At 43.8% G+C, this 72,089-nt stretch overlaps 1 long non-coding RNA gene and 1 pseudogene across 1 annotated transcript; both read right to left on the bottom strand.

The window, feature by feature from the left end:
• Window positions 1–18: 18 nt before the first annotated feature.
• On the bottom strand, window positions 19–1,617 carry LOC114901080 (annotated as a pseudogene).
• A 26,722-nt stretch (window positions 1,618–28,339) lies between these two features.
• On the bottom strand, window positions 28,340–41,779 carry LOC114900417. The gene is made up of 4 exons (XR_003794844.1): window positions 41,561–41,779; window positions 41,251–41,381; window positions 38,760–38,911; window positions 28,340–28,500 (listed from the first exon to the last, which is right to left on the bottom strand). It is a non-coding gene; the product is annotated as an uncharacterized LOC114900417 (long non-coding RNA).
• Window positions 41,780–72,089: the final 30,310 nt, after the last annotated feature.

Below are 72,089 nucleotides of genomic sequence, written 5' to 3'. Positions count from 1 at the left end.
GCGTGGCTGGGCCGCTGGCTACTTGGACTGGGCCTCCTGCAGGAGTGGCAGCCTGGCGGCCGGGGGCCTGTCGGACCAGGCAGGAAGCTCGTGCTGCAGTGGGGTCCTCCAGGGGTAGAACGTGTAGCTGATGTCATAGCTCAGGAGGCAGCTCAGGGATGCCACGTAGATGTCGGCAAATCACAACAGGCGCCGCAGGAAGTACGTGGGGTTCTGGTCTATGCGGAACAAGCTTCCAAACTGGGCGCTGAAGGAAACTTTGGTCATTTCTCTCAACTCCTTCCTCTCCTTTTTGCACTCCTGCAAAACCAGCTGTGACTCCGCATCTCTGTGAACTTGCATCTGCTCCAATAACCCAGTCAAGATCTGTAGCCAGGTAATTGTTTGAATGTACTTTTCCATGTTCATGATTCTGAGCTCAGATCTCAATTCCAGGATAATTGCACCCGTTCACCAGCCATGCTTTAGGGTCAAGTCCACCAGGTCACTGTATACATGGTCACCAAAATACAACACTTTGGATCCCCTCCATCCAGTAAACTTCAAAAGTTCCTCTAAATTGCCCTGCTTATAAATCTGGCCTTTCTGCAACGTGTAGATTTTATCCTAGAGTAAGACGCCTTTCACATTCACCTTTTGGAAGGGACTCCACTTATCACTAAAGAAGTCTGGCTTCTCCGCCTGTACGATGACCACATCAAACAGGTCCCTCCAGTCTTTTTCAACAATATACCTCATCCCTTCGTCCACAAAGCTACTGGGGCTATTGGTGATGAGAAACATCTTCTTGCCATGATCAGCCAGTTTGGCCAACACTGCACGGGTCTGCTCAGGGTAGCAGATGTACCCTGCTCTGTACATGATTCCTTTGGTGTGCACCTCCCGAATTGAATCCTTGACGTCTTTGTACAGGTGCACAGGCTCATAGTCGATGTTGTTCTTCAGAAAGTACTCATTCACACAGGACAGCAGGGTCATCTCGGGCAGAGAGAAGGTGTCCATGAACATGGACGTGATGTCACGGTGTTTCCGTGGGAACTCTCATAAAAGTTGCTCATCTGTTCCAAAGGCACGTGGGAGCCCTGGTACATTTCAATGACTTCCTCATCAGGGACCACGCTTAGGCCTCTGTAGACAGTTCCCAGCTGGATGTAATGAAAAGCACTGATCTTCATCAAGACCGACCACTGCACGTCATAATGCAGTCCACTGATTGCGAAGTTTGGGTCATACTCATACTTCCTGATTTCCATGGGATACCTGTGTTCGTTGATGAGAAGGTCCCGAGCGGCATTAAATATCAGTGTGTGGAGGTGCTTAGAATAAAACACCAAGGTGTAACCATAATCTTTCAAGCCGTAGATTTCAATGTCCAACAGGCTCATCTCATTGTTTGAGAAGATGGCATCTGCATTCAGCAAGTTGCTCATAACTGAAGTAACCAATTCTGTGCTCCTCTTTGCCTCCCGGTAGCGCTCCCAAAGGTAGCGCTTCATGTCTGGGGCGGTCCCAGGTGCCCTGCATAAGGGCCCCGTGCGGGTCCCTCGTGTGATCACCCCGAGCCACAGTCTGGCAGCCGCCCCGCAGGGCCACCACCGCCCTTGCACTGGCCCCACGAGCCACCCGCCGCCAACTGCCGCCGCCCCACCGCAAGTGGCGCCTCAGGCTATTTGCCTTTGTTGAGTAAAGATTTTCCAGTTTACATCCTGGAGGCTTGATTATTCAGATTATTTCTGTATAGCTGAATAAATTAGTAAGTAAAGGCCTTTTTGGTTAATTATTTCATTTAGAAAATTATATTAAATAGCTATTTAGCTCACTTATTGCTCTATTTCATTCTTATGTTATCGTTAACATGTACTTTTCAAAGTTGTACATGGACTCTAACCAATCAGATGTTAGATTCAGTTTCACTTTCAAAGAGTAACTGGACATTTCAACTGCTAATTTAAGTTTACTGTCAAATAGGAGACACTTTGGACAATTTATGTTTTTTTATTGTTTGGCATATTTGTTCTTTTGACATCAACTAGTTATCATGTCTTTTGATTTCAACTAGATTTTATGTATTTGTATTCCTTTTTAAATGTAGCATAATTTACGTATGACATTGACCATTCTGATGTGCAATTCTATGAGCTTAACACATCAGGTTACAAATAATGTAACAGCTACCAGGGTCAAGATTTAGAACTGTCCCATCTCCTTCAAAAAATGTCCTTATGCCCCTTGGCGATCAAGCTCTCCCTCTATTTTCAGCCCCTGGCAACTACTGATCCGTTTTTGCCTTTTCCAGATTATCATGTAAACAGAATCATAGAGTATGCAACCTTTTGAGTCTGGCTTCTTTCGTTTGGCAGAATGCAGTTAAGATCCATCCAGGGTGTTACATGCTTCAGTACTTTTCACTGCAGACTAGTGTTCCTTTACATGGATGTGCCACCGTTTGTTTATCCACTTATTAAAGTGCATTTTGAGTTGTTTTCAGTTTAGAGAAATGGTGAACTAAGCTGCTATAGACATCCAGGCACAGGCCTTTCTGTGATCGTGTTTTCATTTCTCTTGGGTAAATATCTAGGAGTGGCATTTCTGGGTTGTTCAGTGACTTATAAAAAATTGCTAAAAATGGTTGTACATTTTGCATTCCCACCAGCAAGATGTGAGAATTCCAGTCACTTAACATGCTTATCACCTCTTGATATTGTCTGATATTTTTATTTTAGCCTTTGTATTAGGTGTGTAGCAGTGTCTCGTTGTGATTTTAATTTGCATTTTTCTGATGACTAATGAAGATGAGCGACTTCTCCTGGGCTTATTTGTCATCCCTGTGTTTTGGTGAAGTGTCTTCAAATATTCTTCCATGTTTAATTGGTTGGATGTTTTCCTATTATTGAATTTGCAGAGCAATTTACATATTTTGGATACAAGTCCTTTCTGTTTTGCCAATATCTCCTCTTAGCCCATGGCTTGTCTTTTCATTTTCTTAACAGTATCGTTTGCAAAACAGAAGTTTTTCATTGTGAAGAATTCCAATTTATATTCCTTTTAAACAGTGTGTGTGTGGTTTTTTCCTATCTCTTTTTGCTCCTTGTACCACCATCAGTGATCATTGTACAACAGATTTGTTTTGGTCTATTTCACAAAGCACACACAGTTGCCGCTTCATCTGCTTAACATCAAGGGAACAAGTATGAGGACATGGGATGAGCATTGAACTGAGAGTCAAGATGCCTAGATTCCTGTTTTGTCAGTGGTTTGCTATCAACTGTGAGCTAATTATTTAAATTCTTTAGGCTTCCATTTCTTCATCTCACATTAGAAATAAAACCCAACTTACCCATTTCAGGAATGGTGAGGATATAGTGAGATAAAAGATGCAAAAGTACGTGCAAAGTGCTGGAAGGATGCTACATGCATTATATTTTCCTCTTCCAAGAGCCTCGCATCAACTTTGACAGTCACACTGGACCCACGTTACAAAGGTACCTCTATAACTACAAATATAAGGCTCTAATATACTTTGTGTACACAGTACTTCCCTCTTTCACTCTAGAATATCCTTTGGTAACTTCAAATTTTCTTTTCATGCTCTTATATCCATTTTAAAAATTCTATATATTTAATACTGGATAATCTTCAGATTTCATTTCAGAAACTTGTAATTTTTATTTTTTTCAAAAAGAAATGCTCTAACCAGCAATAGAATTGAGTAAGATTCCTTCCCTTGGACATTTGGCAGAAACATCTTCTTTCATGAAATAGTGGTGTTATTCAACAATGGAGCATGATTTTTTTTCTTCTCTCTCTCAAGGGAGGAAACTGAAGTATAGCAGAAGATTAAACATTCTCTAGGATATGTACAGTCCCTTTTCCAGTAAAAATAGGTAAAGAAAAGGATATTTCTGTGGACAGGAATATTTGTGTTTAGGAAGTTTAGCTGTAAGGTTCTAAAAATTCAAACTGTCTAGGAAAGGGATAAATTTTTCTAAAAGGTTTAGTCTATATAACCATAGGGAGTTAATAATTTGTTACTTTCATGAAGTATTTAAAATCTTTATTTAACATTTTGAATTTAAAAAATTAAAAAGGCTTCTTTATCAGTTATGTAGCTAATTTTGGTAAAATTGCTGTTAGTCTATTTTGGGAAATAGGTAAATCTTACAGTGAATGCGTAATAACCAAATAAGTCAAGTCCAGAATAATTGCTTTAAAACGAAGGTCAAATTATGTCACCACTCTGGTCAATGGCTTTGCCATCTTACTCAGAGTGACAGCCAATTCCAAGGGTCCACTCTCCCCCACCTCCCTGATGTCAGCTCCTGTCACTCTCCCCTCTTGCCTTCCCCACTCCAGTTTACTGGCCTTCTGTTCCTTGTTCATTTCAGCTCTTGTGTTCTCACGGGTGCCCTCTGCCCAGAGTGCTCTTCTCCCAACTATCGCATGGCTCATTCCTGGTCCAGGACCAGCTACATAATTTGTTGGGCCCAGTATAAAATGAAATGTATTTTTTAAAAAAATTATTAAGAATCTTAAGATGGCAACAGCAGAGTATTAAATCAAGTGTGGCTACACAGGTAAGTACACCCACAAAGCCTGCCCTGCCTGGCTCCTTGATTCCTTCATATCTCTGTTTCAAAGTCACCTTGTCTTAGAGAAGTTGTCCTTCTGTTCATTCTATATGAAAGAGTTACCCCTAGCATCCTGGCCCTTTTATTTTATTTTTATTTTATGTATTGATTACTCGATTGTCTACCTTTCCCCAGTGGGATATAAAGTCCTTACATGCTGTATCACCCAGAGCGTAAGACATACCCAGCACATAACACAGTAGCCACTCAAATATTTGTCAACTGAAAGAATAAAGGAGTAAATGAGAAGTGATAAAAATCCAAAGCCATATGAATAAAAAAAATCAAGAGACAGACCAGATTTTAAAACAATAAATATAAAAACTGTATTTGCATGTATGGGGAGAGGCTCAGATTTGGAAATTCAAATTTAGGAAAAAGGAGAATGGACACAGCCTCAGTTCTTACATGAGCTGGTCCTGTGACTTCGGAAAGGTCTCTCAATCCCTCTGAATCCCATGCTGTCACCAGTGCAGTAAGGGGCCTTCCAACACTTCATTCTGTGACTTTATGGAACAGTCTCAAATGTGACAGTATAATATAATAATCTGATTAGTTGAAGATATTTTCTATACATTTGGGTCAAAAAACAAAAACAGGATACTCTTTGGATGACTGGTCTAGCATTTCTCCAGTCTTCTCCTTCAATGTGACGGTCCACTTACGAATATGTATCGTATACAGTATACGTATATACTGTATGATATATTGTGGCCTCACAAAATCATTCTTCCCGAGGGAAAAAGAGCTCTGCTTTGAGGAGTAGCTAGAATTCTTATAAATAGCTTATTACGTATCAGAGTTTGGGTGCCTTGGCCATTTAAACTCTTAAATTGATGACATTCATGTGTTTATTCGAATCCACAGGCTGTCATAGGTTAGTTCTTTAAGAAGAGATGCAAATCTAACTGTGGAGTTCCCCAGGCCCGCACACTTCTCCTCACTCCTTTTTGGGACATTCTGGGGTATCTACTGCTGAATCCATTGTGGAAAACAGAGTCTTCATTTCATATGCCAAGCTCCCTTTTGATATTATTAATTTGAAAAATCATGAAGAAATGTTGTGATCATAAATTTTCCCAGCATAGACGATGTTGAAAAAAAAACCCCACAAAACACTATAATGCCTTCTGGCTCTGTATGTGTCTGTGTTGAAAAACATTTGTTTTCCAAATCTCAGCCTCTATCCTTTTTGGTCAATAGCTGTGCATAGTACTTGCTCTGTAGTTTGTTTTTCATGTCCATTTTGCTTGGGATAATGTCCTATGTCTTTTTTCTTCTTCTGATTCTTTTTCCTCTACTCATTGTGTTTTTTTAGCAAAGAAGCAAACTGATTTCTTCCCCTAGAATCCACATTAATCCTTCCCACTGAAAGATTTCTGATGTGCTTTTATCACTATTTTTAAATAATCCCCATATTCTATCTGATAGGAGAGCAAGATGGACCCCCATCACATAAGAATAGACAGAGGCAAAATGAACTAAAAGTGAAACCCAATACAGACGTTAAGAGCACAGCTATAGCCTTGGTCAATTGAATAAGGAAGGGCTTAGGAGTCCTATAAATCTCAGTACAAGGTTAGAGTAGGGCTTACTACCAGGCTCCACTGATGTTGAAGTCTTGATATCCTCTTGATTATGAATCCTACTTCTAGGGGCAAGGATTATAGTTCCTTATTGGGCAGCCCCAGTTATAACAGTTAGGGAAATCTGAATATAGGAAATTTGCTTCATCATCAGAAAGGCAAGTTAGAGCAGAGCTGAGTGAATTAAAGATAAGTTATAATTGAATGTCTTCTTGCTCAGACAGTAAGGACAAAATAAGAATAAAAAGCACTGTATGTACATATTATTCCCAATTGTGCTACCAGCATGCAAAGAGCATCTGAGAAGCATGAAAATCCAGAACATCCCATGGACATCCCATAAATGAATCTGCAAATATAGATTCAGGGACATCAAGGATGATTTCCTGTCTATGAAAAACACCTCCTTCTCGCCTTCCTAAAGGTTTGGATAAAAGCATAAGAAATCTTCCTACAACAAAAAATTAAAAGATAGATTTGGCCACCTGGGATAGAAGAAAAGACCTCTGTGGTAGGAACTGGAAGATCTGTTTCCAGTCCCAACCATTTCACTAACCAGCTTGAGTAAGTTTCTCGTAGACCCTTTGTACCAACCCTTCTGTCAGCTAAACACCATGAGTGGGACTCACCCAGCTGACATCAGGTGGGACAGAAGAATCACCCAGCTGAGCCCTTCTTAAATGTTTGAAGCACAACACCACCTCAAAATTATACAATTATATATAATTATTATAATTATATATAAAAATAGTTGCTGTTTGAAGCTACTAAATTTTGGAGTAACTTGTTACACAGTAATAGGTAACTGAAACTGAATTTTGTACTGGAAGCAGGTGCTGTTAGAACACAATCCTAAAGCATGTGGCATTGGCTTTGGAGTGGAGACGTGGGTGAAAGGTAGAAGAGCTTGGATGAGACTGTTGGTAAATTGACAAATGACAAAAGGAAAAATGTTTTTGGAGCCTGGAGAAAAGATGTAGTGGTAGAAAGTTCAGCGAAACTGTTGCCTATAGTAATGTAGAAAATAGAAAAACTAATGAACCATTAGATCAGGCTAAAGAGATTTCCAGACAACATCAAAAGTAGCAACTGGTTTATTTTTACTTTATGTGACAAACTGCCATAGAGAATATTTAGATTAAATAAGAAAATGTACAATTTTCAAGCAGATTTTAGAGGAAATACAAGGAAGCCAAGACTTCCTGTTTCCAAAACAAAAATGTTTTCCATTCCCAGCATCTCTGGATGGTAAAATAATCTCAAAGTAAGAAACGGTCTCAGGGTAAAGATCTTAAGGTTGTTGCTATAAGACCTTTGTTGAGACTCAGAAAGATTTAAGGGTGTGCATAGTAGGACTGATAAAAATCTTAAGGAAATGCCTAGTGGATTCTCTTTGGTAGGAAAGGAGCCTTTAAGAATCTAAGGGTTGAATGTTGTAAAATTTTTTATCTAGATAAAAAGGTGTCAAGAATCTTGAAGGCTTTGTCCCATAGCACCCTGTGTCACAACAAGCCAGAGCAGAGCTTACCTGGAAGGTAATTGTGAGTATGATTTTGATCTAATGGAAATTAACCCCAAAAAGAGTCCTGCAAACACACAAAGAGAGTTTTAAGAGAATTGTACTATAGAAGCAGTTAGCTGAATGGACACAGTCCAGAATGAAAAGAGACCTTTGTACCCACAAAGGAAGCAGACTGAGAAAACTACCTAGCCAAGCACAGGTCATTTGTTATATAAAAGAAAAGATGACTCGGAGGGTAAAACCAAGAGCCCAAAGAAGAGAGAAAGGAACCAGGGAGAATCATACCCAGGGAGGAAGACTGGGTCTAATCAAGGAAGTGGCCACAAGTACACAGTTCTATTTTATACGTAGTTGGATTTCTGAATTGGTCTAGACCGGTGACTGCTATGTGCCTCCTATTCTCACCTATTTGGATGAGAATGTCTGTTATATTTATCCTCTTCCTGTATCACCACTGTCTGTTGGCTGTGAAGGGGCAGATAACTCATCTCTTTATTCGACATATTCAACTTCTAGACTTACTTACATAACAATATTCTGAACCTCAGCTTGAGCCTGAAGCTAGAATTGGGTGAGAATTTTGAAGGGCTTGGGAGATGTAAATGCATTTGCATGTGGAAGAAATATTAATGGTCTGTGGCCAAAAGGTGGACTGTGATAGGTGAAAGGTGGTCACAATTTATTTGATACTCCTACCCTGGAAGGCTGGAGTCTCATATTCTTCCCTTCTAATCTGAGCTGGCCTCCTTGACTTGTTTGATAGAATGCAGCAGAATTGACATTCTGGGAATTTTGAGACTAAATCATATAAAGTCTTTAATTTTTCATCTATGTGGCCTCTTGGGACACTTTCTGGGAACCAGGAACCACCATGCTGGAGAGGACACATGTAGGCAACAAGATGACGTCTCCACTTAGCACAGTCCTCCAGCTCAGACATAGCATGGAGCTCTCGTGGACTCGTGGACCAGCCCAACCACCAGCTGTATATTACGGAGTGACCTCAGTCAATGCTGTGTGGAGTAAAAGAGTTGCCCAGCTAAGCCCTGCCTGAATGTCTGAATCACAAAATTGTGAGAAAAAATAAAATATACTTTTATTTAAAGCTGTTGTGTTTCGGGGGGATGAATTGTTTTGCAGCAGTAGATAACCAGAACAAAATCTCTTTCTCTTTCTGGGTCTCAGTTTCCTCACCAACAAAATGTGAGATTTGAATCAGACCTCTAAGTTTCTTCAAATTTTAACAAAAATAGCAAAATAACACATAACTATTTTTATTACACTGCCACAATTTTACTTATAAAACATCTATAAATAGTAAGCATTACAAATTATGCCACTTCTGACTAAAATGTCAGAAGTAGAGTTAAAACACTGGGGAATTATTGTCAGTACACACTAACCACCATTCTGGCTGAAGATAGGTTAGCAAGGTTAACGTTTTTATAGAGAGACAAACTGATTTCTCCTCAATGATTCTCCATAGGGGCTGGCTAAATGCACTCAAATTACTTAATATCTAAAACAGCAAAGTCTTTCAAACAAAATTTACCTTGAACAAGGCATATGAAAATTGATCCAGAAAATTAACTCCTATCTGCAAACACATCACTGACTATGTATATATGGATGGGTAAACGCATATACTTCTGCCTACCCATTTAGCACGGGAGGTCTTAACTCAGAGTCTATGTACCCTCAAGGAGTCCAAGGATAGAGTTCAGGTGGTTCACATATTTTCAATGGAAAAAATTACGTATTTATTTTCCCTAACCTTTAACTGAATTTAGCATTAACTTCAATTATGCATGCAGGTAGCAAACCAGAAAAGTATTAGCAGTATCTGTGATTTTTGTTACCAGTAACAGTCACCAATATTTTCATATCACATAACAGTTGTTGCAGATATCTCTAATTATCATTTGCACTCATCACAACTTTGTAGGGTTATTAATCCCACCGATAGTCACTACTGAATGCATTAATAAAGATATATATAATTAATGTATGAATCCTACTATATCATAAATTCACTTTTGATATTTTAATATTTTATCATAATTGGTTTCCTTTTTAATGCTATGTTTTAAAATTTATGTATTTTTTAAAAATTATTCTGAAAAAGGATCCATAGGCTTCTCTAAGTCTAGAGAAGGGGTCGATGGCACCAAAAGGTTAAAAACCTCTCACTCGCCTCTCCAGCCAGCCAGCACACACCAAGCCCCTGCCATGCGCCCAGAGTGGTCCTGGAGGTCGACACACCAATACATTAGTTTTCTCTCATGCTTTGCTTCCGCTCCCTGTTTCCTACGTTAGTTGCTCTTAATATCAGCCCCTGACTTAGGCCCCGATCTCGCTTCTGGCCTCCTCATTCTTCACAGATTATTTGGCCTCATACTTCATTACAGAGAAATTGGAACTTCCTCATTTTATCTATGTCCATTGATTCCATTGCTACCTATATGCTGTTCTCTCTCAAATATATAAATTTCCAAATCTCATGTCTCTTTTGAATTTGAATTCTAACCGCCTACTCATCCTGAATATCCTCCACACACGTCAGATTAAACAGGATCATTCGTTACCCATTCCTGCCATCACAAACTCTGAGTCACTCACCCCTAGGCACAGATGGTGACAACAATTCTGTGCATTAGACTCTTTGGTGCCATATCTGGATTTAACTCCCTCTCCCTCATCCCCAAATTGTAATATTTAACTTGTCCCTTTCAATATTTCTGAAATCCATTTCTCTTACTCGACCCAGACCCTGCTCAATTCTAGCCATGACCATTTTAATAATCCTTTAAAGAATCTCCTGGTTTCTAGTATCTCACTGTCTTCAGTCCAACTAGAGTTATCCTTCTAGAACTCAAATTAAGTCATCTCACTTTCTACCTTAAAAGCTGTATTGCCTAGATCAATGAGCCTCACCTGGGTGATCTGTTAAAGCACAGGTTGCTGGGCCTCACCCCCAAGGTATCTGATCCAGTAAGTCTGTAGTGGGGCCTGGAAATTCGCATTTCTAACCCATTCCCAGGTGAGGCTGCTGCTGCTGCTCAGGAAACTACCCTTGAGAATTACTGGCCCAAACCACTAAAACTGTTTGCTTCGTAGTTCTTCCAAGAAAAAATGTTTCAGTACCACCCTCCTAAATATGTAGGCCTATTTATTTATACATTATATATTCAACGCATGTTCTAATGCACTAACATAGTGGGTACATCATGAAACACACTAAAAATCATCATAAAAAGATGAGATCAAAACAAATAGAAAGTTCAAGACTATTCTTCCTGCATCCAAATGGACCGTGTTGTTCACTCTGCATCAGAGGATTCTGGGAGGGATAAAGATTAAGCCCACGACCTGAGATGCAAAGTCTTATCCTCAGTTTTTCTGGTCAATCATAGCCAGCCTGCGTTCTCTCTAATCCTGGCTCCAGACCATACGTTACAACCTTAGGAAATTTCCTTAACCTCTCTAAGCCTCTGTGTCTTCCTCTGGAAAATGGAGATAATGTTAGTAACTACCTGGGATCGTTCTTAGGATTAAATAAATTCATATGCATAAAAAAGTCCCTAGCATATAATAAATGTTTGATTAATGTTGACTATCATGACTGCTCCCAGTTAGACACCTTGTTCCCTGAATAAACATCTACAACTCAATGTCTTTGCTCATGTCGTATCCTCTACCTGGAATACACTTCCTTTGTCTCCAGTTGATAATATCCTCTGCATCTTTCACAGCCCAGCTGAAAATATTATGTCCCCCATGACAACTTAACCCGAACTTCCTGGCATAATCAATTGGTGTCTCCTCTGCGTTCCTCTGCACTTGTACAAGCCTCTGAATATGGCTTTCCACAATGTATAATGTACAGTTGCTTACATGCCATTTCCTCCAATATTGTGAGCATGATGTGAACAATGTCTAGTTGACCTATGTATCCATCACATCACCCCCAGAAAGTGCTTGGCACATGGCAGATGTGAAAGAGGGTGAGGACATGAGGGTGACAATCCTATTCTAGTTCCACAGCCCAGCCTGTGACCTTGTGTTCGGCTGCAGATGGTGTTTTCCCCAAGTGACTCCCCACTTCAGCCCCACTTTCCCTGGTTCCTTGGCCAATGAGGCTGTGATATAATAAAAATGAAGATTTGGGCTTTTTCCCAGATTCCTGGCACACAGCTCCTAAGCACCTTGAAAACTTCAGAGTGATGAGTGTCTTATGCATGCTACTGAGACGACTGCCTCTAGGGGACCCTGGACAGCTTCAGGATGGCAGTGGTTCATTAGAAAGATCAAGCTTTAATTAGAAACTTGGGACTTTCAGTCCTTTCCCCTAACTTCCTGGGAGAGATTGAGTCTAATCACCAATGATCAATGATCTAGCCAATCATGCCTGCATAAAGCAACCCCCATGAAAACCCCTGAACAACAGGGTTTATTAAAGGGCTTCTGGGTTGATGAATGCATCCATGTGCTGGGAAAGTGCTGCACCCCAATTCCACAGGACAGAGCTCCTGCACTTGGGACCTTTCTGGATGTCACCCTATGTACCTCTTCATTCGGCCGTTCATTTGTGTCTTTTATAATGTCCTTTCAAATCAACCTGGAAACATAATAAAGTATTTTCCTAAGGTTTGTGAACTCTTCTGGCAAATTATCAAACCTGAAGAGGGAGTTGTGGGAACCCCAGATTTACAGCCAGTTGGTCAGAAGTACAGGTGTCAATCTGAGCTTACAACTGGCATGGAGGCAGTCTTCTAGGACTGAGCTCTTAATCTGGGTAGTTAGTGTCAGATTAAATTGAATTGTAGGCTACCCAGTTGATGTCCACAGAGTTGAAGAATTGGTTGGTGTGGGGAAAAAAAACAAAAAACACCCATTTGGTGGAATGTGAGTAAAACCAGTTCAGAGAGGACAATCAGGTTTCATATGGAAGTCTGCATCCATCTAATAGAAATATGCTAGAGGTACCATACCTCAAACTATGCCTTCATCAGCCCTGTATCCCATCCAGCTGAATAGTATGTCCACAAAATGGTGACAGACAAAACCTATTCAAATTGATACCTCAGTTCTTCTCCCTGGTTTCTGTAATGTCATGGCCTTGGATATAAAAAATTGAATGCTTGTCCTCAGTTGAAAACTCTCCCCAACCTCATTAATAAGAAAGCCCAAGCTTCCAAGGCCCTGAAGGCTTTAAATTATGTTTCCCTTGAGTCAACACTGGACCCCTCTGTTACAGTATGACCCAGTGCACATCCACATCCATTTGAACCACAGGTAAAATGTATTAGAGGTTGTGCTTCTCAACATTGCCCTGGTTGTCTGCAGGGCTCATCTTCAGTTCTTTCAGAGTTGCTACCAGGTTCTCTGAGTAGACTTGCTCTTTGTAAATCCTTGTTGCTCACTCTATGAAAAATACTGGAATCAAAGTACACTAACATTTTAATAAACCAGTCAAAGCCCATCAACCGCCTGCTAATCAGGGTAAGACTGTCACCCTCCCTCTGCCCACATTCAACCGAGCTCTGTTTACATGTACTCGTGATACTGGGCTATTTTATTGTGAAAGAAAAGCTAGCTTCATGTCACATAAGGTATATTTTTAAACCATGGCACACAGCATAAGGGAGCCAGATACGCCCCTGTCAACCCTAATGAAAGAAGAATATCAGACCCATTAAAAGGCTAAAGTCCAATCACCCTTCAGTGACTTTTCTTCTCATCAGCAGAAATGCTCATTAATTCTAATATCTTTGCTTTCAGGCATGAACTATGAGATCTGAACAGAAATTTCATTTGTAATGAATACATTTTGACAGAAGTAGAATTATGATGATTCTACTGGTAATAATAATAATAATAAAACATATCACAGGAACCAGAGGATTCTCTGAGCTGGCAGGGGACCTGTGAGACCCCTCTGTCTGTGACATAGTCTTATGATGCCCAGAAGCACCTGTATAAATAGTGTGACTATAAAATCATGAGGCTGATTCTTCTAACCAATAGACCAGAATGCATAGGTCCAGATAGCAAACATCCATTACCGACTTAATCAAGTGTTGAGGATATGGTCTGGTCTTTTGAATAACCCTGCGAGCCTATTTTTGAGACTGTATTTGGTGAATCTACAGGAATGCTTTTTCTGGGATGGGAGATTATTGTAAGGATACTGGGGACAAGTATGTAGGAGGCAACAGAGTCACCTTGGAACCCAGAGATTCCAGGTCTGGATTTTCCTAAAGAAAGAGATAATCATTCTCCATGATTTAGACATCAGTGAAATAACCAAGATCCTCTTACTTGACTTAGCATGTATATTTTCCACCAGAAAAAAAAATCTTTGAGCTCTGCATACAGCAGGTACTTAACAAATATTTGTTCAATGAGTAAGTGAATAGGTTCAGATTTGCCACTATCCAACACTATCCAATTGCTTCCCTAGTCTTTAAGGAACAAGGCTGTCCAATCCCACAACCTAATCCCACAACCTAACCCCATGACTACACTAAAGGCAGGGGAAAGCCTCATGGAATAGGCTTCCCTATTTCAATAGGAATATATCAGCCCTGGGCTCCCCACCTCCAAGATAATTTAACATAAAAGAATAGACTACTACTTTTTCAAGCCCCTGCATTTATGTCTCTGCTACCAATAGCCAAATATATCATAGTTTCTAATCCATCCCAACATATACTACCACTCCCGTTTCACAGGTAAGCAAACCACTTCAGAGAGATTAAGATTCTTGCACCAAACTACACAGCTAGAAAGCATGAAGCCAGGCTTACAAACCCTGGTCTCTCACAGCAAAATCTTTTTCTTCCTAATGTGCCTACCACTGTAGTGGCCATGAATCAATAGAGCAATTAGAATTGTTATGTCTATTGTAATATGTAGTTAGAAAAAGGATTTGGTTTCAATAGATCAAAGAGAAAAGAAATTAGAAAGAGAGCCTGTGGGGAAATGTGTATGTGGAGAGTTGCCAGAAGAGAGGCCAGCCAAGAAAGGATTTAACACAATTGCTTATCAAATGGGCAAAGGACAGGACCTGCAATTCACAAGCGAGGACACATAATTAGAAGACAAATGGGGAAAACATTTAATTTCTGTAGATATCAAGGAAAAGCAAATTGAAACAACAGCTTTATGCCTTCTAAATCAACAAAGAATGGCAGCACTCAGTGTTATCAATGTGCTGTGAAGGCCATACGCAAATGGACCCTGGTGAAAATATAATTTAGAACACCTATTTGAAACAAATTTACCTATAATTGTCAAGAGTCATGAAAATGTTTATGTCCTTTATCTTAAAGAACATATGAGAGAAAGAAATATATATCTTTATATAGATAAAGATGCGAACCATAGCAATATTCAGAACAGCAACAGTTTAAAATTAAGTGCCCACAAACAAGAGGATGTTTGTGTTATATGATGGAATATTACAGCGTTAGCTCAGTCTATCCGCTCTGGTCTGGACCATTGCAATAGACTTGTTTCTTGCCGCCAGCGTTGTCCTCCAATCCAGGCTCCACTCTGCCACCAGATGGGTCTAATGAGTATGGCACTCCCATCGCCAGCCTGGTGGAGTTCCAAGTTCTGGGACAGGCCCCCAGGGCTTCTGTGAGCTTTGTTCCACCCGCCTGTCCAACTTCATTCCTTGCACCTGCCCCACCTGCAGGCCTGTGTTCCCAGTGTATTAAATACAATATAAACACATTCATTTCCTGAATAAACATCTATAACCCAATGTCCTTGCTTATGTTGTAGCCTCTGCCTGGAATATCCTTCCTTCATTTCCACTTGGTAAAATCCTTCACATCCTTCACAACACAGCTGAGAAGGTTAGCTGGGCTTTACTCATGCACCTTTAGAATTAGTGGAGCTGTATCTGTGCAACAGATGCCAGTTTGCCTTCAAAACTGAGCTTACTTACTGCCTCTTTGTAAATAATTTCTTAATTTTCTACACCTTCATTCCCAGGTGAAATCAACCATGCTTTCCTTGGGACCTCCAATGAATGGTCTATCATGGTTATGTGGATGTTTATCATGGTATCTGTTATTCCTCATTGCATGTATTTTTGTATATGTCTCTCTCTATTAAACTCCTTGAGGTCATGGGCACATCACCATAGCCAATCATGTCAGCATCTTATTCACTATCATTTACTTAATGCTTACTCTATGCCACGAACTGTGCCATGCATTTTGCATTTTATCTCCATATCTCATTAAAATTTTACAACTCTGATAAAGTATGCTGTTAATTAGTCTCAGTTTAAAATATGTGGAAACTGAGGCTCAAAGAAGTGGAGTAACTTGCCCAAGGCACAAAGTGAGCAAATGACATAGCCAAGACTTGAACCCTGGTTTAATTGATTCTGGCCATCTACCCACCATACAGACTCATTCTCTCTCTTTTTTTTTTTTTTGTGGTACGCGGGCCTCTCACTGTTGTGGCCTCTCCCGTTGCGGAGCACGGGCTCCGGATGCACACGCTCAGCGGCCATGGCTCACAGGCCCAGCCGCTCCATGGCACGTGGGATCTTCCCGGACCGGGGCACGAACCCACGTCCCCTGCATCGGCAGGCGGACTCTCAACCACTGCGCCACCAGGGAAGCCCTCATTCTCTTTTTTAATATAGTAGCTGAGCATCTTGTCATCATGGAGGAGCCTGAAGGTTCCCAAAGGCAGACATTGGGGCTTCTTAATGAAGACAGGCTGAACGAAGGTAAGGCCTTGACATGGAAGAAAGAACAAGCTGAGTTCTGATGACATCACTGTCATCACCAGGATCCAATGGTGCCTGAAGCTGGCCCTGTGCTGTGGAGACCTCAGCTTGCAGGATCTTGGTTCCGAGGCTGGAGGTCGGGCCCGAGCTCCTGTGGTAGGAGTGCCGAGTCCAAACTTCAGGACTAACAGAGAACCTCAGACCCCAGGGAATATTAATTGGAGTGAGGCTTACCAGAGGTCATCACCTTGGAACCAAGACCTGGCTCTACCCAACTGCCTGCAAACTCCAGTGCTGGACACCTCAAGCCAAACAACCAGTAAGACAGGAATACAGCCCCACCAATCAAAAAAAAAAAAAAAAAGAAAGAAAAGAAAAGACAAAAAACTATGTTACAGACGAAGGGACAAGGTAAAAACTTACAAGACCAAATAAATGAAGACAAAATAGGCAACCTACCTGAAAAAGAATTCAGAGTAATGATAGTAAAGATGATCCAAAAATCTCGGAAGCAGAACGGAGAAAATATAAGAAACATTTAACAAGGACACAGAAGGACTAAAGAGCAAACAAACAGTGATGAACAACACAATAACTGAAATTAAAAATATGCTAGAAGGAATCAATAGCAGAATAACTGAGGCAGAAGAATGGACAACTGAGCTGGAAGATAAAATGGTGGAAATAACTGCCAGGGAGCAGAATAAAGAAAAAAGAATGAAAAAAATTGAGGACAGTCTCAGAGACCTCTGGGAAAACACTGAACACACCAATATTCGAAATATAATGGTCCCAGAAGAAGAGGAAAAGAAAGGGGCTGAGAAAATATTTGAAGAGATTATAGTCGAAAACTTCCCTAATATGGGAAAGGAAATAGTCAATCAAGTCCAGGAAGTGCAGAGAGTCCCATACAGGATAAATCCAAAGAGAAAGACACCAAGACACATATTACTCAAGATATCAAAAATTAAATACAAAGAAAAAATATTAAAAGCAGCAAGGGAAAAGCAACAAATCACATACAAGGGAATCCCCATAAGGTTAATGGTGGATCTTTCAGCAGAAACTCTGCAAGCCAGAAGGGAGTGGCAGGACAATTTAAAGTGATGAAAGGGAAAAACCTACAACCAAGATTACTCTACCCAGTGAAGATCTCATTTGGATTTGGCAGAGAAATCAAAAGCTTTTACAGACAAGACAAAGCTACGAGAATTCAGCACCACCAAACGGGCTTTAAAACAAATGCTAAAGGAGCTTCTCGAAGCAGGAAACAAGAGAAGAAAAAGACCTACAAAAACAAACCCAAATCAATTAAGAAAATGGTAATAGGAACATACATATTGATAATCACCTTGAGTGTAAATGGATTAAATGCTCCAAACAAAAGATACAGACTGGCTGAATGGATACAAAAACAAGACCCTTATATATGCTGTCTACAAGAAACCCAACTCAGACCTAGGGACACATACAGGTTGAAAGTGAGGGGATGGAAAAATATATTCCATGCAAATGGAAATCAAAAGAAAGCTGGAGTAGCAATACTCATATCAGATAAAATAGACTTTAAAATAAAGACTGTTACAAGAGATAAAGAAGGACACTACATAATGATCAAGGGATCAATCCAAGAAGAAAACATAACAATTATAAATATTTATGCGCCCAACATAGGAGCACCTCAATACAAAAGGCTAATGCTAACAGCCATAAAAGGAGAAATCAACAGCAACACAATAATAGTGGGGGACTTTAACACCCCACTTACAACAATAGACAGATCATCCAGACACAAAGTAAATAACGAAACGTAAGCTTTAAATGACACAATAGACCACATAGACTTAATTGATATTTTTAGGACATTCCACCCCAAAGTGGGAGAATACACTTTCTTTTCAAGTGCACATGGAACATTCTCCAGAATAGATCACATCTTGGGTCACAAATCAAGCCTTGGAAAATTTAAGAAAATTGAAATTGTATCAAGCATCTTTTCTAACCACAATGCTATGAGATTAGAAATCAATTACAAGAAAAAAAACTGTAAAAAACACAAACACATGGAGGCTAAACAGTGTGCTGCTAAATAACCAAGACATCACTGAAGAAATCAAAGAAGAAATTTAAAAATACCTAGAAACAAATGACAATGAAGACACAATGATCCAAAACCTATGGGACACAGAAAAAGCAGTTCTAAGAGGGAAGTTCATAGCAATTCAAGCTCACCTCAAGAAACAAGAAAAATCTCAAATAAACAACCTAACCTTACACGTAAAGCAACTAGAAAAAGAAAACCTACTACAACTTAGGAGAAGGAAACTAAAAGTTAGTAGAAGGAAAGAAATCATAAAGATCAGAGCAGAAATAAATGAAATAGAAACAAAGAAAACAATAGCAAGGATCAACAAAACTAAAAGTTGTTTCTTTGAGAAGATAAACAAAATTGATAAACCTTTAGCCAGACACATCAAGAAAAAAAGGGAGAGGACTCAAATCAATAAAATTAGAAATGAAAAAGGAGAGATTACAACTGACACCACAGAAATACAAAAGATCATAAGAGACTACTACAAGCAACTATATGCCAATAAAATGGACAACCTGGAAGAAATGGACAAATTCCTGGAAAGGTACAACTTTCCCAGATTGAACCAGGAAGAATTAGAAAATATAAACAGACCAATCACAGGTAACAAAATTGAAACTGTAATTAAAAGTCTTCCAACAAACAAAAGTCCAGGACCAGATTGCTTCACTGGTGAATTCTATCAAACACTTAGAGAAGAGTTAACACCTATCCTTTTGAAACTCTTCCAAAAAATTGTAAAGGGAGGAACATTCCCAAATTTGTTCTACGAGGCCACCATCACCCTGATGCTAAAACAAGACAAAGATATCACAAAAAAAGAAAATTATAGACCAATATCACTGATGAACATAGACACAAAAATCCTCAACAAAATACTAGCAAACAGAACCAACAACACATTAAAAAGATCATACACCATGATCAAATGGGATTTATCCCAGGGAGACAAGGGTTCTTCAATATATGTAAAACAATCAATGTGATATACCCTATTAACAAATTAAAGAATAAAAAGCATATATCATCTCAATAGATGCAGAAAAAGCTTTTGAGAAAATACAACACCCATTTATGATAAAAACTCTCCAGAAAGTGGGCATAGAGGGAACCTACCTCAACATAATAAAAAGACAAACCCACAGCAAACATCATTCTCAATGGCAAAAAACTGAAAGCATTTCCTCTAAGATCAGGAACAAGACAAGGATGTTCACTCTCACCACTATTATTCAACATAGTATTGGAAGTCCTAGCCACAGCAGTCAGAGAAGAAAAAGAAATAAAAGGAATACAAAATGGAAAATAAGTAGTAAAACTGTCACTGTTGGCCGATGACATGATACTATACATAGAAAATCCTAAAGATGCCACCAGAAAACTACTAGAACTAATCAATGAATTTGGTAAGGTTGCAGGATACAAAATTAATGCACAGAAATCTCTTACATTCCTGTACACTAACAATGAAAGATCAGAAAGAGAAATTAAGGAAACAATCCCATTTACCATCACAACAAAAAGAATAAAATACCTAGGAATAAACCTACCTAAGGAGGCAAAAGACCTGTACTCAGAAAACTATAAAACACTGATGAAAGAAATCAAAGATAACATAAACAGATGGAGAGTTATACCCTGATCCTGGATTGGAAGAATCAATATTGTGAAAATGACTATACTACCCAAAGTAATCTACAGGTTCAATGCAATCCCTGTCAAATTATCAATGGCATTTTTCACAGAAATAGAACAATAAATTTCACATTTTGTATAGAAACACAAAAGACCCTGAATGGCCAAAGCAATCTTAAGAAAGAAAAACAGAGCTGGAGGAATCATGCTCCCTGACTTCAGACTATACTACAAAGCTACAGTAATCAAGACAGTATGGTACTGGCACAAAAACAGAAATATAGATCAATGGAACAGGATAGAAAGCCCAGAGATAAACCCACACACATAAGTCACCTTATCTTTGACAAAGGAGGCAAGAATATACAATGGAGAAAAGACAACCTCTTCAATAAGTGGTGCTGGGAAAAATGGGCAAATACTAGTAAAAGAATGAAATTAGAACACACTCTAACACCATACACAAAAGTAAACTCAAAATGGATTAAAGACCTAAATGTAAAGCCAGACACTATAAAACTCTTAGAGGAAGACATAGGCAGAACACTCTATGACATAAATCACAGCAAGATCCTTTTTGACCCACCTCCTAGAGTAAGGGAAATCAAAACAAAAATAAACAAATGGGACCTAATGAAATGTAAAAGCTTTTGCACAGTAAAGGAAACCATAAAAAAGACGAAAAGACAGCCCTCAGAATGGGAGAAAGTATTTGCAAACAAAGCAACTGACAAAGGATTAATCTCCAAAATATACAAGCAGCTCATGGAACTCAATATCACAAAAACAAACAACCCAATACAAAAATGGGCAGGAGACCTAAATAGGCGTTTCTCCAAAGAAGACATACAAATGGCCAACAAATAAATGAAAAGATGCTCAACATCACTAATTATTAGAGAAATGCAAATCAAAACCACAATGAGGTATCACCTCACACCGGTCAGAATGGCCATCACCAAAAAATTAGAAACAATAAATGCTGGAGAGGGTGTGGAGAAAAGGGAACCCTCTTGCACTGTTGGTGGGAATGTAAATTGATACAGCCACTATGGAGAACAGTATGGAGGTTCCTTATAAAACTAAAAATAGAACTATCATATGACCCAGCAATCCCACTACTGGGCATATACCCTGAGAAAACCATAATTCAAAAATATATATATGTACCACAATGTTCACTGCAGCACTATTTACAATAGCCAGCACATGAAAGCAACCTAAATGTCCAACAACAGATGAATGGATAAAGAAGATGTGGCCCATATACACAATGGAATATTACTCAGCCATAAAAAGGAACAAAACTGAGTTATTTGTAGTGAGGTGGATGGACCTAGAATCTGTCAGAGTGAAGTAAGTCAGAAAGATAAAAACAAATACCGTATGCTAATGCATATATATGGAATTTTAAAAAGCAGTGCTGGTGAACCTAGTAGCAGGGCAAGAATAAAGACACAGACCTAGAGAACGGATGTGAGGGCACGGCAGGGGAAGGGGAAGCTGGGATGAAGTGAGAGAGTAGCACTGACATATATACGCTATGAAATGTAAAATGGATGGCTAGTGGGAAGCAGCAGCATTGCACAAGGAGATCAACTCGACGCTTTGTGACGACCTAGGGGGTGGGATAGGGATTGTGGGAGGGAGGCTCAATAGGGAGGATTTATGGGGATGTACGTATATATATATAGCTGATTCACTTTATACAGCAGAAACTAACACAACATTGTAATGCATTTATACTCCAATAAAGATGTGGAAAAAATATATAGTAGCTGGCACATAAAAGGTGCTCAATAATTGTTATAAAAAAAAATTACATGGCAAGCTGGATAAGTGTTTACAACAGTTAGAATAAAGGCAGAATATATAAAATGGATCTACACACTGTTTACAACTCAAGCAAAACTATGTGTGCATCTTTGACAAAGACTTGTGAAACTGACAATGGCAAAGATCAATTTATTAGAGAAACAGAATTCTGGAAATTTTAAAATTGACTTTCCCCTTTCATAGTATTCTTAAATTGCTTATCAAGAATGTTGTTCATGAAAGCCTAGCTCAGTGCTATTCTACCATCAGAGCTCCCAAAAACATAAAGGTATCAACTGAATGCAGAAACCAGAGGTCTTAACTGGTTAGCTACTGAACATTCCTGGTGAAAACTGTATGCATATCAGCAGGCCAGAAAAATGGATATGTACAAAGGAGAAGAAATGCCAGTTGCCTTTTGTGCTGAGCTGCCATACATAAGGAAGACTTGCACAAAACCTTAATTCCATCTGAAAAGTAAACAAAACCAGAACTTGCCAGCACCATTTCATAGAAGTGAATTCCAGAGATGGATCTTTAAGTCAACTCTCCACTATATGCAAAGAATGTATTGAAAGAGTAGGGGAGAGAGGCAAGAGAAAGGAGAAAGAGAAGGAAAATGAGAGTGGAAGAAACAAAATGTGATTTGACAAAGAAGAAAGGAAAAGAGGCAATTAAAACTCAAATACATCTACCTGTTGGTTCTCTTAAAAATCCTTCCCTGAATTTTCGCATTTCAAAATATGCCATTGTTTAATTTCACCCAAGGAATAGGAAAAATGATGGTGCCATTAATTGAAATGGGAAATCCAAAGGAGGGGATGCTTTGAGAAAATATAAGCCTGTAAAGAGGACTTGATAAACGTGTGTGCGTAGGCCATTAAATGCAAGTGTCTTGTTTGTTGAGTTTCAGCTTCCAATAGGACATCTTTCATGGCCTGCCAAAATAGGAACACCTCCTCCCAGGGAGCAAGACTACATTTCAGTTAATTTTCTATTTCAATAAGATAGAAATTGCAAGTCAGCAAGAAACAGAGACAGGCTACACAGTTTCCTTAGTCTTGTATTCCCGATAAAATGCAGGGCCCAGAAATAGCAAGAATAGACCTCACTGCTCTTGCCCTTTGCCTACAAATGACTAATGATGAGGGTAGGTTGGGTGGAGGTAGGCTGAGGGCAGGTGGGGCTACCCTGGCATTGAGGCCACATTGAAGGCTAACAACACACACCCCTTTGCAATAAGTTTAAGGGAACAGCATAGTCTTTCCTTCCCATCAGAGACTGACATTTAACCCCATCCCAAAGTAATCACCACCTCCACTTTTCTCTCCCTCTATAAGTCAACAGGAAAAATAACATTCCCCAAATAAGAGATTCATTTCTCATCAAAATAAAACCTTCTTTTATGTAACTACACAGAAGCTTCCTTACTGAAGCACTAAATTCAAAAGGAGCTATAAGTTAAAAGAATCTGCTCTTATCATAAATAAAAGATTGTATATGCGAACTTATTTGCAGTAAAATCTTATGATAAAAAATATAATTTATACCCTAGTTTCTCCTGTGTATTTTATGTAATATCCCAGTAAAATATTTCCATTTTACAACAGGTACCTATTAAAACCATTCCTCATAAAACTGTCAGCATAAAACACAAAAACTGGAAGGAAAAAGCAGAGGAAAAGAAAATATATCAAAAAGAGGATGAAAGGCAACAGAAGGATGCTTGTGGAAACCCTCCCAGTGAGACATAAATAACAGTAATATGGAGGCAGTGGAAAATGCTAATAATTAAGTAGGATCTTTTAAGGTGAATCCTTAAATCCTTCTTCAAATGCCATTCGTTTCTCTATGCTAACAAGGAATACTCTCACAATAAAATCTGGAGACAGGACCTTACTAGTGACACAGAATGAGTCTACAAAATAAGTCAATTAAAAAGAAAGTGTCCTGGGCTTCCCTGGTGGTGCAGTGGTTGAGAGTCCACCTGCTAATGCAGGGGACACGGGTTCGTGCCCCGGTCTGGGAGGATCCCACATGTCGCGGAGCGGATGGGCGTGTGAGCCATGGCCACTGAGTCTGTGCATCCGGAGCCTGTGCTCCGCAACAGGAGAGGCCACAACGGTGAGAGGCCCAAGTAGAGCAAAAAAAAAAAAAAGTGTCCTGGAGGACTTTCCTGGTGGTGCAGTGGTTAAGAATCTGCCTGCCAATGCAGGTGATATAGGTTCTAGCCCTGGTCCAGGAAGATCCCACACGCGTGGAGCAGCTAAGCCGGAGCACCACAACTACTGAGCCTGCACTCTAGAGCATGTGAGTCACAACTACTGAGCCCGTGTGCCACAACTACTGAAGCCTGCGCGCCTAGAGCCTGTGCTCCAAAAAAAGAGAAGCCACGGCAATGGGAAGCTTACGCACCACAATGAAAAGCAGCCCCCGCTCGCCGCAACTAGAGAAAGACTGCACGCAGCAACGAAGACCCAACGCAGCCAAAAATAAATTAATTAATTTTTTAAAAAAGAAAGTGTCCTGGAAACGGCAAATATTGTCTGTGAAAATGCAGCCCAACATGTGATTGAAGTTTACTCTCGAGTCAACAGGTGCTTCTCCCACCTACAGGTGGACTTGCAGCCTGTGAGCCAAGGAGCCCTTAAAACTAGCTAATCGGATCCGTCAGTCTTTGGGAGGTTGTCAGTATTTATTTTGAAATCATTTCAGATGTACAGAAAACTTGTAAGAGTAATAAAAAGAACTCCAGATACCTTTCTTCCAGATTTCCTACAACTGTTAAATTTTTATCACTTTCTCATATATATATGAATTATTATAATATATAAATTACATACATTCAAATTACACATATAATTAAATATACACATGTATTTGACCAATTGAGAGTAAATTGCTGATTTATGATACCCATTCATCCCTGAAACTTCAGTGTGTATTATTTGGGGGCACTCTTTTACATAACGAGGAGAACATAATCAAAATGAGGAAAATAAGATTTAGTATGATCTAATCTGTAGATCTTATTCAAATTTGGCCAATTGTCCCAACAACAACTTTACAGTTTTTAAAAATGAGATAACTAAAAAAGGAAGAGAAATTGAAAGAAAATTTTAGTCCAGGATGCAGTCCAGGATCACACATTGCATTCAGCTGTCCTGTCTCTTTGGTCTCCCTTAATCTGGAACAGTACCTCTGTCTCTTTGTTTTTTCTGACCTTCACTTGCTGAAGAGAACAAGCCAGTTATTTTGTAAACTAACTTGGTTTTGTCTGGTATTTCCTCATGATTATATTCAGATTACACAGTTTTGACAGAAATGCCGCAGAGGTGATATGTCTCGGTATCAGGAGGCATATGTTCATTTGTCCCATAAATGGTGATAACTCTGATCACTTCACTAAAGTGGGGTCCCTTGTAAAATTACTATTTTTCCCTTTGTAATTCAGAAGCGGAGATACTTTGAGATTAAGTAAATATCCTGTTCCTCATCAAATTTTCATCCAACAGTTTCAGCATCTGTTGATGACTCTTGCCTAAATCAATTATTATTGTGATGGTTCCAAATGAGAAGTGATGCCGTGCTCTATAGATGGGGTGACTCAGATCTCTGGGGGATCAGACGTCTTAATTTTTGACTTGGAAAAGAAAGCAGTATCTATTTCTACTACAATCTATAGAAAGTAAAGATCAACAAAATTGTCCTAGTTGATAGCACTATGGAGAACATAGCATCCATTTTCTGTGCATCAGTAATTCTCAGCGGAAGGGAGAGGATTTTTGTGTTTTTTTTTTTGTGGTACGCGGGCCTCTCACTGCTGTGGCCTCTCCTGCTGCGGAGCACAGGCTTCAGACGCGCAGGCTCAGCGGCCATGGCTCACGGGCCCAGCCGCTCCGCGGCATGTGGGATCTTCCCGGACCGGGGCACGAACCCGTGTCCCCTGCATCGGCAGGCGAACTCCCAACCACTGCACCACCAGGGAAGCCCAAGGGAGAGGTTTTTTAATCACTATCAAAAAGGTCACAGGTTTAGAAAAGTTGAGAAATACTGTACTAGATGCTTTTCTTTCAAGAGAAATTAACCTCCAGTTTAGAAAATGGAATGGCTGTTTTTCTCCTAAGTAATTTTTTTGATTTTATGCAAAAACATTCTGAATTATGTAACCAAGTTTTTCCTTTTGACGATGCCTGCTAGAAAACTTAGAACTTAAACAGTGTGTGGTTCATGGTGATAAGTCTTTTAACTCTTCATTTTAGGGTCTCATTTTTTGATCATTTAATGTTTCCAACTAGTTTTGCTTTCTCCTTTTGCTCTAATTTCTTATTTATCCGTCTATTTTATTAGGTATTTTTGTAGCCAAATGGAAACTTTGTGGACTAAGATAGGCACACAAACTAATTAATAAAATAGTCTATAATTTCTTTTTTCATCAGTTGATCTCTCTCAAATCTCCAGATCAAATTTCTTATCAACTGGGGCTATCTTATTTTGTTCCACTTGACATGACATGTTGGAGGAAGGGGGGGGGGTGAAAGAACACATGAGAAACTTTAATTCAGTGTCATTGGTTAATTCAGTGACTTTATGCTTTCCAGGGCCCTAAAATAATGAGATTGGTTATTGCTTGTCACTTGGAATGGATCCTTCGTGGTGCCGGGAGAAGAGCACTGAACCAGTCATCAGAAGGCCCATCCGTGGTATAATTCTACTTCTGCCACAGATGTGGTGTGACCTTGAATAAACCAATTCCAATATCTGAACTTCAGCATCCTTGGGGAATAACTGGGAATGAAAGCACCTAAACTGCCTAAACTGCCTATCTCACCAAACTATTGGAAAACTCAATAGGAAAGTGCTTCAAGAACTACAAGATCCAAGAATTCCTTATCATCTTATCATCTGCTAAGAGCATAAGACCATAAACAAGTAAACAAATATACAAATAACTTAATTTCAGATAATCGTAAATGCTATGAAAACAAAATAGATGAAAAGATTCAAGAAGGAAGGCGGGGAGGGTGATTTGAGACCAGAGGGCCAAAGGAGACCTCTGTAAGGAATGGATATTTAATCAGAGACCTGAATAAGGAGAAGCAGAAAGCTATGCAGAGATGACAAGAGCACATGAAGCGGGGATAAAACCTCGAAGGCAGGAAGCCACTCAGTGGGCTCCAGTAACTGCAAGAAGCCAGTGTGTGTAGGGGGTGCTTACACAGGGTAGGTGTGGCAGAGGCGAAATTGAGGATGGAGGTGCAGCCTTTGCAAACCAGTCTCTCTGCAGCCTCAGCATTAAGAGCATGGGCTCTGCAATCCACAAACCTGGGTGCACCTCCTGGGTCTGCCTCTTACCATCGTGGTGGAGGTACTTAAGCTCCCCATGCCACAGCTTTACTGCACATAAAACAGGAATGATAATAGCAGTTTCTTTACAAAATGGTGTGAGAATTAAGTGGGCTGTGGTTAGTACAGTGCTTGGTACAGGTGAGCTCTTAAGAAGCTTATTACTTTCCAGTCCACTCCATCAAAGGAACAACAATGACCCTTAAAGAATAAACCGCACAAGTCAGGGTTCAAGCATATTTGATAAAACTTTTCTCATAGGATAAGCAGTAAATTCCTCAAGGATAGAGAACCTGTCTGCTCCAGCCCCTCAGCACTTAGCACAGAGCTGCACATAGTAGGTGCTCAATAAGATATCTACCCTGAGTAAATATTTGTGAAAGGCGGTTCCTGACAGTAGTAGCAAGCCAGCCATGAAATGCAGGCAGTAAATCACGCTCCCCTGTGCCCAGCTCTATACAGAATTCACAACAGGCACAACTTGCTTTTAAACTCAAGTTATGTGAAATGTTTTGAGATGGTCCTAACTTATTCGGAGGCATGCTCACCTTAAGTAATGGGTTGTCTCAGGAGTGAGTCCCTGGCTCTGCCATAATAGCTGATTTTTATCAACAATTAGGAAAAGAGGCACTTGTCTGATTACTCGGCCAATTTCTGAACAAACGGCTCCTCAGCCAACCATTACAAATACGTCCCACCACCACCAGCGTTTCCAAGTTCAGACTTCTCATTCTGATCATGCTAGGAATGTAATCAACTCCCTCTGTAGAGGTAAGTTAATTATCTCCTCAGGCTGTGAACGAACACACGGGTTTGCTTTCTGACCACGGTTCCTAATGAGAGGGCCCTCCAGAGGAGCCAGAGGGCTTGTCGGCTGTCACAACGGGGCCCCGGATGGCACCCAGGAGCCGTGGTTCAAAACGATCTGGCCTTTATCCCCCAGGTCCCCCATCGTACCTGCTTTAGTGATGCAGCGCTGGACACAGAACTTGACTCTCTCCAGTCTCCTCTGGCCAGCATGGCCGTGCCCTGTTGGCTGGGGCTGGGCTCCTGGAGCTCACCCAGCACCTCCTGCAGCCCAGCTCAGCTCCCAGCTCAGGATGTCCCTCTGGAAGCTGATCCTGAGATAGATAAGGGAGGAAATCAGCTTCTCTGTCCTCCATCACCAGGCTGCCAGGGACAGCAGGACCCAAAGACTCAAACATAAATCACCTACCTATCTCCATGTTTTAAACTTCAGCTTTAATCCAGCTCAGAGTAGGATTAGCTGCCTCAGAGACTGCTAATTGCCAGATGGCCGCTGATAGCCAACCAGGGAAACGTGTGTGTCAGAGCCTGCTGTGAAGCCTTAGAGCGAGGCAGGCCAACCCTTCACTTCTTCATCATCACAATGGGGACAGAGGCAAGGCAGCGAGCTCTCGGATGCACAGTGAGTTAACAGCACGTGCTGGGACCTTTCTCTGGGTTATTTGAATTGAGGGGAGAAAGAGAGATGAGCATTGAGAGATAGCAGCGCATCCCTAGCTGATTATGTCCTGCTGCTCTCAGACAGGGGCAGAAGCAAGAGGAAGGAAAGTTAATTTACTGAATACCTCCTATATTCTGGGTGTGATGTCAGCTCTTTTCATGTGTAACACCTGGGTTCTAATCCCTGGTCTGCCACCGACCCTACATGTCATCTTGGGTAAATCACTTTCCCTGTGGAGGAGTCTTAGTACCTCAAGTGCAGGCTGAGAAGGGTAGAGTGGATTATCTCTAAGACAGTGGTTCTCATTCTTTAATGTACACCAGAATCCCCTGGAGGGCTTGTTAAGATACAGGTTGCTGGGTCCCACTCTCAGTTTCTGAATCATGGCGCTTGAGAATATGTGTGTCAAACAAGCTCCCCAGTGGTGCTGATGGTGTTCATCTATGGACCACACCTAAAGGTGCATCGCTCTAAGATATAACCACCAACTCTAAAGTTAAATAGCATGCGTGCGTTCATGAAAAAGAAACATACACACACACACACACACACACACACACACACTCTCTCTCTCTCTCTCTCTCTCTCTCTCTCTTTAAAAAAGAGTAAAAAACAAAAGACCCCAAGCTAGTAAATCAATCCCAGTGGGTCCAAGCCTACAGGTTTCCTTAAACTCTTGAAAACAACTCTAACATGTAGCAAGCCAAATCTGAACTCAAGTTTATGTCCTGTGGCTCAAGTCCTTCCTTTGGAGAGGATAAAGTGCTGCCTTACCCCCAAGAAGCCTGTAAGCCTGAATGAAGGGCTCATTCACACAGTCACACTCAGATGGAGGCCCAAGTGGCATCCCAGGGAAGCATCTGAATGTCTTTAGTATCCGGTACATCCAGACATTTGCTATGTACCCTACGAGGACTGCAACCAGCAGGGGTACCACTGGGATGGAGAAGATGCAGGAGTGCTCACCATTGCTTCCATGGTGTGACCAGAGGTCCACACCCCTAAAATCCCCACCCAGAGCACTGCCAATCTCCCAGGACATCAGCAGATTGCTTCCGGGAAATTTCTCAAAACACATATCAACCCAAAGGAAAGCAGAAAAAAAAACACATATATATTGAAAAAACAGAAAAGTACCCAAATGCTCCTAGGAGAATGTTTGACCCTTGACACGCTATACTCATGGGCTGAATATCTAAGATCAAAGCTACCTTAGAAGGGTATTATGACTTTTACAGAACAACAACAAAAATGGGCAGGAAGAAAGCCCGGGGCAAGAAAGCCAGAGAACTTCCATGGGGCGCCACCTCTCAGGGAAGATATGTCGTGGCTAAAATCCAGGAAAGCTGTCTGATATTGGTGTCATTTTTGGTCTCCGGTCCTACAGGCTGGTCCACTATCATTGCAGACAGAATAAGTGATGTGGCCAAGGATGGGAGATGAGAGGAAAGAAAAAGAAATCTCCTTTCCGGAGTCCCCAGTGAGGCACCCAACAAGCTTAACCCCAGGCAGGAGCCGGGTCTCTCACCCAGGGTATCATCTAATGCTTGTCTCCCCAGCCCTTTCCTTCCTACCTTTTAAATGGAAGCACTAAAAGCATTTACACTAAAAAGTAATTCTATATAATTGTTACAAACCAGAATGCAAATGTCATAGATAATCCTTCCGGTAAAATATACATAATGTAAAAAAAAAATCAACTTAACAATCAATCTAACAATTTAACAGAGTACCCAATTATCAACTCAAGCCCAGAGTGGGGACAGAGGGTCGAGTGCAGGGAACACAGAAGAGTGGAGGGTAGAGGTAAAAATAAGCATCTCTCTTCCTCTTAGACAACAGAGAGTTAATAGATATACTCAGCACGGATAATAAGTGACATATAAGATAAAATATTGTTTATTTAATGTAACCATTAATAGAATGTAAAAGGCTTTATATCCCACAGAGACTACCAAAAAAGAAATCAGAAAACAGACCACATGGAAGAAGCAAGAAAACGGCAAAAAAATCACCACCACCCTTCCAAAAAGGAGGCATAAACAAGAGAAAAGGGGAAAATAAGATAGCAGAATGAAGACAAACCATGCTTTCCTAAAAGCCAAACCAAAAGGAAAACACCCACTGCTTCTAACGATCATGTGGTACATTATACCCGTTCCCTCCGGGCCCCTTGGTTGTTTCATTTCTTCATCTCACGGACTTGCCTCCACTTCAACCACTGTGGCCACTGTCACTCATTAGACCCTGTCATTCCCTAAAGCGTCCCCCCTTCAGGAACAACTAAACCAATCACTGTACTCACATCTCCTGACATTTCAACTGCAAAAGGAGAGAGGGCAGGTTCAAGGGAGGACTTTGGCTTCTTTAGGTTTGTAGTAGGAGAAAATGAGATTTTGTTTAAAAAAAGAAAGAAAAGGCCAATGAAAAGAGTTACAAAGTAAAAGGATGAACAAACAGGAAAGACAAGGGAAATCAATACGGCAAGTTTTGAAGATGGCAGTTTTGAGGTAGAGACGGGGTCAGGAAAGGGTGGAGCCACTGGCCTCTGAGTTTATCAAGCCTGCAATTCCTCAGCCACATATAAAACTATGGAATGAGACTGAAGCAGCATTCAGACAAAAATTCTGAGCCTCAATTTTATTGCTTCAAAAAGGAATAAAATAGAGAAAGTAAGCATCTGCCTCAAGATGTCAGAAAGAGAACATAATAATATGAGAAAAGTTTTCATAGGAATGTGATAGAGACAATATTACAAAGTATGGTTTTCAGAAAGAAATCGACAGAAATGGAAAAGTAATTCCAACTGTTGACTTTAAAGAAACAGAAAAATATATAGTGGGTGCAATAAGGGGAAAAAGGTTGGGAATAAACATGTCATTTAACCGTAAGTATGAAGTTTACTTTTTTAAAAGGTAAATGAGTACGATGTCAGCCCTGCTAGTATATTTGAAAATCACTAGGAAAAGAGTTTCTAGAAAATCTATGAACACCAAAATTGATTCATTAAACAAACAGCCCAAGTAGTTCAATAATTATAGGCAAACCTTAAAGAGGTCAACAGACTATATACATATAGACTATATATGTACTACACACATACATATAAAGCAAGCTGTACTCAGATGAAACTTTCATGTTCTCAGGGGAAAGATAATCTTAATGGTACCCAGACCCACAATCCCTTATTTATAGTTCTAAAATTCCAAACGCTTTGTAGTTTATTTTATAAAGCGTTTGAAGACAAAACCTGACTGAAACTCATTTAACATTAAATTTGATCTGAATTCATATATATATATATTATTATTTTCATGTCATGGTATGAAATAGTAACATGTTTATTATGCCCTGCTGCCCCACATCCCACTAGGTGAGATATGTAATATTGGTTTGGCCAAAAAGTTCGTTCAGCTTTTTCGTAACATCTTACGGGGTTTTTGTTTTTTGGAAGATTTTTAATCACAGTTTCAATTTTGGTGCTTGTGATTGGTCTGTTCATATTTTCTATTTCTTCCTGATTCAGTCTTGGCAGGTTGTGCATTTCTAAGAATTTGTCCATTTCTTCCAGGTTGTCCACTTTATTGGCATAGAGTTGCTTGTAGTAATCTCTAATGATCTTCTGTATTTCTGCAGTGTCAGTTGTTACTTCTGCTTTTTCATTTCTAATTCTAGTGATTTGTCTTCTCCCTTTTTTCTTGATGAGTCTGGCTAATGTTTTATCAATTCTGTTTATCTTCTCAAAGAACCAGCTTTTAGTTTTATTGATCTTTGCTATTGTTTCCTTCATTTCTTTTTCATTTATTTCTGATCTGACCTTTATGATTTCCTTCCTTCTGCTAACTTTGGGGTTTTTTTTGTTCTTTCTCTAAATGCTTTAGGTGCAAGGTTAGGTTGTTTTTTCGACATGTTTCCTATTTCTTAAGGTAGGATTGTATTGGTATAAACTTCCCTCTTAGAACTGCTTTTGCTGCATCCCATAGGTTTTGGGTCATCATGTCTCCATTGTCATTTGTTTCTAGGTATTTTTTGATTTCCTCTTTGATTTCTTCAGTGATCACTTCGTTATTAAGTAGTGTATTGTTTAGCCTCCATGTGTTTGTATTTTTCACAGATCTTTTCCTGTAATTGACATCTAGTCTCATAGCATTGTGGTTGGAAAAGATAGCTCATATGATTTCAATTTTCTTAAATTTACCAAGGCTTGATTTGTGACCCAAGATATGATCTATCCTGGAGAATGTTCCATGAGCACTTGAGGAAAATGTGTATTCTGTTGTTTTTGGATGGAATGTCCTATAAATATCAATTAAGTCCATCTTGTTTAATGTGTCCTTATTTATTTTCATTTTGGATGATCTGTCCATTGGTGAAAGTGGGGTGTTAAAGTCCCCTACTATGAATGTGTTACTGTCGATTTCCCCTTTTATGGCTGTTAGTATTTGCCTTATGTATTGAGGTGCTCCTATGTTGGGTGCATAAATATTTACAATTGTTATGTCTTCTTGGATCGATCCCTTGATCATTATGTAGTGTCCTTCTTTGTCTCTTGTAATAGTCTTTGTTTTAAAGTCTATTTTGTCTGATATGAGAATTGCTACTCCAACTTTCTTTTGATTTCCATTTGCATGGAATATCTTTTTTCATTCCCTCACTTTCAGTCTGTATGTGTCCCTAGGTCTGAAATGGGTCTCTTGTAGACAGCATATATATGGGTCTTGTTTTTATATCCATTCAGCCAGTCTGTGTCTTTTGATGGGAGCATTTAATCCATTTACATTTAAGGTAATTATCGATATGTATGTTCCTATTTTCTTAATTGTTTTGGGTTTGTTATTGTAGGTCTTTTCCTTCTCTTGTGTTTCTTGCGTAGAGAAGTTCCTTTAGCATTTGTTATAAAGCTGGTTTGGTGGTGCTGAACTCTCTCAGCTTTTCCTTGTCTGTAGAGGTTTTAATTTCTCCATCAAATCTGAATGAGATCCTTGCTGGGTAGAGTAATTTTGGTTGTAGGTTCTTCTCCTTCATCACTTTAAATATGTCCTGCCACTCCCTTCTGGCTTGTAGAGTTTCTGCTGAAAGATCAGCTGTTAACCTTATGGGGATTCCCTTGTGTGTTATTTGTTGTTTTTCCCTAGCTGCTTTTAATATGTTTTCTTTGCATTTAATTTTTGATAGTTTGATTAATATGTGTCTTGGTGTGTTTCTCCTTGGATTTATCCTGTATGGGACTCTCTGTGCTTCCTGGACTTGATTAACTATTTCCTTTCCCATATTAGGGAAGTTTTCAACTATAATCTCTTCAAATATTTTCTCAGTCCCTTTCTTTTCCTCTTCTTCTTCTGGAACCCCTATGATTTGAATTTTGGTGCATTTAATGTTGTCCCAGAGGTCTCTGCTGTCTTGAGTTCTTTTCATTCTTTTTTCTTTATTCTGCTCTGCAGTAGTTATTTGCACTATTTTATCTTCCAGGTCACTTATCCGTTTTTCTGCCTCAGTTATTCTGCTATTGATCCTTCTAGAGTATTTTTAATTTCATTTATTGTGTTGTTCATCATTGCTTGTTTCCTCTTTAGTTCTTCTACATCCTTGTTAAATGTTTCTTGCATTTTCTCTATTCTATTTCCAAGATTTTGGATCATCTTTACTATCATTATTCTGAATTCTTTTTCAGGTAGACTGCCTATTTCCTCTTCATTTGTTAGGTCTGGTGGGTTTTTTATCTTGCTCCTTCATCTGCTGTGTGTTTTTCTGTCTTCTCATTTTGCTTATCTTACTATGTTTGGGGTCTCCTTTTTGCAGGCTGAAGGTTCGTAGTTCCCGTTGTTTTTGGTGTCTGTCCCCAGTGGCTAAAGTTGGTTCAGTGGGTTGTGTAGGCTTCCTGGTGGAGGGGACTAGTGCCTGTGTTCTGGTGGATGAGGCTGGATCTTGTCTTTCTGGTGGGCAGGTCCACGTCTGGTGGTGTGTTTTGGGGTGTCTGTGGCCTTATTATGATTTTAGGCAGCCTCTCTGCTAATGGGTGGGGTTGTGTTCCTGTCTTGCTAGTTGTTTGGCATAGGGTGTCCAGCACTGTAGCTTGCTGGTCATTGAGTGAAGCTGGGTGTTGGTGTTGAGATGGAGATCTCTGGGAGATTTTTGCCATTTGATATTATGTGGAGCTGGGAGGTCTCTTGTGGACCAGTGTCCTGAAGTTGGCTCCTCCACGTCAGAGGCACAGCACTGACTCCTGGCTGCAGCCCAAGAGCCTTTCATCCACACAGCTCAGAATAAAAGGGAGAAAAGGTAGAAAGAAAGAAAGAAACAGAATAAAATAAAATAAAAAAGTAAAATAAAATAAAATACAGTTATTAAAATAAAAAATAATTATTAAGAAAAATATTTTTTAAATCAAACAAACAAAAAAAAACAGACGGACAGAACCCTGGGACAAATGGTGAAAGCACAGCTATACAGACAAAATCTCACACAGAAGCATACACATACACACTCACAAAAAGAGGAAAAGGGGAAAAAAATAATAAATCTTGCTCGCAAAGTCCACCTCTTCAATTTGGGATGATTCGTTGTCTATTCAGGTATTCCACAGATGCAGGGTACATCAAGTTGATTGTGGAGATTTAATCCGCTGCTCCTGAGTCTGCTGGGAGAACTTTCCCTTTCTCTTCTTTGTTCGCACAGCTCCCGGGGTTCAGCTTTGGATTTGGCCCCGCCTCTGTGTGTAGGTCGCCGGAGGGTGTCTGTTCTTCGCTCAGACAGGACGGGGTTAAAGGAGCAGCTGATTCGGGTGCTCTGGCTCACTCAGGCGTGGGGGAGGGAGGGGTACGGATGCGGGGCGAGCCTGCGACGGCAGAGGCCGGCGCGGCGTGACGTTGTACCAGCCTGAGGCATGCTATGCATTCTCCCGGGGAAGTTGTCCCTGGATCCCGGGACCCTGGCAGTGGCGGGCTGCACAGGGTCCCGGGAGGGGAGGTGTGGATAGTGACCTGTGCTCGCACACAGGCTTCTTGGTGGCTGCAGCAGCAGCCTTAGCGTCTCATGCCCGTCTCTGGGGTCCGCACCTTTAGCCGCAGCTCGCGGCTGGAGCTCCTTTAAGCAGCGCTCTTAATCCCCTCTCCTCGCGCACCAGGAAACAAAGAGGCAAGAAAAAGTCTCTTGTCTCTTCGGCAGCTCCAGACTTTTTCCTGGACTCCCTCCCAGCTAGCTGTGGCACACTAACCCCCTTCAGGCTGTGTTCACGCCGCCAACTCCAGTCCTCTCCCTGCGATCTAAGCTCCGAAGCCCAAGCCTCAGCTCACAGCCCCCAACCGCCCCGTCGGGTGAGCAGACAAGCCTCTTGGCTTGGTGAGTGCTGGTCGGCACCGATCCTCTGTGCAGGAATCTCTCCGCTTTGCCCTCCGCACCCCTGTTGCTGCGCTCTCCTCCGCGGCTCCGAAGCGCCCCCCGTCCGCCACCCACAGTCTCTGCTCGTGAAGGGGCTTCTAGTGTGTGGAAACCTTTCCTCCTTCACAGGTCTCTCCCACTGGTGCAGGTCCCGTCCCTATTCTTTTGTCTCTGTTTATTCTTTTTTCTTTTGCCCTACCCAGGTATGTGGGGAGTTTCTTGCCTTTTGGGAGGTCTGAGGTCTTCTGCCAGCATTCAGTAGGTGTTCTGTAGGAGTTGTTCCACGTGTAGATGTATTTCTGATGTGTCTGTGGGGAGGAAGGTGATCTCCGCGTCTTACTCTTCCGCCATCTTCCCCCTCTCCTCGGAGATAGGGTCTTTAAAGAGGTAATTAAGTTACAGTATGGTTGCAGGTGTGGGCCCTGATCCAATATGACTGGTGTCCTGATAAGTATAAGATGAGGAAATTTGGACACAAACACACAGAGGAAAGACCATGTGAGGACACAGTGAGGAAGTTGCTATCTACAAGCCAAGGAGAGAGGCCTCAGAAGAAACGAACTCTGCCATCACCTTGACCTGGGACTTCTAAATCTCCAGAAATATGATAAAATAAATTTCTGTTGCTTAATCCACCGAGACTGTGTAACTTGTTGTCGCAGCCCTAGCAAACTAATACAGGCACATTTAATATTCAAGTTTGAATAATTACTAAGTATTCATTCCACCATTATAAAAACATCTCTTTTCCTTCTCTCTGGGCACTACTTTCATGAAAATTCCAAGAATCATAAGGACACCTACTCTGTGCAAATAGTCAGTCCTGGTGACCAGTTTTACAGAAAAAAATGCTAGAAAATCTGACCAGTCCACCAGAGGGCCAAGTGTACTGCTTGGACCACACACACGGTATTTGTTGAAAGCACATGACTCAGAAACAGGGGTCATCCTTGTCCATGGATCAGAGCTTATCAACGGTCCAGACACCAGCACCAGGTGGCCCACGCTCCCGGGCCATTGTCACCAGCATTGGGGTGCTTGAGGCATATACCACCCAGGCTAGTCCCATAGGACTTCTCAGAATACAGAGAAGGAGGAGGACACGGCTCCCTCCCTGTATTATGCCTGCATACGGTGGTTCCACATCATTCAATGTCTCAGCTCCCAATGCTGCCATTCCTTTACACGGCACTTTCCTCATGCACTCAGCCATTTTCCCTAAGGCACTTGCACTGGGCCCAGGTGACTGAGTCCAGGAGGCTCCAGACTCAGCCACACACCCTGACCTGCATCCTGCCCCACACGCTCAACTTCCTGGCCCTCAGGAGAAAAAGCAGCCCTTCCCTCACCCAGTCCAGAGCGTGCCTATGCCTGCCTAGTATTATTAGTCATACTATTTTCAAGGGGAAATCTCACCTTGTGAAATGAAACGTGACCTGGTGAAATGAAATAAAAGCAAACCAAATCCTGCCAAGTAAAAAGAGGTGTGTTCCATAACTAAGTAAAATTATTTCAGGAATGCAGAGACAGATAAATATTAGGGGAAATTTTTAAACGTCATATCACTAAGTCAAAGGGGGAAAAAAAATCTTCTTAAAAGATGAGGAGGTGACTTCAATAGCATTTCTAATTTATAACACTAACCACCACAACAAAAACATTTTATAAACTAGGAATGGAAGATTGCTCCTTGATATGATAAAAAATCAAAATTGTCCCAAGCCACATGGCAGTAATAGCTAGTTAAAAGTAAGTGATGTTCCCACTTAACAAAATAATAAGACAAGGCTACTTGCAATCATGGTCATTGTTTATAGTATTCTAGAAGTTCTAGACCTGTACTGTCCAAAATGACAGCCACTAGCCACATGTGGTTACTGAGCACTTGAAATTGGGCTCATCTGAATTGAGGTGTGCTGTACCAGATTTTGAACACTTAGTATTTTTTTTAAAAACAGTGTAAAATACCTAATTTTTAATTTTTGTATTGATTTAGGTTGAAATTTTATTCTGGGTATATGGGGTTAAATAATAATATATTATTGAATAAATTTCATGTTTCCTTTTACTTTCTTTTACCGTAGCTACTAGAACATTTTAAATTACATATATGGATGGCATTATATTTCCATATTTCAGTGCTCTTCTAGACAGTGTAATAAGGTAAAAGAAAAGAAAAAATCTTTAGCCACAAGAAATAAGAAGGTGCAATTATTACTGTTTGAGGATTAGATGACTGGGTAGATGAGAAGTTATTACACATTTTAAAAAATAATTATTTCGAAATTAATGACTACTTTCTATGCCAGCATTAGACAGTTAGAGAATATAATGGAAAAATGAATCTCAAATGTCCACAAAATATATAATATACTCAAGAATAAATTATACGTAAAACGTAAGACATTTTTATAAATAAATAGTTTAAAATGGCTTTAGTTTCTCCTTTGCAACTGTTTAGGGAAGAAGCAAAGATGTTCTCAGAGAACACTAGTCTGAACTGAGGCCCCCAACTGAGCAAACAGCTGTACTCACCTGACTGCCAGTCTGTAGTGGCTGCTGAGGACCAAATATCCATGTCCATCAAATATTGTAGAACTCACAGCATACAAGTTCAGCAATGACCTTGTTTCTGGCTCCATCTTAGGTTTCCTATCCTGATGTTTCTTTGCTTAATCATCCAAGCACTGCATTATAAAACATGATACATGCATCAGCTATAATTATACACTGACTTCATGGTTTGTTTTTCTCCTATTCCTTTAACTTTTTAATGTAGGGCTGGTCCTTCCCCTTCTCTCAAATGACATTTCTTAGTCATCTTGTATCACTTCTTCAGGGACAAGCATAGTCTCTATTTCTGCACCTCTGCCTTTTCATCTGAACAGATACCCCCTTTTCATTAGAGGCATTTGAAAATGCAACTCTTAGGACTCAATCTTGACAAATATTGCAGAGACAGAGGGACATTTTAACCTTTGACTTGTCAAGGGTAATCACATCTACACTGAGGCTTAGTAAGGATGTGAGAACATTCCTTACTAAATAAATCTTTTTCTGTAACTTTGGATGTTAACTTTAATGTCATTTAATATAGGAGGAAATTTGTATATGATTTCTCTGAATCCTTAATAGCCTAGGTTTAATAGACTGGAAAGGCAGGGCAGGGAGTCACATATCCTTGGCAGAGGATATAGGACTGTTTGGAGAAAACCTGAGAAAAACCCTGAGAGCCTCCAGGACCCAGTACCTTTGCAATCTGTCTGGTTTATTATCCTGGCCTGGAGCTTGGGACCTCTTACCTCCCAGGTGAAAGACTCCTTTTGGCCCTGGGGACAAGGACAATAGCCCCCCAGAAGCCCAAGGGACAATTTACAAAGGCCTAGGGCTTACAGAGCCTTGCAGTGTCTCTCCACTCCAGACATGAAATAGGGCTTCTGATCCAAGGGCCATCCCAGGGAACTACTGGGAAGACGTGAGGATCTAGGCTGACAGGGGAAGTGTGCCATTTCTTAAGGCAAAAAGCAGTGGAGAAGCAGCAAATATGGAGGATAAGGAGCTGAGTTTGGGACATTTTTTTTTTTACTTATTTTTGGCTGCATTGGGTCTTCGTTGCTGCGCATGGGCTTTCTCTGGTTGTGGCAAGCAGGGGCTACTCTTCATTACGGTGCATGGCCTTCTCTTTGAGGTAGCTTCTCTTGTTGCAGAGTACGGGCTCTAGGGTACACGGGCTTCAGTAGTTGCAGCACGCGGGCTCAGTAGTTGTGGCGCACAAGCTTAGTTGCTCCGCGGCATGTGGGATCTTCTGGGACCAGGGCTTGAACCTGTGTCCCCTGCATTGGCAGGTGGATTCTTAACCACTGAGCCACCAGGGAAGCCCGAGTTTGGGACATTTTTATGTTGACGTAGAACTACCAAGCGAAGATATATTAGTAGGCATTAGGATCTGGAATTCGGGAAAGACATTAGCCTACAGACGCAGATGTTAACAACTAAAATCGTAAGTCCAGTGGTATTTGATATTTCTCTCCAGGAAATCATCGAGTTTTTCATTTTCCGGAGCACACAGAGGACATGTCTTGGATGACACAGAGGAGATTTTAGAGGAACAGCACTGAACCTCTCTTACGATGCAGGTGGCCAGGAACTTCTGAGTGTTGTGTGTCCATTTTCAACTACTGCATAACAAATTATCACAGACTTAGCAACCGTGAACAATACACATTTATTATCTGACTATTGCTGTGGGTCAGATTCTGCGTGTGGCTTAGCTGGGTCCTCTGTTCAGGGTCTCATAAGGCTGCAGTTGAGGTTTTAGCCAGGCTGTATTCTCATCCAGAAGCTTGAATGGGGAAGAACCTGACTCCAAGCTCACTCAGGTTACTGGAAGAATTTATTTCCTTGTGGCTGTAGGACTGAGGGCCCCAGCTTTTGCTGGCTAATGGTTGGAGGCTGCCCTCAGCTCCTAGACGTCACCCACCATTCAGAGAGGCCCACGTGGACTTCCCCAAAATGGCCACTTACTTCATCAAAACAGTGAATGAATTTGCTAGTAAGACAAAGCCTCATATAATGCAATGTAATCATAGGAGTGACATCCATCACTTTTGCCATATTCAGTTGGTTAGAAGCAAGTCAGGTCCCCCTATACACACTCAAGAGGAAGGTATTATACAGGACACAAACAGGAGATCAGGACCATGGAGGGTCAACTACCTTAGAATCTGTCTGCCACATGCTGCATGGATGGGAGAGGCATTGAAACAGAGTTGAAAAGCCATCTCCAAGGAGCAAACATATAGCAGTGGGAGGCACAAGAACATTCACCACATATTCTGCCATGGTAGGCCACATAAAAGGTGCAAAAGACCACAAATTTTGGCAGCTGCACATATCAACCACTTATTAAATACATTCATTGACATATTCTGTTACGAGGGTACCTATGCTATACTTCAGAAGGTTGAGAGCAAGAGAGGGGGGAAGCAAAAAAGCTAGGCTGACGATAACCCTCAAAATGTATTACCTGGGATATTCTGGAGAGATTTGATCGGCATAGGCATCTGAACATTGAATGGGCACGGTGATTGGTCAAAGAATATCTTGGTTGATTTATTTCCCCATCCTCCCACTAGGAAAAATGGAGTTGATGCAACTCTAGAAAGAGGAAATATTTGAAAACTTCTATAACTCAGTAATCAAAACCTACATGAAATATTAGATATATGCCAGGTGCTAACCAGTTCATCAACAACCTGCACTGAAAGGTGTCTAACTGCTGAACACAGGAAGCTCTGGCCTGGGTTGTTGCTCCTGTGCCCTAACTAGCCTCTCACCTCAGCACCTCCCCTGGAAGAGCTGGCCAAGACTCTCCAAAGCTGCCAACATGAGGGGGTGTGCAGTTTCATCTCCATCTTTTCTCCACCAGAAGCACGCCCATGACACTGCCATCTGCTCAGCAACATGGCATCCCAGGCACCAGGGACCCCGTTCGGGACGTGAAACTGGGTACAGGGCCATTTCCTCTTGACACCTCAGAACTCATCTCCCTTCTGAAACAAGGAGAGACATGCCTGATTTATCAGGGACCCAGCGAGCATGGAGGCAAATCTTTGTTCTCAGTAATTCTGAGACTTCAAGGATACTTGGTAGCAACCGAACCTAGCCTGCCTGAGCAACTGTTTCTGCAACACCAAACTCCATGAGGTTGTTAATGGTGAGAAGCGACTCTTGCTTCATCACAAACCAGCAAGAGGACGTGCCCATTTCTGCTTGTCCAAAGAAACAAGCATGTCAGGAAATAACAGCTCTCCCAAAAGGGCAGATGGGCAGCTTCTCCACCCCGCCCCTCCCTTCCCGACCCCATCACAGACAGGAGAAAACATTCAACCAGCCAGGCCAGGGGAGGTGATACATGGAGGAGAGATGGATAAAAATTTCATTTCAGGCTTTGAAGGTGTACCCTTTGGATGCTCCTTGTCCCATTGTTTTGTTTGTTTATTTTCTTGCAGGGGTGTTTGGGGAAGCATGATGCCGTTTTGCAAAAAAGAAAGTACAGGATTTCTGAAAAGACAGCCCCGGGTCTAAATGCTAGCTTCTCCACGTATTCTCTGCCCACCTTTCAATTGAACAGTCTAATCCCCTTAAATCTGTTTCCTCATCGTCTTAGAAGGGAACATTTAAAAGGTACTTAATCTCACTAGGTTATTGCCACGGGAGCATGTTGAGACCCAGCATTGCGCAGAGGCATCCTACACTCTGAAGGACTGCAGAGCTGAAGCCAGCCCGGGGTCCCTCACACCCATGTTAACACTACACGCCTGAAAACTAAAACCCGTGCTGGGAAAGGGACTTGGCCAAGTTCTCTATGCCAAAAAGATGCCACATGGGGTACTGCCTCCTGCCCAGGCCTGCCGGAGTGGGGAGACAGAGCTGAAAAGTAAACTTCAAAAAACAAAGAAGAGAAAAAGAAACAAACTCCTCCGCCTTGCCTGGGGGTGAGAGCCTTGCGGGTTTCGGTGGGACTGAAGAGGGTGGGGCTTTTAGCGCAGGCGCAGGACTGGTCAGGTGGTGAGTCCCCACCGCAGCCAATGAGAGCTCCCATCCAACCGGCAGCCACCCTAGGTGTGCGTGACTCCAGGGGTCCCCTGCTGCTGGGCATCCGAGTGGCCCATCACCCCAGGCTCTCAGACTCTGTTCTGAAGGAGAGAGATAGTAGCAGAGCTGGTGGAGTGGCAGTTTCAGCAGCTCCCGTGCCAATCGGCAGGTCTGCATCTCTGTATTGGGGCGGCCCCATCTCTCTGTGCATCAGGAAGCTCCATGGACATATTTGTTTACTCCATTTGCCGATATGCAGTTTGCACAATATTGAATCTGGAAAGGCCACTGCAGCCACTGACAGGAGTTTTCCCAGCTGTTAAAAGAAAGAAAGAAAGAAACCAGCTTTACATTTTGGAGTAAAAATAAAGACACTCCACCGTGTGCCAGGCTTTCCGATGGATGGTTCTCGGGGCAGGGAAGGCCACGTCTGTGGTCAGGCCACGCTCCCAGATCCAAAGTATTGTTGGATGGCTTTCTCGTAAACACTGTTGGCAGCTCCGGGGACGGCTCTTTTGGTAAAAAGGATGTGCTGGAACGAAACGTGGGCCTCCAGCCAAGACACATTTCTTCCTATAAAACAGAAAACATGCACATGTCAGGATGCAAGAAGCCAGAGCCTCTTCAAGAGGGGAGGCGTCCTCCTCCACAGCATCCCAGGAGAATGGGGGGAACAAGGCTGAGCTGGGCTTTGACCTGAGATGCGTGGTAGGGAGCAAAGAGCTGAATATGTATTCCAGTCCTCCCCATCCCCCCACCTCTCCAAGCCAGGCTTTCAATCAGATGCCTTCTGTCAGCTTGCTTATATCCTCAGATTGGTCTAAACGCCTAGCTCCAGTGTAAGGCATAATGAGGCCCTCCAAATCTGTAAGAGCAAAGACGCAAAGCACAAAGTCAGGGTAAGTGGAAGGAAGCCCAGGAGGGGGTGTTCTTCACAGACCCCAGACAGCCATTCCCCTGGATACTCTCTTCTCACTCAGACCACACTCAGACCCTTCTCATCACAGATCCTTCCAGCCTCCTTGGCAGGCTCTGGGGAGCTGCACAGAAGCACTGCTTGTCCAAACATCATTCTACACATGGCACAATTCCCTGGACCCTCCTACCCAGAGTGGGGTCCTCAGGGCACCGTCAGCCTCACCTGGAGGTTGGTTAGAAATGCAGAATCATGATGCCCAAGTGTTTCACAGGCACATGGAAAGTTTTACAGGCACTGCCTGGGGGCTTCCTGGAGCATCCTCCTAACTGGACACATGTGCCTCCTTCAAGGTCCTCCAGCAGAGAAGGATGGACAATTGGTGAATCATGAAGTGACAAAGCCCCTCCTCTCACAGCACTCCCAGGTCACGGCCTGGGTGTGGATAAAAGGCACTTTGGACTATAGATCCCACAGCCCCCAGCACTCCAGTTTTCCCAGCCACTCAACCTCTACAGTAGGGGAGCATCTGCTCACACTTTCCCCTCACCATCTTGGAAGAGGAAAAACGGTAGAGCTCAATTCCAGGATGATTTAAGACATCAAATGAGAGTTAAAAAAAACAAAAAAATCAGATCTGGGGTTCTTCATTGTGAATTTTTTACCCTTTAGCCAGAGTTTGGCTTTACCTGCTCTAGGAACAAAGGAGTCAGGTCCCAGGCAGCCTGGGTAAAGTTGGAAATTAAGGGTAGTTGTGTCCCTTGGGTGGACATCTGCAGGAGCAGTGGCCCATCGTGAAGCCCAGTTCTGTCTCATCATTTGGCTCTTTCAACGCTGTTGCTCTAGTCTGGTCACTGAATCTGGAGAACTTATGAGCTCATTCCTGGGCAAATCACCAAGCTCTGCAGATGACTCAACAGCGAGTGCCCATCAGGAGTGAAGTCGCCCTGCACACCAGCAAGGCTCACAAACCTGGATCCTCCCTCAACATCCAACGTGATGGGGACATAACCACCCAGTTCCTGTGATCAGTAAGCACAACTGCAGGCCTTCAGCGCTTCTCCGGGAGAAGCAGGGGCTACCTTTCCCTCCCGGTTTTGGCCCTCAGGACCTGGTCCATAAATATTACGAGTATCTCACCTTGTATGATGGGTGTGGCAGTTGGAAATGTTTGTTCTGCCACCATAGCTGGTGCTTAGTGCTTACATCCTGTAAGGATAATGGGAACAGAATTGTATTTACTATCAATATGCTATTGGTGTGTGCTACAGAGAGTTTTTGTTTGGCATTATACACATAGATTATAAATTGCAGTTTTGGCCCATCACACCCAGTTGCCATTGGTCTTGCCTGGAAACTAAAGCCTAGGGTGAGAAGGGGACTTGACCAAGTTCACTGTCCAAGTTTTGTTTTGTTTTTAAGGGCTGCAGCAGTCAGAGGGTTATAGCTGTTTAAATTTTTTTTCAGGTTAGAATTACTATAGAAGATTACATTCTATGAAACCGTGTGGATTTGGTTACCATTTTTCCCATGTGTTAAAGCAGACACAAAATGACTTTCTGAGGAGAATCTTGGTCTAACCCACAGGTACATCCTGGGTTATCTCCAAAAGGAGACATGAGAGCTTTCTATTCAGGCAGGAGTTCTTGTAAGGTGACACAATTTTGACAAGAGTGTGTTAATCTTATTCCCACCTTGGGTGACTATTAAAACATAAGGTTTTGCACCTACCCACTTCCCTGCAACAGAGAATATTTGCACTCTTAGCAGTTGTCAGAGAATGTAACCTTGAACTTGGTGTCACTCAAATCTCTCAGTTCCTCTTGGCTGAGAGGAGTTTTATTTAGAGAGCATTTCCCGAGGGGAACTGTATTTGTTAAAATAATGCTAGCTACTCTAACAGACAAATCCGGAATTCTCAGTGGCTTGACACCATAGAAGTTGGTTCCTTGTGCATATCACGGTCCAGTGAAGGTTTTCTGGCTGGTGTCTTCCACCAGACCCTCAGTAGCCTGGGCTTCTTCCTCCCCGTGTCTCCACCTTCCTCTGGGTCCTTATAGCCTTCTCCTCTCAGCCAGCGGATAGGGAAAGGGATTATGGAGAGAATGTATTTACTTCCCAACCATTTCAGCCCAGAAGCGACACACATCACTTCTGCTCAGGCTCAGTGTCAAAGCCATGCCCAGCTGCAGAGGAGTCTGGGGAAAGTACTCATGTGCCCAGGAGGGAAGGAAACAGGCTCTGGTGAACTCAAAGTAGTCCCTGCCATGGAAATGCATCGCTCTAAATCCCTTAAATTGACGCAGATTAAGCGTGTCCATCTGAGAGCTGAGTATCTGGAGAGCAGCAAGTGGGCTCTGCAGAACAGCTTCTCTAGAACAGCAAGGAGTTGTGCCCCTGGTCTAAACAGGGACAAAAGAGAAACACTCGGCGGGCGGGGAGATGGAGGGGGATTTCATACTGATGTGTGCCAGGTGCCGCTGAGGTCAGCAGCTGGGGCCTGATGAAGTTTCTTTTCAAGGAAGAATCCAGGAAGAACATCACTCCGAGAATGTGACACGATTTTGGTATCACTGGTACACTTCCGCTGTGCTTCATCCCGTGTCCTCGCATCCTGGCCTCACAGTGTGAGTGTGTGCCAACTCCACTCCTGTTCGCTTTTATTTCTTGGGCTGTGACTCATGCCACTTATTGTGCTTTCCTTGGCCTTGGCTGTTGAAAAGCTTAGACTCAGATCAATACAGCCCATCTCTAGCAAAATCGGTGAGACATTAAGGGATGTGTATTTTGAACCAACCTCACACCTGGTTCCATTCATCTTTCCTATTCTTCCATCTCCTGTGCCTCATTTTTTGTCATTTTTATGTCATCTTGTCATAATCCAACTGTTTTTGTAAACTGCATCTAGTCCACCTGAGGAACACAATGGAATACAAGCAAATAGATTAACCACGGGATTATCAAACAAATACAAGAGTAGCAGTGATCCAGGAGCTACTAGAGAAAGTTGGAGACAGTGGCTTTTTCCCTTCTCTTCTTGCCAAGGTCTTGGCATTATGGGCATGGCTGCTTAGCCCATGGTGTCTCCTAATGAGCAAATCTCTTGCCTGTGCTCTGTGTAGCCCTGTGTGTGGCAGCCTTCAGGAAGGCACCTTCCCAGGTCTCAGAGCTCCCGCACACTCCGGGAGATGGTAATCGCAGCTCGCTCTCTTTTATATAGAATGACTGGTGTCATGGATGCCTCTCCCTCCCACTGGGCTTCTTCCCCGTATCTTTGCATCCCAGTGCACCTTTGTACCCAGCAATTGCTCTAACACACCAACCACTAACACCTCTGAGTTCCACGGCAGAATTAGCCAAGGGGCAGCACAGCTCACGGTGAAAAGCAAGTCTCAGAGAAGAACTCCCCACAGAACAAACAGGCAAACAAAACAAAATGAAAGCAAACTCATAGATCCAGAGAGCACACAGGTAGATGCCAGAAGGGAGGTGGGCGATGGGGTGGGAGAAAATAGGCAAAGGGGACTTAGAGGTACAAACCTCCAGTTATATAATAAGTCACAGGGATGTAATAACATACAGAATGTGATCAATAATATTGCAATAATTTTGTATGCAGACAGTTGGCTACTAGACTTATTGTAGTAATCATTACGTAATGTATGCAAAAGTCAAATCATTACGTAGCACACCTGAAACTAACATAATATTGTATGTCAACTATATTTTATTACAGAGAGGGAGAGAAAGAAAGGAAGAGAAGCACTATTCAGTATGGTAGCTACTCGCTACATGTGGCCACAAACACTTGAAATGAGGCAAGTTTGAACTGAGATGTGCTTTAACTATAAAATTTTGAAGACCTAGTACAAAAGAAAAAAATAAATTATCACATTAATAATTTTTAATATAGAACAGGAATTCTCATCTAACCTCTCACCACTAAGTTCCGGAGGGGCACTTGCCTGGGATTCATGTTAAAAGGGAGAGACTGGGGATTCTATACCTCTGCCTACAAGTTTTAGCCCCCTGTCTAATGCACTCAGCTCTGAGACTCAGCCCAGAGAACAAAGACTTCGAGGTATTATTCATCTGTATCATGTGGGCTTTGTTTTCACGGACAAAAACTATTAACTTAAGGGGAAAAGTCATTTTGGGATTTTTTTCTTTAGTAAAATTAAATACTACCTGGAGCATCTTATCTTTCTCAAGTACAGAAGTTCAACTGCCCACCCTGGGTCCTCTGAATAGCAACTAAGAAAGATAAAAATATTTTCCTGTTCAGAGATGATTTCAGTTATCACAGCACTAAATAGATGGCAAATGAGCAACCGGTTTACAAATGTTTGTTCATGAAGCCTGAATCTGTTGTTTGAGAGAATCTGGGAGGAACTGCTGAGGAAGTCAATGACCAGTGGGTGAAAATGTTTTAAGTGCACACGATAATGCTGAAGCCTGGCTCACGGAGAACACATGGAAGAACAGGACCTCAAACCAAATGATCAGGTGCATCTGAAAATCAATATGCCTGCAACACAGATCTGTGTCCCTTATCCTGAGCTAGGGAGAGCTCCCAGTTGCCCTGAACCCAGAGAGGCACCACCTTGAACTGCCAAGATGCCGCAACTTCCATGCCTTGCACCCTGCCTGGCCCCACATCACCTCCCTTTTGTCAATTTACCCCTTAAGCATCCAGGCTTCCCCTCTGAGAAGCATGTGCTCCTACATCCTTCCTCAGCCGTGCACACATCCTCACCTCTTTGCTCACAGCACAGGCCAACAACCCAGTGCTCCTTACCATGCACATATTATACTGTTAGTTCTCTTGTCATTTCTGTCCTCTTGGTCCCCCAATTTCTTAAAAATGACCCTCAATGACACCTGACTCCAAGAAATCAATCCTTCAGTCTCCAGAGAGGGACATAGAACCCCCACAAGCAGAGGATTCAGTAGAAGCCACTAATGGTTCAGTTATCTTCCAAATAAACCCATTTATTCATCAGCAGAAACTCATCCAAAGGCCCGTGGACAGAAGTCAGGGGGTCAATGAAGTTAGACGGGGAAAATGTCTATCTTTATTTTCACTAACCTCTAACTGAACTATGGCATTTCCCTCAATTACGAATGTGAGCAATAAACCACAGTAGTTTTAGCAATGCTATGATTTGTCAACAGTAGAAATCAGATATTTTAGTATGTTATGATTGTTGCAGATTTCTCAAAATATTATTTATTGCAGACATATGTCAGTTATTCAACCCATAAGTAGATCTTGCTTTTTGATGAGTTAATAAAGAAGCACATATATGACTGTACCACACATGTTTTATTTATATTTTGATAACTGTATGTCAATATAATTAGTTTCCTTTGTAATCCTATATATTTTATTTTGTGCATTTAAAAACATTCTGAGAATGAGTCCTGTCTTAGTCTGGGCTGCTATAATAAAATACCACAGAGCAAATGGCTTAAACAACAAACATTGATTTCTCACAGTTCTGGAGTCTGGAAGTTCAAGATCAAGTCAGTGTCTGGTGAAGAAACTCATGCAGATAGCTACCTTCCTGTTGTACCCTCACATGGTGGAGAGAGAGCATCTGTCTCACATCTCTTCTTTTTAGGGCACTAATCCTGTTCGTGAGGGCTCCACCCTCATGACCTAATTACCTCCCCAAAGCCTACCTGCAAATACCATTACATTGAGGGTTAGGGCTTCAGCATATGAATTTGGGAGACACAAACATTCAGTCCATAGCAAGTCCATTGGCCTCACTAGATGCCAGAAGAGTTTATGGAAAAAAGGGAAAAGATTGTTAGCCACCCTCCCATGACCCCCATGAAGCATGCCCCCACCACAAAGATCCCTGTGACAACCAGCCACAGAGTCTTCAACAATAGCTCTCCAAGCACTTTACAGACCTGAATTCTCTTAATTCCTCAAGAGGTGATAAATATCCACATTCATGTCAAAAGCAGGAAACTCATTTTTTAGATTCTTTTCCCATATAGGCCATTACAGAGTACTGAGTAGAGTTCATTGTGTGTATATGTCAATCCTAATCATCCAATTTATCCCTCCTCGCCTTACCCCCTGGTAACTATAAGTTTATTTTCTACATCTGTGACTCTATTTCTGTTTTGTGGATAAGTTCATTTGTAGCCTTTTTTAAGATTCCACATATAAGTGATATCATATGATATTTGTCTTCCTCTGTCTGACTTACTTCACTCAGTATGAGAATCTAAAAAAGAGTAGATATACGTATATGTGTAACAGATTCACTTTGCTGTACACCTGAAACTCACACAACATTGTAAATCAACTATACCCCAACATTTTTTTTTAAAAAATCAGGAAACTCAGAGTTTAGATGCAGCACAGGGGCAGAAAGAGGGTAGTGGGAAGCACTGAGAGGCCAGGAGAGCTGGTATCTGGGGCTCCTCAGGGTCCGTTTCTCCGGAAGAGGAGCTGAGTGGCCTCCACCCCCACTCTGTGAAGGCCCAGTTATGCCACGCGCAGAGGTGAAAGTCAGGAGGGTACAGCCGCAAGACCACCTCCTCAGGAGCAAAACCCAGCCCAAAATGCTGATACCAGACGGACAGGGCAACTCTCTCAACTCTCACAAGAAAGGAAGAGGAAATTCTTTTGTGAACGTAATTCCAAACTGGGTGAGAGATGTTGTGAGCTGCTCAGTTCCCTACCCCTCGCACTAATTACACAAGTGCTCTGGGTTAATTTGTAGGAGCGGACCATATTGCTGAGCGCACATTTTTTCTGGGTTTCAACCACTCTACTTCTCAAGTTGAAATTACTTTGCTGCAACTTTTCTTTCTTTCTCTCACCTTTAACTCTAAGTCTGTCGGCATGTTTTCCTTTTGCAGTTTGGGAAAAAAAGTAAAAAGGGGGCCAAAAAAAAAAAGGTTATTTGATCCTTTGAAGAGAGAAATCCTGCTCATGGATTTTCTGCATTGAATTCATTGGAGAGAAAAGAACGATTGAGTGAACAGAATGGGAAAAGGAGGACAAGGAAGGGCACAAGCAGCTTTGATCTCCTCCAGGGGGAGGTAGGGCAGCTGCCCCCCACATCCCCCAGATATCCCAGGGCATCCGGGCTCCCCGCCAAGCCCTTGGAGACCCTTCTGCAGCCAGGCCACACCCACCTGATTGGTGAACTCTGGGCTACAGGTTCTTCAAACAGCGCAGAAGAGGGGAGCGTGAGACTGAGCCAGAAATGCTCGTGTTCCCCTCCTGGTGCTCACTGCCTCGGGCACTTTGATCAGAGGAAGAAAAGCTGAGAACTAAGAAATCATTCTGAGCGCCAGCTGAGAGAGGGAGAGCTGATAAACCAGGGAAATACTCTTTGTAACATGAGCTTGTATTTCTTCCTTCATCTCTAGGCATAAGGGGGGAAGGCAGAATATGTGGTCATCAATACTAGGTGATAAATGCTCAGAACTTCTGGGTCAGCTCAAGGGCTCACTCTAGCCTGAGAAAGAGAAAACACCTAACATCTAACTCAGGGCAGGCATTGAGCGAAAAACACAGACTCTTACTGCTGCTCCCCACTGCAGAGCCCTCTGGAAATGTACTCCTGACTTTGAGCAGAGCTTTGCTGTCAAGGAGCTATGAGTACCATAGGGCAGTCATTAGGACTCAGTTCTGTTTAAAGAACAAAATCCTTAGTGCTTAATAAGTGCTGGGCATCATGCTAGAAAAATCCGGAGTCCAAAGATGAATGGGAGTTGGGGTGCCCACTGTTTACCACAGTAAACTGATAATAACTCAGTGATAAGTGCCATAAAAGCTGTATTCGCAAGGTCAAGGATAGAAAAAAGGGAGTGGCAATGATTCATTAACTGGGACAAGTGATGTCTGGGAAGGCTTCACTGCACAGGTGATAGGCAAGTTGGGTTTTAACAAATGAATAGGAAGAAAACATGGCATGAGAGCTATGTTCTACACTAGAGAAAGAACACGTGCAAAGAGGCAGAAATGTGAAATCTCGAGGTGTGCTGAGCAGTCAGGGTTGGCGGGGGCCCAGCGTCTGGGGAGGCGTGGAGTCTTGACGGATACGCCTGCAGTAAGGTCACAGAAGACCTTTGCCCCACTGCACCTAGCTCTCCAGGGATTTTATCCTGGTGGAGTGGTTTTAAGAAAGTAACGTGATCAGAAGGGTGTGAGTGTGTGAATGTGTTGTGCACATGTATCCTGGCAGCAGGGTGAATCAGAGGTGTGTAAAATATGGTGATTTCCCCTTTGGACATGCTGATTTTAAGGCACTTCCGGAGACACAGGCAGGGAGCAGCGGGAGATGTGTTTCCATCGCTCAGGCAGGGAATCTGTGCTGAAAATGCAGATCTGGGAGCTGCCAGGCTAACAGTGGTGGCTGAAGCCAGGAAGACGAAGAAACAGACATGAAGCCGCCACCTCTGGACCCTGGTTCTGCCAAGTGGCTCCCTGCTTTAGAAATTCCTAGAACATCAGACCTGAATGGTTCATAGAGATTAGCCCTCATCCCCCATTTTGCAGATAAGGAAGCTGAAGACTGCTGGCAGCTGCAGCCCTCGCTCTCCGGTCACCGGATTCCCACCTCTGCCTCAGCCTTGACTGGCCTGCCCACTGCGTCTAAAATGGGCCAGAGGTGGGAGGAGGAGAGAGAGACATAAGGGATTGAGGGGGCAGAGGCCAGATTTAGAGGGAGTCAATCTATGACCAAGAAGATACGGGGAAGACAAAGGATATTAAGCAATAGAATGAGAAGGGGGCTACAGGTTTCCAGTGTGGTGCCTTCTTTTTCTCCACCTGGTGAGCTCTCTCCAAGCTCAAAGGCCATCTCCTCCATGAAGCCCCCCAACGAGCAGAGCCCAGAGTGACCTCTCCCTTCCCTAACCTACAGGAGTCCTTCTTGCATGGTGCGCCCACATTTAGCCATAAATTAGAACCTGCTGTATAGCACAGGGAACTCTACTCAATACTCTGTAATGACCTATCTGGGAAAAGAATCTTAAAGCAAAAAACGAAAAACAGAAGTAGAGTCACAGATGTAGAAAACAAACGTATGGTTACTAGGGGATGAGGGGGTGGGGAGGGATAAACTGGGAGATTGGGATTGACATACACACACTGCTATATATAAAATAGATAACTAATAAGAACCTACTGTATAGCACAGGGAACTCTACTCAATACTCTTTAATGGCCTATATGGGAATAGAATCTAAAAAAAGAGTGGATAGATGTATATGTATAACCGATTCACATTGCTGTACACCTGAAACTAACACAACGTTGTCAATCAACTCTACTCCAATAAAAATTTAATAAAAAAGAATTATCCGTGGGCAGGTCTCACGTTGCTCTCAACCGTGAATAGTGGATGTATATCATTGTCTGAACGCCCAGAACTGAGCAGGGGTGGGCCTGCCACAGAGTGGGGTCTCCATAAACAGGGGCTAGAAGAATCAATGCTCACTGGGAGGACACGAGAGAGCAAGGCTGGCAGAAACAGATCCGGGGATGAAAAACCGAGCAGGCAGACAAGGAAAATGAGAGCAGAGCTCAAGAGAAAGCTGTGGGGCTACCAGCCTTCAGGAGGCCCAGCCCAGCCCCCAGCCCCCGCCTGAGTCACAGGCAGGAGAAAGCATGAGTGATCTGATACCAATCATGCCAGCTGTGGCAGAGGCAGTACGGGATGATCTAATAGATATTTTCCAGCCTTCGTGTGTATTATCCCCAAACAAAATGACATGTGCTTCCCAGCAGCTCCTCTCTGGTTATGAGCACTATAATTAAGTACAAAGTACACACCCACCTCAGTCTGCACAGAGAGGGCGGGGAAGCCAACCATGGCCCAGCAAAGCTGTCTGGCTGAATCAGTGCCGAGTCCCAGCCACAGATCGCTGGCCCTCAGACTCAGCGGCCCCGTGCTGGCCTCTGCAAGCTTGCAGTCCACTCAAGACCCCAGGGAGTCAAGGAGGAGGCTGTGGGCTAGGGGAGTGCGGGCAGGATTCTAGCCCCTGTGCTGTACTAAATGGGGGTCCTTCTCATCTTGAGTCTCCAGTTTCTCATCTGGTGTCCCCACAGGGTTAGTCTCCCCGTCACATGAGCCTGGGTTCCCTCTTCTCTTAGGCCAGAGGTCTCTGCAGCTAGAGGCCCTCAAACAGCAGCCATGGCTCTGGCAGGCATGGGACGTTCCTTTAGGACCCTGGCTGTCCCCAGAGCCCTCATCACAGCCAACCCAGGTCTGCTCAGAGGTGGCTTTGGGAACACATGTCTGGATTCCACCAGGGGCATTTAGTAAGTTTGGAACCACAGCGAGACTCCCCTCCCAGACCCCATGCCGGGCCCAAGCTGGAGGCAGTGACTCTTGTGACAGGGACACTAAGCACTGGGTCAGGTCTTGTCCACCCCCAAGTTTTAAGGGCCCCTGCCAGGCGGCAACAAGCCAAGGGACCCAGACCAGTCAGATCCTCAGAGTGGTCCCCGGTGCCCCAAACTCCCCAAGCTGTGCCCGCTGATTGGCAAGGACCCGGACCTGCCCTGCGGCGTCTTTGTTGCACTGTAACTAGACTCAGCACATGAAGGGCCCCCAAACCCCTTTCCTTGCTGTTTTTTCCAGGAATAGATCGTATGCATCTCCTCTAGCCCTGGACTGACCCCAGATTTTCCTGCCGACTGTCCCCCAAGGTCTTCCCGATCTGGGCTGGCCAAATCCAAGCCAGACTCAGGGAGGCAGAGATAGAAGCAGAGACTAGGAGGGGTACGGCAGTCAGAGCATGAGATTCAACATCTGGAGAAATTCTCCGGGCACTCAGGTCTCCTCTCCCCATCCTGGAAAGTCGCCACACGTGCAGAGCAGTGAAAAAAGAGCCTGCGGGTTCCGCCAAAACAGCGTCGGATTGAGGAAGTTGGAGTTTAGGCATCAAGTCCTGTGGTCCTTCCTGCCTCTCTGCGTCCCTCCCCTCTCTGCATCCCACAATCACTGCCCTAGATCGCCGATAACTTCTTGTTCCAACACAACTGTCCTGCACCTGCCAGACGGACCTTTATAAAGTGGCTTCTTCCCGATGTCATCCCCCAGCTGTAACCCACAAGGTCTCCATGCCCGAGAGGTGAAGCCTGCTTAATCTGTTCCTCATTGCCTCCCAAGGCTGCTTCTCAACTTCACCTCCAGTCTCATCCCTTTCTTCCTCCTCTCCCACGTGCTTCTCCCCAGCCAGCCAGGACAGTCTACTTCGGCCTTCCTTCTGCCCCTCCTAATTTCCCCCAAGGCCACGTCCTCAATGCTCAGCCCGGCCTTCCGTCTGTGTAGACGCTCGCCCTGACCTCGCCAGCTCACGCCACAGCACAGTTCTGGCCCCTGGGACCCTGCCTCTTGGGCACCTCTCAGTGGTCTTGTGAATTACGGTCCCCAGCTCCATCCTCCTCCCACTTCACAGTGAGGCAGTGGGGATGCTGTTGTGAGGGGTCTTGCTGAGGTGGGACTCTTGCTACGGCCCTTACTACTGTCCAAGGGTTCCTGCCACTCTCTGACCAGAGACAGCCCACGGAGGGCACCCTGCACCCTCCTGTCCACATTTTTCTCCACTGTTCTTACCACATTCTGACACGATATTTATTTAATGTGTGTTTATGTCTCCCCCCGCCAAAAAAAATTCTACGAATAATAACTCTATGAGGGGAGGATTGTTTTTCTGGTTTTGTTCTCAGCTCTATCCTGTGTCCAAAACAGTCTCTGGCCCATGGAAGGCACTCTATAAATATTTGTTGAACAAATGAATGACCAAGTGAATGACTGAATGCTATCATAAGCCCCAGCCACACAGCATCCCTGTGTAGGTAGATTCTTTCCGTGTGAAGCCCTTAGAGAAGCCTGAGCTGAGGTAGAAGGACCCCTGGCTTGGGGCTCAGTTCCCCTGAGACCCGGCAGGAGCAACTTTCCTGTCCACAACCTCAGTTTTCCCACGTGTAAGATGACAGGGCTGAGCGGTGCCTGCAGCCCATGTGCTGAGATCCTGCAGACCTTTCCTGAAAACTGCCCGCAGGCCCTGCTGGAGCCCAGCAGGCTCTAATTAGGAGCTGGTCTTATCATTTTTATACTTTAATTCTCTCTGGTCAACACCACTTTAATGACGGGCCTCTGTGGGGTGGATCCTACGCTCACTGAGCAAGGCCACAGCTCCATGTGGAAGCCCTGCTTCCCCAGGGACACAGCAGAGGCCCCCCCGGTTAGTTTCCTGCCCTGGCCCTGACCCGCACCACTCTCACCCTCCTCTCCCCACTGCTCTTTCTTCTCGCCCAGACCAGAGGTGTTGGCCCTTTCTTTCTCTGCCCCGTCGTAGGGACTTCAAGCAAGGCCCAGGCCCCAGGGGTGAGTTTGCCCTCACAAGGCTGCAGAGAAGAGTCGAGATGGACACTCTGAACTGACCTTTCCATCCAGGTCCGCCCAGGGCACGTGGACATCTCGCCAACCTATGAGACTAGAATATGTTTTCATCTAGACTTGAGGGTTATATTGTTATTTCTACTGTGAAGCCAGTGTCCTCGCCAGATCAAACTGAAATTTTTCCCAAAGAGCGCTGTCCTAGGAGGAGGTGGCCCTCCCCACGCCGTCTCTGGGCGGGTTTGGGGCGACAGAGCTGAGGCCTCCAAGGGCAGGAGGCAGGATCTGACTTGGCAAGAGGAGGGAGGCTGGAGGGGGTTTGGGCAGGATGAAAGGTTTGAACAAGGCTCCAGAGAAACACCTTTCTGAGTTGGAAAATCCTTGACACAGGGCTGCAGCAGCCTCCTGGAAGGCTCATGCTGGCATAGAAAGGACTGCTAGGGGGGCCTGGCCTGCACTTTAGGCTGGAGAAAAGGACACAGTGTCAAGGCCAAGAGGCAGCTTAGGGAGAATGTGAGCATGAGCAGGGGTGCTCTAAACCAGACCGCCTGGGTCCCAAGCTGGCGGTACCACCACCCACTGGCTAGGTAGCTGCGCAGTTTCTTAACATCTCTCCCCATCTGAAAGTGGGACTAATGAGAGCACTTCATAGGGTTGCTATGGCAATTAAATGTCTAATTATGAATAAAGTCTTAGGTCAGCGCCTGGGACAGAATAGGCACTCAATGAGTGTCTGCTATTATTATTATTATTTTTATTATTATCATTATGATGATTCCTCCAAAGCACCATTGCCCACATCACCACCACCACCACCACTCAAGACATCCCAAATTATCAACACGTGGAGCCTCAACACACATCCTCTGGCCTCCTCTGAACTCCTCCTCAACAGAAATTGTGCAGCTCACCCTGAAGGGCCACATTCCAGTTCCCAGGGCAGCAGAGTCCCCAGGCTCTGTCTGAGGTCCCCAATATCCGTAATCACAAGGCAGCCCTTCATCAGAAGAAATCAGTCCACCCCACGGAAGAGGAGATGCCCCCTGGAGGACACCCTTTGGAAGTTACTGGGCAGCCGCTCTGGGGGTAGACCTGATGGAGCTGGCTCCCGGGGGGGGGGGGGGGGGGTGGATGCAGAGTCCTTCCCTGGCCCCCCGACTGCTCGGATCATCCATTTCCTCTCCACCTCCCCCTTTGCCACCTCTGCCTTCTCTCCAGAAGCTGAGGTTAGAGCCCTGTGCCCAGAGCACCAGCAGTCTCTCCAGACCAATCAAGAATCTGCCTCTTATGGGGAAGACCCACTACCCATCTCCAGCCTCTAGTTTAGACAGTGATTTCAACTGCCAAAAAAAATTCATGCAAATTGGGGCCAAATTGAAAATCTGCTCATCACTTCTCCTGGTGCCTAGGGTCCCTTGCTGGGGAATTTTTTAATGGCTCAGGTCATCTGAAGCCAAAGAAGAGAGAGGAGACAGATGGAGTCATGCATTTTTACAGTGATTCTTAAGGACGGTCCTGTGGAAACCCCCTCTGCCCTCACATGCTGCAGTGGGGAAGTCTCATTCCATGACCTACTCTTACTAAAGATATTTCTCCCCACACCTGACGGCTCGGGCACGTTTCTGCGGGGACTCATTTGCACAGTGGCCTGCAGGAGGGATGTTTCTCACACAGCTAGCTCAGAAAAATCCAAGGCTTCCTTGACAAAAAAAGCAATCTTTCTGCTGCATAAGAGAATGCAAGAGCATTGGGTTTAACAAGAAAATGTCCACTGGTTAGAGGGACTTCTTGTCAATTAAAACCAACTCCACGCAAGAAGTGAAAAAATTGGGAGTGAGCCAGGCTCCACCCAACACCCTTGTCACGTTTCTGCATGGCAGGTCCAATTTAAAGAGTCCCTGGGGGGCTTCCCTGGTGGCGCAGTGGTTGAGAATCTGCCTGCCAATGCTGGGGACATGGGTTCGAGCCCTGGTCCGGAAAGATCCCGTGTGCCACAACTACTGAGTCTGTGCTCTAGAGCCCGCGAGCCACAACTACTGAGCCCGTGTGCTGCAACTACTGAAACCCGCATGCCTAGAGCCCATGCTCCGCAACAACAGAAGCCACCACAATGAGAAGCCCGCGCACAGCAATGAAGAGTAGCCCCCGTTTGCCACAATTAGAGAAAGCCCGTGCAAAGCAACGGAGACCCAACACAGACAAAAATAAATAAATAAATTTATTTTATAAATAAATAAAATAAAGAGTCCCTGGGATTCCCTTTGCATGAGCCCCTCTGGGCAGTCTCATGGGCATGGGACTTGACTGCAGAATTTGACTCAATGTCTAGTCCTCTAATACCCTGCAAAGGGAGCCTGGCTCTCAAAAGCTGCCCTCGGACCATGATCATTCAGCAAAGCCCCAGCTCTGCTCAGGGTGGTAGCCAGGGTGCTCCAGAGAAATAAAAGGATCTAAGTAGGTATACGGAGAGAAAGATTTATGTTAAGGAATTGGTTCATAGGATTGTGAGGGTTGGCCAGTCTGAAATCCGTAAGGCAGGCTAGTAGGCTGATAATTAAGAGTGGATGCTTCAGTCTTGAATTCTGCAGGGCAGCAGGCTGGGAACACACGCAGGCTGTCAACGTGACAGTTTTGAGGAGAATCCCTTCTTCTGAAAACCGTGGTCTTTGAGCTTAAGGCCTTAACTGATTAGGTGAGACCCACCCACATTATGGACAGTGATGTGCTTTACTCAGAGCCTACTGATTTAAATGCTTATCACATTTAAAAACACCTTCACAGCAACATCTACACTGGTATTTGACCAAACAATTGGACACCGTAGCTTAGCCAGGATGACACCTAAATTTACCGTCATATTCAGCATACGTGCTCTGCTCTCTGACCGTCGCACTTAGCCAGTCTCCCCGCCTCTACCTCTGACAGTGCCTGTTCCTTCTCCTTGAGCTTACATGCTCGTCATCAGCTCTGTGCTGTAGCAAGCTGCCTCTCCCCTTCCCCTCGAAAAGCACCCCATCCCAGCCCGCTTCAAATCCTTCCTTCCTCCTGCAGACCCAACTTCATTCTTACTTCCTTGATGGAGTCTTCCCTGGCCTTTCTAGGCCACACGTGTCTCCCTTAGGACTCCTGAACCTCCAGGTGTCCACAGCATAAACCCAGCCTTTGATCACACACCTCCTGAGCTCCTCCTTTTCCTAGTCTCCTTTCTGAGTTAAGAGACCAGCTCACATACCTCCACCTCCCACCTAGGGGAGGGCTAGGAAGATTGAAATGGATACAAATGTCCATCTGCTGGGGGTTTTCTCTACAAAGAAAGAACAACGATGGTAAGCACTGGATTAAAAAACAAAGTCAAAACAGAAAAAGCAGAGAAAATCTGGAGGTCTTTCTGCTTGAAGTGAGCTAAAAACAAAAGTTGAGGTGGGGGTAGGTTGAAGAAGGTGACCTCACTATAGATAAATACATCGTATGGCTCCTGCCCCAGCCAATCTGTAAAAATGTGGGATATTCTGGCCCTGCAACGGAGCTGCTTCTGCGCTGCAGAGGGGGTCTCCGGCAGGCATCAGGACCACGTTAAAGGTCTCCACTCTGCGGAGACCTCTCCAAACCGATGAGCTCAAAGTTCTGCTTTTAATCGATTCAGTGTGTGGTATCACTGGGCAGCATTTCCTCCAAAGATAATGGCAGCATCGATTATCAGACACGAAGTACAGGCAGCCTTGAGCAGCTAGGAGCCCAGTGCCAGAGCAAAGGGGGCAAAACCAGCTTTGGGAGTGGGGTGCTGGCTGCTACTGTTCCGTGATGAATACAACTCCCGGCTCAAGCTCCAACCCTGGTGGTGGGAAGGGCCCAGAGCCTCCCCACTGTGAGCCAGCCACCAGCTGTGGGAAGGAGGGAAAAGGAGTGAGATATACAGAGCCCTCACGCATTTCTGAAAGGCAGGGTGCAGCAAATCTCAGTGTCTGCTCCATCTCACTTAATTTATGAATATCACTGAGCATGAAAAAGTATCACACCCTGTGCTGAGTGCTATGGATGTAACTGACAGCCCTGAGTCCTGCCTGTAGGGGGCACCCATTCCAACAGGGAAGAAAGACATTGGGCAAGTATTGATATTATAAACAATCGCCAAGAGAAATCAGGCTGATCATGTACCATTTTTAAAGGACAGAGTGACATCGTGGGAGTGGAAGGATCTTCCATGCCGGGGTTGGCCAAAGTTGAAGGGGGTTGGAGATTTTTTTTTTTAATAAATTTATTTTATTTTTGGCTGCGCTGGGTCTTTGTTGCTGCACGTGGGCTTTCTCTCTAGTTGCGGCGAGTGGGGGTCTTCCTGGTAGTGTGCAGGCTTCTCATTGTGGTGGCTTCTCTTGTTGTGGAACACGGGATCTGGGCGTGCGGACTTCAGTAGTGTGGCGCATGGGCTCAGTAGTTGTGGCTCGTGAGCTCTAGAGCACAGGCTCAGTAGTTGTGGCACATGGGCTTAGGTGCTCTGCAGCATGTGGGATCTTCCCGGACCAGGGTTCGAACCCATGTCCCCTGCATTGGCAGGCGGATTCTTAACCACTGCGCCACCAGGGAAGCCCACTGCTGGAGATTTTACATATGATTCCTTATCTATAAACAGAAGGCTTCCAACACTGCCTTTACTCCTTAGCCTTTCCTGTCCTGATCAGCTTCTAGCAGCTCCACTCAGCCTGGGGAGGGCTGGTACCAGATCTTAGACTGTATTAGAAGCCCCTCCTATAAGCTCATATTATAATCAGTGATAACCACCCCTCCACCACCCATATTACTTCTCATTTTCATTGTCTGTTTCATTGCCAGTCTCATCTACTGAACAGTAAGCTCCTTGCAGGTAGGGGCGTGTCAGTTTCACTCACAATTTTACCCTCAGAGCCTACAGTTAACAGGGCACATAGCTGGTCACAGCTTTGAGTGCGTGTTTAGAGAAACTAATGCGCATTTAGAGAAACTTCGCTAATAATGGTAGCTGACATTGTTTGCACTGATATTATGTGTCAGACACGGTAAGCACTTGGCAAACACTGACTCATTTAGTCCTTGCGATAATCTTTAGAGTTTGGCATTATTAACCCCCTCATGCAAATAAGGAACCTGAAGCTCAGAGAAATTAAGTAATCTTCCCAAGGTCACACAGCTTGGGACTATATTCAAACTCAGAACTGTCTCTGGTCCCCACAGATGCTGGCCTGAGGTCCCCTGGAGTGGAAGCATGTTCTCCTCTGTAAGTGCACAAAAAGAGGGAAGTGGTTCTGGCCAGATGTGGAAAAGATCCACAGAGGTTTGAGACACATCCACGAGGCAGGCAGAAGGATGTACAGTTGTCAGGATCTAAAGCTTCCAGAGATTGGGTTCCTAAGCCCACAACATCCTCTGTAAGGAGGTGAAGGCAGGTACCGGACTCTACGAGGCTTCTCCTGGAAGAAGAAAGGAGCCTAAGGCAGGTCCTAGGACGGTGGTGGAAGGGTCAGGGATCAACGCCCCCTTAGGTTCTTGGCATCTCTCTTGGGTTCATCGGGGCTTCTCCCTGAAACTCAGGGCCTGCTGCATGCAGGAAGCTTCAGAGTCAGTTTCAGACTGGGGCTGGATCTGGGGCAGGAAGCAGAGGGATAGAAAGAAAGCTTGTCGCTGTGAAGGTCAGGGCACAAACGAACACAGACAAGAAGCACAGGCACAGAAGTGCCAAGTGATATACCTGCTGTCACAGCACAAGCCTTAAGTGGGATACGCTAAAACATCATAGACTGGTCTGCCTGTGGAGGTATGCTTCTCCCCAAAGAGCCCCTTCAGCCTGCTGCTACTTCCTTGTGGAAAATTAAGAGAGGCGCTTGTCATCACTGAAGGAAAGGAAAGTAGCCTCCTCATTTCATCACAAAAACTCCTGCAAGCCTATGGCAAATGGCCTCAGTTCCTTCCTTCCACCTGATTTATACCGAAGCCATTGTTCACCCGGACGGTGCTCAATATATCACCAGAATGAACACTGTTCATCTTGGTATTTCACCCTCCAAAGCCTCATAGAAAAATGAATGCTAATGAAGAGGCCTTCCATGTTCTCCTAAGAAGGCCATAACCTCTGATAATACAGAGAGCTTCAGCAGATCAATAAAGGCAATAAATCAATGCAATTTATTAAATGCAACAAGCACTTTCCCAGGCAAGTGCTCAGGAAGAGTCCAGAGCAGCACGTCACCAGCACTCAGAATGGGAAAAGGTTCTGGTAGCTACGGAGTATGAACAAAGTTTCAACAAATGCCTCAAAAGACAGTTAAAGCCAGGAACAGTGACGCTCAAAATCACCCCATCACAATCTCTAGCAGAGCTCTCCCTGTGAGGTCCTCATCTGTGCTCTTTAGACAGAATCCAATCTACCATCCTTTCTACAGCAACACCCAGATCAGCTCCTGGGACAGAGCTAAAAAATGTTCAAGTGAACAAGGGCAAGTTTCACTGTGCAAAAGGAAAGCATGAGTGAGGCAAGATCAAACACAGTGGGTCTCAACAACATGGGAATTGATCTTTGAATCTGCCCATTGTCTTCCCGGAGAGAGAGCAGAGAATGGTCCCCCATCCATGGTATGTAAGGCATCCCAAAGGAGAGCCCACATCCCAAGCCTGGGCCTCACATGTAGACAGAGCTGGTTTAACAATTCATCAGAGCAGGCAGACCACTAGTGTCTGCTTCCTCTGCAAGCAAGAGTTCCTAAAACAGCCCCTGCACTGATGAAGATGAGATCGCGCTTCTCCCCGGCAAGGGCAAGGTTGGGACTGCCATTTCCTCACCTCAGCTCCAGTTCTGTTCTTATCTCTCTACCTTCAGGCCACTGAGGAGAGAAAGGCCATGGCAGGGTTGCTGTGGGATCACGGTCCAGGCTGTAGACACCCTGGCCCTGGCCTGAAGATGGGCTCCTCCATGGGCAGCGAGCTTTTGTGAAAACACTGACTCTCCACGTCATCCATCCTTCCATTCATCCATCCATCTACCAACTCATCCATCCATCCATCCACCCCCAAATGTTTACTGAGGACCCCACTACATTCAAGTCTCTGTAGGGATGCAGAGGGTCTCTCAAGGATCCAGAGTGTACAACAGATGATAAAATAGCCTGCTGACCAGTGACATGACACAAGGAATATGAGTTCTGGAAGCAACTACACCTGGTCCTCATGTCAGCTGTGTCTTTGGGTAAATTATGAAACCTCTCAGTGCCTCTAATGCCAAACCTAGAAAACAGGGGTAACAATGGTACCTACCAAAGAGGTTCTTTTATCTCATTTGATAATGAGATAATGGAGTTTTCCTGAAGGATGAGAAGGCATGCCATCAGGAGTAGAGGAAATAATTTTAGTTGAAGCAGGGGCAAACTTTTATCTAATATACATATATCTTTCAGTAAAAAGTAATATCAAACTCAATTTCACAAATATTACTGCTTAAGATAAATCTAAAATTTAAACTAAGTTTACACAGAGTGTGAAAGGTATTTGTACTACATGTTACCAACAAGGGTTTGTATCCAGAATATATAAAGAATTTCTACAAATCAATAAAAAGATCACAAAATAATGAACTAGTACAACCACTGGAAAGCCTATTTGACACTGCCTCCTACAGCTGGATGTCACATCTCATAACCCAGCAATTACACTCCTAAATATACAGTCAGCATACATGTGCTTTAATAAGTATGTATAAAAATGTTAATACTACCATTATTTGTAATAGCCAGAAATTGGAAACAACACAAAGGTCCATAAACCACAGAATAAATAAATAAATATTAACAGCAGAATATATAATGGTGCTGTATTCGTGCAATGGGATACTACACAGCAAGGAAAATAAATGAACCCCAGCGATATGTAACCACAGAGCTATGCTTTCAAACATGAAACTGAATTATATAAATCAGACATACATAAAAACATACACACTGATCCCATATGTATAGTGCGCAAACTAAATGACAGAGTGTGAGAGTCAGAATAGGGGTACCTCTGGAGAAGCTGTAGGGGAGCATGAGAAGGGTGTCCAAGGCCCTTACCCTGGTCTGTTTCTTGACATTTCACGATAATTTATTGATTTACGCATCTATGATTTGTGCACTTTTCAGTATGTTATATTCATACCTTTTTAAGTTTACAAAGTCTTTAAATATTAAGTAAATACATGGGTGTGTGATTATAGCAACATTGTGAAGATAATAATCCCTAAAGATGGGAAAATGCTCAGGTGATAGAATTCACTAACCTTCACAAGATACAGATCCAATTCTGTACACTTTACGTAAATCGTCTCACTTAGTTGTCACAACGATCCTAGGAGGTAGGTAATACTATTAGCCCCCATTTTACAGGTGGGGCATCTAAGGCACAGTAAAGGTAAGCTACTTGCTTAAGGTCACCCCACTAGCTAGCAGCAAAGCTAAGATTCAAAGCCAGGCACTGAATGACGGTCATGCTCTTAACAATCACCCCATGCTGCCCTCATGAAAACGACCAACACAATAACTGACACATAGCCACGCTCATTCTGTATTGACTCTTATTATTACAAATAATAGTCTTTCCTCTTGATTCCCTGTAGTCTGCTCAGGGAACCTTCCCGTCATCCATCATTCCTCTCCCAATTTATTTCTATGTTAAGGTTTTGATACCCCTCCTTCCCCTGAAAATTTTGTGTCCATATTTCAAGAAGTCTAGTGAAACGCTGCCTACTTGGGGCCTCGGGGGTATCAAAGACACAACAGCACAGCCCTTTTAAACATAAAAGAAAATAGCCCGGCTGGTGTCCATGATATATTAGCCACGAGCGCACAAGGCGGGGTTAGGCTTCACCTGATGATGGCTGTCCGGGGAGACCCACAAAGGTTTCCAGCTGAAGGGCTGAGGTCTCGACGTGTGCTCTTCCTTGGGATCCTGCAGGAGCATGGGCGTTGATGGTGGCTGATCACAGGGAAAGCCTGTTGTGAACAGCAGGCCTCTTGACCTCCTAGAAGGAAGCCAGAGATGGACGATGCAAATGCATTCAGGATGAAGCAGGGGGAAGAAAATGGCTCGCAAATATTAGAAAAAGTAAGGAGATGCTCCTAGGGTCCCAGGGCTTGAGGATGTTGCCTGAAATAGACTCAAGATGAATCTGCTCTCAGGAAGCATCACCCTTTGAGAATGCGAGGACATCCACCTGGGAGAAGACCTGCCTCCCCTGAGCCCCTCCAGAGCAGGAAAGCCTGGCTAATTTGTCGTCTGAAGACTGCTCTTCTGGCTCTGAATATCTACACAATCCTTTTGGTGCTAAATTTATTTGTCATCATTGCAGCAGCCTGTTTAATTATAACTAATGGGCGCACTCATGCTAAGTGACATGCCGTTGGACATCCCCCTCCCCCAACTGGAAATGTCCACAAAGATGCTGGGCAAGGAAGCAACTATTCTCAGGGAGACCAAGCTCCTCTAGTTGAGGCCCCACTTGGATGGAGAAATTTCACCCAAGAAATCTCCCCCCAGGACACCTTCAGGCTGTAGGGCCGGGGTGTTCTATTGGTGAGCTGCCATTTCTGAAAGCTCGATGACAGAGGCAGAGCCCCCATCTCCCAGCCTCCTGCAGAGGATGTGATTTCCTATGCACATTATTAATGAGCTTCATCCTCAAGTCACTCTGGCTGCATGTGGAGCTTAGAGGACTTGGGAGGACAACTTGGCAGGCAGGAGAGGCTTTAAAATGCAGCATGTCCCCAGCCTGTTTTAAAAAAACATAGCATCAAAGAGGAAATCAGAGAGTGGGGGGAGGGTGGGGGCAGGAGCAAAAATGGGATGAAAGAGGAAAATGAGGAAAAGAAAATTTTTTAAAAAGTATTTTAGGGGCTTCCCTGGTGGCGCAGTGGTTGAGAGTCCGCCTGCCGATGCAGGGGACACGGGTTCGTGCCCCGGTCCGGGAAGATCCCACATGCCGCGGAGCGGCTGGGCCCGTGAGCCATGGCCGCTGAGCCTGCGCGTCCGGAGCCTGTGCTCCGCAACGGGAGAGGCCACAACAGTGAGAGGCCCGCGTACCGCAAAAAGAAAAAAAAAAAGTATTTTAAAAACGTTTTTAAAAGAAATATATATATATATATATATATATATTCAGCTCCATTTCTGTTCTGCACTGTTCCTCCCAGCCTTGGGGCCAATCTCTTGCCCGGAAGCCTCTCCTGTGCTTCTCTGTCTGCTCAACCCCTGCAGGTCTTGCAGGGCTACCTGAGCCATTGCCAAACATCCTCTGTTGACTTCCCCAGATCTCAGAGCACTTTTCCTCCTGGAAATTCCTTCCTAGTAGCCATTTGGCACTTCCTTCATTTAATTATCATCAAAACAAGTATGGATTCCTTGCTGTGAAGTATTTGCGGCAGACGCTAATCCCAGGTCTTAGATAAGGCAGTTTTCCCGGTGGGTAACTTGTCTTGTTCAAGAGGTTGAGATCCTGGGAACAGGAAGCGCAGCAGGTTCATGGCCACGAAGCCCAAGGTGTGGCACATGTTGGCCCCTCAGGGAATGCCTCTGGATGTGACCAAACTGGATTCAACATGATGCAGAGTGGCCTTGCTTGTTCTTTCCCAGTGACCCCTGACAGGATGCAGTCAATAGCATCATTGCCCATCTTCCCAGAGGGCAGCTGGGAGCAGAAGACCAGCCCCTAACGAGAAAGGTTTTTGGATGCTAACCCAGCTTTTGCTCGTGAAAGGATAGAACCTCTAAGCCCCAAACATCATCCTACCCTCTTATGTCTCCTGTCTGGGGACTTGGCACCCAAAGAGCAAAGACAGTGATATTGATGGGGGTGGGCGGGGTGAGGGGAGGAGCTACGGATGGCTAAATACAGCTGGTTGTTTTCAGAGAGGAATAAGCATTTATTAGTGAACAAGTAAGGACCACAAAAGACTCTGATGAATGGGGAGCTTTATGGGAAGATGGGAAGGAGGGAGAGGTAGAGACCTGGTCTCTGCCTTGTTCTCAGAGAGAAAAGACATGGAAGGTAGAGCAATGGAAGAATAATCAATTCCTGGTCTCAGTAGAAATGACAGTTATGCCAACCCCAATTCAGGGAAGAGTTTTGAAACCCAGTTCACACTTGTTCCCAAAGGAGCCTCTTCTCATATAGTCATGGACCAGCCCAGCTCCCTCAACATGCAGAAGCATTTTCAACTAAGCCCCATCCCTGGGACTTCCCTGGTTATAGACACACAAAAAAAGGAAATCCTGTCATTTTTAAAGGTTCTCACAACCGTGATTGTGATGCTTCACTTACTAAGATTTCACATTAGTAAATATAAAATCAATTTTCCCTGATCAGAATATTTTCCAGAAGTTTCTGTGATGCATCAATTGCTCTTCAGGCTGCAATGAGAGGCAGGCTGAGTTAGTCATAACTTGGCCTGGAATTAAGGATGCTGACCCAGGCTCGCGAGGTGCTCCAGCAGCAGAGGCAGCAGTCTCTGCTGCTCTTGAATCAATCTGAGCTCCTGGGGCCCCTCCTGGCAGAAGAGCAAGCCGGGAGATCTCCTCGATCAGAGTCAAGACAACACCATTGGCAACTTAATCACAAAGGAATGAAGTAAAATACAGATACAGCCTAAACGTCTCACCGTCTCCACAGACAGGCCAGTCTTTGAGATTCTGGATGATGAAAAACATTCTTTCCTATAAGCTCCCAGTGGTACCCAGATTTCCACAGTACTTGCTTCCCCACTTCAGGAGGGAGGGGGCAGCTAGCCACATCCCTACTGTAAGATGTGACACAACAGCAGTTTTCTGGCCAAGGCAGCACTGACTGGGAGACCTCAGACCTTGGCCCTCATTCCCTCCTCCATCACTGTATGGATCTGCGAGGGAAGCCTCCTCCCCATTGGAAGACACCTTGTTCCCAACCCCAAGACATAGTTACTTTCCCCAAGAGAAGACTGGCACACACTTCACTGCATCAGTGAGTGCATCAAAATGAGAGTCACCCCAGGGTACATCTGTTTTGAGTCAGGATCTCCAAGTTACATTCCACAAACGTCAACTAAAGTTTTCCTTCCATAGGCTTAAGTCTAGATTCTTACATCCAACACCTATCTCCCTTTCTATTGATGAAAATCTTGATGTGTGCCCAGTACCATGTTGTGTGACAGAGAGGCTTGCCACTCTGGAGGGATATGACAGTGGCTTGGATCTGTCAACCTGTCCTCTTCTTTCCTGGAAAGGTTACAGTCAGGGTTAAATAACAAGTGATTACAAGGCAGCTTTCTCATTGAAATGAGAATTAATATTAATGCAATTATGTGTTGATGGCTTCGGTGTTCTGTTGACATGGATCAACATTTAAACACTATCACTTAACAAAAATAAAACCATCCTACAAAGACTTCAACAGAAATGACAAGAGGCAGAAATGCGCAAAGGACTCTACAGGGTACCATTTTTACAAGACTGTTCTAAGAATTAGAGGGGAAAAAAAACACAACTCTCCCAGTTAAAAAATCTTTGTTCCCGGGCTTCCCTGGTGGCGCAGTGTTTGAGAGTCCGCCTGCCGATGCAGGGGACACGGGTTGGTGCCCCGGTCCGGGAAGATCTCACATGCCGTGGAGCAGCTGGGCCCGTGAGCCATGGCCGCTGAGCCTGCGCGTCCGGAGCCTGTGCTCCGCAACGGGAGAGGCCACAGCAGTGAGAGGCTCGCGTACCACAAAAAAAAAAAAAAAAAAAAAAAGTTTGTTCCCATGAAAAGTAAAAGTTGATTTATTTTTATGAAACACTACAAATATGCTCTTAAATTCACTGAATCCCTCAGCTACCTCATCCCAAATCAATGCTTTATGGAGCTTTTAGGGCCTTCAAAATACAGCACTGTAGCTAAAATTGGGCCATTCCCCAAGCAACAGGATTGGAAGCAGGATGTTAGAGGAAGAAAGGATTCTTTCAGAACATGGAAAGCTGTTGTCCTTTTCTTGCAACCCAGATGGTGTGATCTGAGGGCGACCGAACAGCATAAGCCTCTCTGCTCAGAAACCCCTGTCCCCTCACTATCTGACCTCACGCTTAGAATCTCTGTCAGTTCATTTTAAAAACAAATGGGCCACTCAAACCATAGAACTCTAGGGTAGACCTCAGTGGCCATTCAGGTCAATCCAACCATGTCTCAGTGGGGAAAATGCAGGTCCAGAGGCTCAGCCAGAATCATACAATTGGTCATCGATAGAACTTAGACCCAAGCCAAGGCCCCTGAATGGCCAGCCTGGTACCTTGTCCATTGCTTGGCGTTACAGAGTGAATTGTGTCCCACACATATAAAAGATATGTTGGCATCCTAACCTCCAGTACCTCAGCGTGTGACCTTATTTGGAGATGGGATCTTTACAGAGGTAATCGAGTTAACCTGAGGATATTAGGGTGGCCCTAATCCAATATGACTGCCGTCCTTATAAAGAGGGGAAATCTGGATGCAGAAATAGATGTGCAGAGAGGGAAGACGATGTGAGGAGACAGGGAGAAGCACCCTCTGCAAGGCAAGGGGGAAGATTTTGAATAGATCCTTCCTACACAGCCCTCGGGAAGAAGCAACCTTGCCAAGACAATAAATTTCATTGTTTAAGCCTCCCAGCAGCCTTAGCAAACAAATATCACACCCTATATCCACTGTCTGGAGAGGACTGTGTGTCTGTGTAAATGTCTATGTAGATATGCAGGCTTTATTTCACAGTTCAGGTATATCTCTAAACCTTGACTCAGAGTTCAGGTATCTCTAAACCTTGACTTCTTTAAAAGTGCAAAGACACAATTTCCCTAAAAGTATCTTTTACAAATGCTAGCCTCTACAAGGCACACATTTGGTCAAAACCCAAGGCTAGGCCAACAACCCTAACAAGTAGATACTATTATTAACTCCATTTTCGGGATGAAGTCCCTTGGAGAGGTTGCAAAAACTGCCAAAGAACAACCACTGAGTAAGTGGCAGAGCGGATTTCAAACCCGGCTCCATTTGGTTCCAGAGCACAGATTCCTGAGTAGCACACGGCACACAAGGTAGTGAGCTTCCCGTCACCAGCGGTGTTCAAGCAGAAGGCGGAGGGCCACCAGTGAGAGATACTTTCTAAGGAATCCCTTCCCTTGAAGGAGGGGGGAAGTGAAGCGTTTTCTAAGGCCCCACCAGCCCTGAGCTGCCCTGAGTTTACAATCCTATAATTATTGCTGGTTTGAGGATTCAAGGGAAATTTCAAAGAGGAAGGAAGATGAGAATATGAATCAGAGTTACTATAGACAGAAAGGGAGTTAATGTTTTAATGTTGGCAGAGGAAGACTTCAGTAGACAGGAGGAAATTAGGAGGAATAGCAAGGAAGGTGTTAACAGGACTCGAGTTCTTGGGCTTTCCTGGTTAGAAGATGCCCAAAGCACCAGCCCCACCAACCTCTATGCTGAGTGTGGGATCACGTGAGCCTCTCAGTTCAGCTTCCATCCTGTGTGCAGCCTGATTAGACTGAAGTGAACCCTTGCAGATTTAAAAGTCACACAGTATTAAGGATGGATATAGAGCTGATGTTCTGAGCTCTTCATTTAGCATTTTTTTCCAGCCCTAAGTTAAACACATACACACACATAATGCTTCCACCATGCTACGAGCTAAATTCTGCTGGTGTCTGAGTGCCCACGTATCTTATATTATCCTTCATGTGAGCTACATGCACACGCAGTGGAGGGAGAGTAGGTCTCAGAGCCCTCAGTTCCCAGAGCAGCTCCCGAATTTATGCGGAGTCAGAATGACAGTCATTTGAAGGACGGCTTTCCGTCTCTGCCAGAGTTCAGGCACCAGACGTGGGCTTCCTGATGCGGCAGCCGCAGAACATAAAACTTGCTCGTTTTCAAGCTAAGTTTTCATTTTCTCTGGTCGGTTTCAAGAGGTTGCTGTGCAGAGGATCCACTCAGTACGTGACATTTTCTCAGCTTGCTTCAGAAGAGGAAAGGCAGACGCCCAAAACCCACCGAAAGGTTTTTCTAGGTCAGTAGGAGAAAAGAGTGGTTCAGAATCCTGGCACTGGCTCACTGGAGAGGCTGGTGAGGGGCTGCTTACGGGGGGAGAGGATCGCCTTGGGGCTGCTTGGCATCAGCTAGGTGAGCTGGACCAGAAGAGAGACTCAAATCCCATATGCAAACGTGGGTGCCCCAGAGCGCAGGGGGTCAGCACCTCAGGAAAGGAGGCTCAAGCTTCACCTCTGCCCCCCGAAAGAGCAGACCCTGCTTACTTCTCCCACTTTCTAGAAAACGCTCAATGCAAACCTTAAATCTGTCAACCTTCATCAGTTTGTGAGACACATCTGTTCATTTCTGCCAAAGGAAATGGGAATTTCTAAGAGAGGGAAAATAAACAAAGCCACATGTAGAGTACCTTGAGTATCTTGCATCTTTAGAGAAGTGCTGCTGGTGACTTGGATTCTTAAGTGCTTGCTGCACCTCTTACGTAGATGCCAGCAAACACCCAGCTCCCCAGTCACAAAGGGCTCCTTCAGAGCATGGGACGGGGGGTTTCCTTCTCTCCAGCAGACAGGCGCTCAAAGCTCTCCTTTCGTACTTCCTTGAAAAAGCTATTTTCATCCTAGGTTTCTGGTATATTTTTCACCCCGTCACCGCCACCTATCAAATGATATTTGATCACTAATTGCCTTTTAATGATTCCATCGTGACCGCATCTCATATTGTAAGATGACGCAAATCCTCTTTGGAAGTAGCTGGTTATAAAAAGCACCATCACAAAGTGTTTAAGATAAAGTGGGTGGAGGGACTCAGACTTGGAGGAAGAACCCTTCCAAGTGATTATACAGGGCATTTTGGAGCAAGAAGAGAATATCTATGTCTCAGCCCTCCAGTGGGAACACTGAGGTCAAGAAAGCAAATGAGACTTGCCCAAAGTCACACAGCTCGTCAGTGGCCAAATG

This window comes from Monodon monoceros, unplaced genomic scaffold, assembly GCF_005190385.1.
Source record: "Monodon monoceros isolate NGI ecotype Baffin Bay Population unplaced genomic scaffold, NGI_Narwhal_1 Super_Scaffold_19, whole genome shotgun sequence".
NCBI lineage: Eukaryota > Metazoa > Chordata > Mammalia > Artiodactyla > Monodontidae > Monodon > Monodon monoceros.
The sequence above is the reverse complement of the archived record's forward strand: the minus strand, read 5'-3'. Positions and strand labels throughout refer to the sequence as shown.